The sequence below is a fragment of the Macaca thibetana genome, chromosome 13 (assembly GCF_024542745.1).
Source record: "Macaca thibetana thibetana isolate TM-01 chromosome 13, ASM2454274v1, whole genome shotgun sequence".
Taxonomy (NCBI): domain Eukaryota; kingdom Metazoa; phylum Chordata; class Mammalia; order Primates; family Cercopithecidae; genus Macaca; species Macaca thibetana.
This window is the reverse complement of record NC_065590.1, coordinates 102,111,642-102,183,730: the sequence shown is the minus strand read 5'-3', so window position 1 is coordinate 102,183,730 and position 72,089 is coordinate 102,111,642. Positions and strand designations below refer to the sequence as shown.

General features: G+C 40.6%; 2 long non-coding RNA genes and 1 other non-coding gene across 3 annotated transcripts; 1 reads left to right on the top strand and 2 right to left on the bottom strand.

The window, feature by feature from the left end:
* The first annotated feature begins 11,054 nt into the window (after window positions 1-11,054).
* On the top strand, window positions 11,055-11,161 carry LOC126934494 (U6 spliceosomal RNA). Its single transcript, XR_007718967.1, has one exon. It is a non-coding gene; the product is annotated as a U6 spliceosomal RNA (small nuclear RNA).
* A 10,525-nt stretch (window positions 11,162-21,686) lies between these two features.
* Window positions 21,687-52,282, bottom strand: LOC126933693 (uncharacterized). The gene is made up of 3 exons (XR_007718704.1): window positions 52,098-52,282; window positions 45,943-46,157; window positions 21,687-22,045 (listed from the first exon to the last, which is right to left on the bottom strand). It is a non-coding gene; the product is annotated as an uncharacterized LOC126933693 (long non-coding RNA).
* Window positions 52,283-55,861: 3,579 nt separating this feature from the next.
* On the bottom strand, window positions 55,862-65,476 carry LOC126933507 (uncharacterized). Its single transcript, XR_007718644.1, has 3 exons — window positions 65,239-65,476; window positions 62,473-62,615; window positions 55,862-58,046 (listed from the first exon to the last, which is right to left on the bottom strand). It is a non-coding gene; the product is annotated as an uncharacterized LOC126933507 (long non-coding RNA).
* Window positions 65,477-72,089: the final 6,613 nt, after the last annotated feature.

The window sequence follows — 72,089 nt, the reverse complement described above, 5'->3', positions numbered from 1 at the left end:
CGGGTTCCCGCCATTCTCCTGCCTCAGCCTCCGGAGCAGCTGGGACTACAGGCGCCGCCACCACGCCCGGCTCATTTTTGGTATTTTTAGTAGAGACGGGGTTTCACGGTGTTAGCCAGGATGGTCTCGATCGCCTGACCTCGTGATCCGCTCGTCTCAGCCTCCCAAAATGCTGGGATTACAGGCGTGAGCCACCGCGCCCATCATCTCCCCCGGCTTTTGCTTCTTCCTCATTTTCTCTTGCTCCCGCCATGTAAGAAGCGTCTTTGGCCTCCTGCCATGATTCTGAGTGCTCGCCAGCCATCTGGAACTGTAAGTTCAATTAAACCGCTTTTTCTTCCCAGTGTTGGGTATGTCTTTATCAGCAGCATGAAAACAGACTAATACACCATCTTTTATGGAAGAAACTTGCATCTGTAGAGCATTTCCATTAATACAGTCAGGCCTTTCCTCATCTAGGAGAGATTAACTATGAGTCTGATACCTTTAAGGTTCATCTGAAAGGAAAACAGGCATTTACCATCTACCCTCTCTGAAAGCTGCCACCACTGAGGCTTCATCTATATCACAAGAACCTTGGGGTCGACGACCTCCCTTTATCTTAACTCAAGCATTTCTTTCTACTGACTTCGAGTCTTTAGACAAAGCTTAACTCTTTCAACCAATTACAATTAGAAAATCTTTTAACCCACCTATGACCTATAATGTCCCTCCCTTTTTAAGATATCCTGCCTCTTTAGGCTGAATTAATGTATACCTTTTATGTATTGATTTATGATTTCATCTACAATTCCTATTTCCCTAAAATGTAGAAAGCCCACCTGTAACCTGACTGCCTCAGGCACCCTTTCTCAAGATCTCTTGAGACTGTTCCCTGGGCCAGGGTCACTGACACTGGCTCAGAATAAACCTTTTTAAATATTTTCCAGAGGTTTTTTTTGTTTTTGTTTTTGTGTCCAAGGAATATATGGGGAGAACTCAAGTGTAGGTTAACAAAATCCACATCGTTCCTCCTATCAAAAACTTCCCACTCTTTAACATTCAAAGAAAACTGGAGGGTTCCATAGACATCCAGCTCACGGTGGACAATTGTATTCAATTTCCACCACCACAGGGTAAGACCAGGTCACATTACCATCTACTGGTGAGTTGCTCAGCTCCTACGGGTTAAGACAAACAAGAATAAGACCTAGAGAAAGAGAAACTCTATAGTAGCATATTTAGGTAAATTTTTCATTTTGGTAAACTCAAGTCCTCAGACACTTCCATGGCATCTATTATTTGGAAAGAGTCCTCAAGTCCCCACACGCCCTCCTTGTCATCTGTTATTTAGAAAGATTCTAGTCTTTTGAAACTCATAGGCAGTACCTCTTCTTACTACTAAGGAAAGATATAAATATTCTGTGTTTGAAATCTCTACATTATTTACAATCCTGAGCTTTAATTTTCCGTCCTGCTATTTTATAGGTAAAATACCTGCTAACAACCTGAAACCGCAGTGGTAGGAATTGCTGGGATTGCATGTAGAGAAGAGCCAGCCATCAGGAAGAGGAGCATTAATATGGATAGATCCACTTCTTCTGAACAAGTGTTTAATGTTAACACTTTTCTAGCAAATCTCTTTCCTGACTTATCCCTGAAAGCCTTTGAATGCGAAATGCTTGACCTTTTGAAGAGCCCTTCATTTTCCTATTTGTTTTCTATAGATTTTTCCTCTCTCTCCTACCCCTACTCCCCACTCACAGCTGAATAATCACTTAGAGAAATTGTATTGTAAGAGAACGACGTATTTGGAAAATTTTGGTTTTGAAAGAAAAAGGGAGAAGCAAGAGGAAGACATAGTTCCGTTACTCCAATATGGAAACCTAAAGACCTCTGATTGGATCTGTTAAATAAAATTTACCCTAAAGTTGTCTCATTACATATTTTAAGTTCAGCCTAAAGGTCTCTCCATACATGGTGAACTGTCACCTCGCTGGATGTGTAAACAGACTGTACTTACTCTTGTACCAATCATTGAGTTTTGTCCGTTTAAGGCAGCCAACTGTTCAAACCATGTATAAATAAGGCAAGTGCCGAGCTGTAACCAATCTGGCTGTTTCTGTACCTCACTTCTGTGTTCCGTACCTCACTTTTTGTTTTCTGTCCATAAATCTTCTTCTTTTACTACATGACTGGACCAGAGTCTCTCTGAACCTATTCTAGTTCAAGGGCTACCTGATATGCAAACCATTCTTTGCTCAATTAAACTCTGTTAAATTTAATTTGTCTAAAATATTTCTTTTATTAGATCATAGGTAAACTCCTGGGACCCTGAGGTCTGAGGCCACGCAAAAGACACCTTGGCAAATCATGGTCAACATCTGGATCTCTGTGTTCTCTGCAAAATGAAGAGGCTGATGAAATGCTGTTGAAGACCCCTTTGAGGCTCCAGCAGTTTATCATTGAGGGTATTTTGAGCAATGGACTAGATCCATGATGGGGCAGAAGGTGGAGGGTGGGAAAGAATTGTGAGAGTTGGCTTCAATGTTCTGTGAGGAAAAAGACCCCCAGCTGCTCTGCCCCCATGCTTGTAAGCTGCTGGACAAGGATCTTCGACAGCCCAGAGGGCCCACAACATCAGGGGCCCCCTGGTGGCTGTGGTCAACACTGTGAGCAGCTAACATTTATTGGGTAATTGCTATGTGACTGCCATGGGTTTTTCTGAAAATATTCTTACGAGGTCAGATATATTTCCTATTTAACAGATGAGGAAATTAAGGAAGAGAGGGTGATTAAATTTCTTGAATTTCTGCTGCTTTTAAGTGGCAAAGCCTGGAGCACAGCTTTCTCTGACTATACAATGGTGTCCAACAAAGACACTGATTACTGCTCCTCATGTTAACATCACGTCTCTCCATGAACTTCTCAGCACTTTTCCTGGGATCTCAGATCCCTTTTGGCGTGGACAGTCGGAAAGTGCGTTTAAGGTATTGTCAGAATGTTAAAATCTTCATTCAGTTCAAGTCCATATACTTCCCCATCTCTCATGCTCACTATTCTCTCTCATCCTGCAAGCAGCTCCTTCTTGACTGGGATGTTAGGAGGGAAAAAGATATATCCAAATAGAAATCTTACCTGGGGGGAGAGGGTAAAGCACAACCTCCCCTTCTAGAGGTTTTGCATTTCAAAGCATTCCATCTTTTTTGACTACTCAGGAAAGAGAGAAGGTTTTCACTACTTGGTAATGATTTGTCATTGACCTGAGGCAATTATTGGCAAAACAAGGCCTTGAGCTATTTCCAAGTCTCTCAAAGTGGGTGAAAAACAGCAAAGGAGCCCTGTGAGGATGTTAAGATGGTTTATTATGTGGTTTGCTTAAGGTCACAGAGTCACTAAACTGCACAGCTAGCTGTGGAATGCTGAGGCCCCAGGGGCTCCCTGTGCAACAGGCCTGGATCAAACTCCTAACTCTTTCCTGCCTAGGCATTCTCCTCTCCCTCATAGACACTGTCAAACAGCAGCAGCCCAAGGCCTGAGTTTCCTTTGCAAAATCCAGCTAACTCCAAACTCTCACTTGATGCTCTGCTCATGGGTGGAGAGAAAACAGGTGGAACCACTTCTCTATCAACTGAGAGAAAACCAAATGAGGAATAGCAGATAGATAATGGGGAAAACATCTAATTATTTCATTAAAATAGATCTTCCTCTCTTTATTGCACTTAGTTTATAAAATTTAGAAAACTCATACAGGCAAAAAGAAGTGCATTCAATGGACTCAATGGATTCATGGAATGCAAAGGAGCCTGAAGCTAGGTTTCACCCAGCCACTGCCACTTAACTCAGTCTCCTAATAATCCTCAGAAGGGAATTTTCAATCTGCCTGGAATTTTCACTCCAGGCTCCATGTTCTTGGAATCACATACAGCTCTATGGACCCAGAAACCACTCCTGCATCCATGAGCTTGATGAAGCTGTGCTATTGCTGAAGCTCAGGCGTTAACACTGTCTGTGGGTCTCTGTGTCCTCTGCCAATAAGGAAACTCTCCATCTGGAATTGTCGGCTGGTGCCTGGTTATCTTAGCTCCACGCACCTGCTGTGAGGACCTGGAGGTGGCCGTGGGGCAAGGGGGCGGGGCGGGGAGGTTCCTCTTGCTGTACAACCAGAGACTTCAGCTTTCGCCAAAGCTGCATGCCCCTCACCAGGGGGACTGCCCACTTGGCTCCCACTGGGCATGTGAGGCTTCTTGGAATTCAGCTTCAGTTCTTATCTACCTTTTAGGACATTTATATCTGCTATTGTAATTGTACCCATTTTTTGAAAAGTTAGTTGTTTTCATATGAAAGCTCAGTTGAAGCTTTGTAAAAGTTCAATGATTCCATTAAGGTGACTTTGGAAACAAAAGGGAGGAAAAAAGAGTAAAAGAAAGAAAATAAAAAGATGGAGGGAAGGACAATATAAAGAAGACCACTGTTGTTCAAAAATGCATAAGCAAGGTAACTGTAAAGACTAAAGAAAAATTCAAAGTGTAACATGAATCATCATTTGAGTTACTTTAAAATCATGGAGAGCTCCCTCTGCTTTAAAGGAACCAAAAAAATTAAAAATAGAAAGTATTACGGACAAACTAATATGTTGTGACCTGTGCAATAATAATACAAGAAAGATGGAGTTCCACACTCATTCTCAAATGAAAGGCTTTGGAGATTTTATACCTTAAACATCCTTAATTCCTCATATTTCTACACATCCCCAGTGCTTTTTGTAGGATGCATGTACATTTGAAATTGCTGGGTCAAAGGATACACAGGCTTTGAGACTTCATACTTCCGTGAGGCAGAGGGCACTCATCCCCACATCTCAGTTTGTAGGACAGATGGTATAGGAAAGGCTGAAATGTAACTGAAGCCACAGGAGGCCCTGAGGCACTGAAAGGACATGGCAGGAGTATCCATCCTTCTGCTTACAGACCCTGAGTTGCAATGAGAATAACGTCACGAGGAATGAACAGAAACTCTGGCTAATCAGCAATAGAAGTATTATGGAAAGCTTAAACACCAAGCACCACAGGTCACGACCTACCTTCACACACACACCAAAAGCAGGCACATTAACACGCACATGTACACACAGACCTGCACCAAGACATACGCCCTAAAACAATGATCCCTAAGCTTTTTGGCATCACAGACCAGTTTCATGGAAGACAACTTTTCCATGGACTGGGGCTGGAAGGGTCAAGATGAAACTGTTCCACCTCGGACCATCAGGCATTAGATTCTCATAAGGAGCATGTAACCTAGACCCCTTGCATGGGCACTCACAGTAGGGTTTATGCTCCGCTGATTTGACAGGAGGTAGAGCTCAGGTGGTAATGCTTATTTACCCGTGGCTCACCTCCTGCTGTGCAGCCTGGTTCCTAACAGGCCACAAACAAATACCAGTTCGTGGCCCAGGGGTTGGAGACTCTTGCCCTAAAACACAACATTGTACTCAAGCTTCCACTTTAGCTGAATGGGATGGCTCTTTAAAGCATCACCTAACCTTCACGTTGTCAGAATTGATGGTGTTTTTTTCTGGAAAAACAGAATTGTTGCTGAATGCAATACATGCTTTTATTCCTAGATTAAACAGACCCCTGCATAAAAATATCATTTGGGAGGCATTTGTTTCCTGTGTTGAATAAGCCCAAGAGAAGTCTCAAGTAGAAAATCAAATTTAATAAGACTCTTCCAGAATATCAAGTTAAATGCTCTCAGTCATAAGACTGGTACATTTTGCCATGGGACAACAACAGAGCTCATTAAATAGCTTTTCTGATTCAGTATTACCAAAAATGCTACCAAAGAAAATACAGACTTAGAACATGTATCAAAGCAATGTGGCATTCCTGTGTGTTCTGCTCATACAGCAAAACTAGGATGAGTCTGCGGCATCCTCCACAAACATTGGCCCTTGACAGGAAATCACACTAGTACCTTCTCGTGACTTTGCCCCTGACTAGTGGTAACACTGTTCTCTATTTCTAACCACACCCGTCCTGCAAACCACTGGCAAGTCCTTGAAGTCCAATACCCCAAATCTGAAGTCAGGAAGAGGTTCCTTCCACAAACTCTCTGTGCAGCAGGGTGAAACATCTAAACATGGGTGAAACATGGGTAAAACATGGGTGAAACATGGGTGAAACATCTAAACATGGGTGAAACATGGGTAAAACATGGGTGAAACATGGGTGAAACATCTAAACATGGGTGAAACATGGGTGAAACATCTAAACATGGGTGAAACATGGGTGAAACATGGGTAAAACATGGGTGAAACATCTAAACATGGGTGAAACATGGGTGAAACATGGGTGAAACATCCAAACATGGGTGAAACATGGGTAAAACATGGGTAAAACATGGGTGACCAGGTGCTTGGGGTGAAGATACCTCATCACTGCTTGGAACCCTGTAATTCTCATAGGAGTAGAGGTTGATGGGGAGAAGGGAGAGGAAGGCAGGATGAAGGTGAAAGAAACTAGAAGTTTCAGCAAATCTAAGGGGACAAAGCCTGGAGAGTGTCTCAGTAAAAACAGGTCACTCCTGACCTATCTCCACACGTCGTAATTTATTCAGAGTAAACTATGGTAACAGAACTCAGGAACATGCCAAGGGGGTGTGTCTGGGTACCTATTAGCACACAGAATCAGGTCTCAAACATTTCCCTAAGGAAAAACATCCTGTTTCATCAGTGCTGAACAAGTTGAGGGATGATTGGAATGAGAGAATTTACAAACAGCGAACCTAAACAGGGAACTAACATATTCAGAACACCCAAGCAGTAGAAGAGAAATAAACATCCACTTTAATCAGTTTTAATTGAAGAGCTAAAGCTTAGCTGCTGTGGGCACCTTCAGGTAACTGGTCTCAGCCAGCTGGGGTCAAGTGGTCATCCTTTGCCCAGTTTCAGTGAGTGACCACTTTTCCCTAAACACCTGAGGAACAGGAAACAGGAGGCGAGAGTAGGTTTTAGGACATAGGAACTTACTGTTGCAGAACTTTTTCTTGGTTCATCTAAAGACAGGGTTCTTGTCCCATGGCCACGAAAGTTTAGGCTCGCCAGATGGTTTGAAGGCAAGGCCAGAGTCCCTGCTAGAGTGCTTCCCACCTCGCAGCTTGAATCCCGAATTCCACACAGGAAGGGGAGGGACCAGGCTCCTCCCAGCTGCAAAAGGCGCAAACTTCTGTGGCTCCACCCCAGTCCACCTTCCCAGTGCGCAGCAGCCCGGTTGGAGGTTTTCCGGGGGCCCCCTCACTCATGGCTGTCTCACTATGGCAGTAGCTCTTCCTTCTGATAGCTCTTAAAAGTCACTTGGGAATTTCTCCAGAACATCCTGCCTGACTTCCACACCCAGAGATCTCACGTGGACTTGGTCTGGGAGAGGGGCCCAGATATTAGCATTTATTTTTAAAGGTCCCGCAGTGATTCTAACGTGTGATTCTAAAAGGATGACTAAGGTTCTTAGTTTGAATCAGCTGGAAGGACCGTGGTGCCTGACTTTTGAATTGCCCTCCTAGCTTAAACACCGAAGCATGGGTTTATTCTGTTCTCTCAGAGAATACCTGGAGAAAATAATGCTGCAGATGCTATTCTCGATGTTTGGTGTATGTTACAAAGAAAGAAAGAAAGAAAACCCCTGCGTCACTAAGCTAACCTTATAGTAGGAGGATTCAGGCAACAAGCAGAAAGCATGGTGCACAGAAGTATCAAGCAACAAACCCTATTAAAAAGAAAAAGAACAGAGTGACAGGAGTTGAGATTGCGGGAAAAGTGAGAAGCAGAATTTGTTATTAAAATAAGGGGTCATATTAGCCCTCACTAAAAACACATATTTGAGAAAGATCTTGAGGGCAATAACGAGAAGAAAAGGGTGTTCCAAGGGAACAGCTAGTAGAAATGCCCCAAGACTGGATTTGACAGATGTGCTCACAAAATGAAGAGATGGCGAAGGCTGGGTGCGGTGGCTCACACCCATAATCCCAGCACTTTGGGAGGCTGAGGTGGGTGAATCACAAGAGGTCATGAATTTGAGACCAGCCTGGTCAACATGGCGAAACCTCATCTCTACTAAAAATACAAAAATTAGCCAGGCATGGTGACGCATGCCTGTAATCTCAGCTACTTGGGAGGCTGAGGCATGAGAATTGCTTTAACCTGGGAGACGGAGGTGCCAGAGAGCCGAGATTGCACTACTGCCCTCCAGCCTGGGTGACGGAGCAAGACTCAAAAAAAAAAAAAAAAAAAAAAAAAGGAACAAACCAGAAATGGCCACTGAGGCTTGTGCAGGATGAGTGAGGTAGAAGGCTGCAGGTCGAGGTTGCAAAGGTTAAGGAGGCAGCTTCCTTAAGTGCCCTGCCATTGTGAGGAGCTTGGCTTTCACTTTGAGTGAAACAGGGAGCCAAGAAAGGGTTTTGAGTCACGGAAAGGAAGCACAGACTACTTTATATCTTAAACAAACAAACAAACCAAAAACACTTTGACTATTATGTTGACTCTTAAGTAGAGAGGACAAATGTGGAAGCAGGAAGATCAGCTAGTAGGTGATTGTTGTTCTCTGGGGGCAAAGCGGGATGGTGGCCTGAACGATTTTCTTAGTAGCACTTAAAAAGCAGAGACATCAATCTATGTTGAGAGATTAACATGGAAAGACAGGGAGGAGGTAAAAATGATCCTAACTCGTTTTTTGTTGTTGTTGTTTTGTTTTTAGTCTAACCCAACTAGAAGGATTTCATTACCTTCAACAGAGAGAAAGTTACAAGTGAAATGAGTTTGTTTTTTTGGGAAAGAGCATGAGTTCAGTTTATGTCATGTTGAGTTTAAGATGTTTATGAGACAAGTGAGATGCCAGGTACAGAGTTGTATAGATTGAGGCAAGTTCAGAGAAGAAGTCTGGCATGCAGATATAAGTGTTCAAGTTAGAAGCATAGAGATAGTATTTAAAGGTATATGAGAGTAGATAACATCAAACGTGTGTACACAGAGAAGAGGGCCAAGGGCCCCAAAGTACCCCAGCAATAAGAGAACAGGAAGAAGAGACAGAATCAGCAAAGGTTATGGAGAAAATGTGGTTCATAAGTGAGAAGAAAAATTATGTGTACTGCTTCTTCAGTAAGTCGAAGAAAGTGAAGATGATGATGAGGAGGAGGTTTGATTAAAGCTGTCAAATACAGCTAGCAGGTTCAGTAAAATGATAGTGGATCATTGGATTTAGCTATGTGGCGATCTTTGGTTACTCAAAAGTTATTCTGTAATTATAGAAAACTGATCTAAAGATAGTTAAGGCAGAATAAGAGAAGGATTGGACATTACAAATACAGGTAATGGTGGTGATTGCTGCTGCTAATGAGAACAAATAGAATGCAGGGAAAGTGAGGTTAAGAAAAAAAAAAGTTTTGACAGAAGGAAGTATTACATGATGTTTTTAAGCCATTGAGAATAACCCATTATTTAAAAAGAAACACTGATAATGCAGGAGAAGGCAGAAACATTGTTACAGTGATGATTTTGAATAAGCAGGAGTGGATGGGATTTGGTGTACAATTGCAGAGTCTGGTTTTAGATAAGAGCGTAGACGTTCATCTGTGGCAGCACACAGGAAGCCGGAATATGTCGATAAGAGATGTTTGTAAGTTGATGTGATACGAGCTTGAAGAATTTCCCTTCTGACTGCTTCAGTTTTCTCAGTAAGGAAGACATCAGGCTGAGCATAAGAAGTGGAGAGGAAATGCTAAAGGTTTGTGGAGAAAGGAGACAATGAGAAATCATAGTCTAGGACAGTGGAAAATTAACTGACCCAGCAATGTGTAGTGGTGTGTGTATGCATCACTGCCCTGCAGCACGAAGGCCCATGGGCATGAACCTCACCTCAGAACAGGTCACTGCAGTTGCTTGTCTTTCCCCAACATATCAGCTACAAAAATATAGAAATCTGGTCAGCAAAAGTTTGGATTCAACTAGAGTTGTAGTTTTGCCATTAAAGTATGTTGAAGAGAGGAGCAAAGGAGTCAAGAGTGTTTGCAGGAGTTTCGTACAGATTAACCACAAAATGTAAGCAGGGTAGTGAGGAAAGTACAAATATCAAGAGGGTGAAGGGTAGTGACACATTGTAAGATCAACATACAGAAAATCCCAGTGAGGGTAAAGCTTTGTTAGGCTAGAGATATAAAATGGAGAGAGCTGAGAAAATAGGAGGCATTTATCGAATCTATGTACGTGAGAACAAATAACCAAGGTAGCGCCAAGAACAAGCTCTTTCAAAAAGAGGAGTTCTGGAAATCTGAAGGCCAAGATGTTAAAAGGATCATCTAAAAACATTTTAAAAATTGTGAGGGGGCCAGGCACAGTGGCTCACACCTATAAAATCCCAGCACTTTGGGAGGCTGAGGTGGGCAGAACATGAGATCAAGAGATCGAGACCATCCTGGCCAACATGGTGAAACCCCATCTCTACTAAAAATACAAAAATTAGTTGAGCATGGTGGTGCTTGCCTATAGTCCCAGCTACTCAGGAGTCTGAGGCAGGGGTATCGCTTGAACCTGGGAGGCAGCGGTTATAATGAGCTGAGATCGCGTCACTGTACTCCAGCCTGGCGACAGAGCGAGACTCCATCTCAAAAAAAAAGGAAAAATGAAAAAAGAAATTGTGAGGAATTAGGTCCGTGTAAAACTTGAGAGAATGGGCCATGAGCTAACATTGTCTTAAAATATAACTCAATCATTGGAAGAAAACAGCAACAGGAAAACATAAGATTATGAACTGGGGATTTTCAGGGAGGAGAAAGAAAGAATGGCCAGAAAATGAAATGAGGGAATAGTTAATAGGCGTTCTACCTCCCTCTAAGCTCAGTGGTAATGATAATTGTAGAGAGAACATGACCACCGCTTGAGACATCTGCAGGGGAGGCAGTTTGTTCAGGTGGGAGGAACAAGAGTGTGCATCACAGTCTAGATGGATGTTGGGACCTAGATTACTTTCCTGCAGCTGCCCACCCAGAGTCCGCAAACTGAGTTGCTTTAAACAATGCAAATGGTGCTCGTTTCCACAGCACGAATGCTAAAATTGGAATGACATAAAGAAGATTAGCACGGCCCCTCCACAAGGATGACATGCAAATCCATGAGGTATTCCAGAAGAATGCAAATGTATCCCCACAGTTCTGGAGGCAAGAAGTCTGAGATCAGGGTGTTGGTAGGGCCATGTGCTCTCTGAAGGCTGTAGAGGTAGATCATTGCTTACTTCTCTCTTTGCTTCTGGTAGTTTCCAGCTTCTTGCTGCCCTTGGCTTGAAGATGCATCTCTCCAGTCTTTGCCTCTGTCATCACATGACATTCTTCCTGTGTCTCTTCTCCTTTTCTAATAAGGACACCAGTCACATTGAACTTATGGCCCACCTTACTTCATTACGAAGTCATCTTGATTATATCTGCAAAGATGCTATTTCAAAATAAGGTCAATTCACAGGTACTGGGGCTAGGACTTGAACGTATCTTCTTTTGAGGAGTACAGTTCACTCCACAACAGGATTAGGAGTGAATTGCAAGCCCAGTAGGAACAGTCTCACAGTGAACAGAGAAAATCTTCCCAACTCTTCGTTTCTTGTGTTACTGGTTCCAAGGTATCCGTTTCTCCTGGTACTCTCTCATTCAACATATGAGCATTTCAGTGCCAAGAGCTGAAAGTGGCTCAGAGAAAAGAAGCGCATGGTGGTGCCCCCACAGACTCTGCCCAGGAGGTCTCATTCTTCTTCATGGACTCTGAGTGAGACCTGCTGCCTCTAGGACCCCCTGTCCCTGGAACCTCTCTTGTTCCTCCCTCATTGTGTATTTTCTACATTACCCACGTTGTGTAACTCAATATGTGTATTAGTCCATTTTCATACTGCTATAAGAAACTGCCCAAGACTGGGCAATTTATAAAGGAAAGAGGTTTAATTGACTCACAGTTGTGCATGGCTAAGGAGGCCTCAGGAAACTTACAATCAAGGGGGAAGGCAAAGGGAAAGCGAGCACCTTCCTCACAAGGCAGCAGGAAGAGAAGTGCTGATTGAAGACGGAAGAGCCCTTTATAAAACCATCAGATCTTGTGAGAATTCACTCACTATCACAAGAATAGCATGGGGAAACCACCCTGATGGTTCAATTTCCTCCACCTGGTCTCCCTCTTGACACATGGGGATTATGGGTATTACAATTCAAGATGCGAATTGAGTGGGGGCATAAATCCTAACCATATTACCATGTAACTGACAAAATGACATTGTAAATGGTATCTGCTTATTGGACACTTTTCTGCATACTAAGGATAAAAGACATTCAAAGCCCTGCCCTGGAGGAGCTTATGATCCAGTAGCACACACATGGCTTTTCTAACATTTTTCCTTCTCCTAATTAGATTCTCAGTTCTGGAGGGCAGACCCTTTTATTATACATGAATTCCACCCACCCACCCATGCAGTGCCATAGTGAATAAATATTCCGTGATTATTTTAGAGTTATGGGCTGTGATTTGAAATCCATGAGTGGTCTGCTATCTTGTCAATCACACTAGTCTCCACTTCAGCCCAAATACATGGGGACAGAAACTTTATTTCTATATTGAATACAGATTCCTGGTTGGCTGGCAAACAATAATTTTTAATCACAGCAGATAAGAAAGTGGAAGAAGTAGGTATTTTTTTTTCTGAAAACTTGATAGATCTATACTTCAAAATCCTAAGGAAAAGATTATAGTTCCTGCATTGGTTTTCTGTGACTATTGTAAGAATTAATACAAACATGGTGGTTGAAAACAACAGAAATGTATTCTCTCACAATTCTCTAGAAAGCAGGTAACACATGGATAATGCAAAACATCATGCAGCCATTAAGCTTAGGTAGAAAATTAATCACATGGGATGCTGCACATGATACTTTTAAAAGGAAGGAGGTAGATTTATGTATATGTTATAATCACTTTGGAATGAAAATAGCATAAATTATATGAATAAAAGTAGGAAAAAAACATGGAAGGAGTATGCATTAGCAGTTAATAAAAATCATTGTGTTTAAAGATTATAAGATGTATTTTCAATGCTTAGTTTTATAATTATTTGAAAAATAATCTAAAGGCTTTAAAAAGAGCATTTGTTATTTGTATTTTTAGAAATAAAAACTTTAAATACCATTCTAAGAAAAAAATGATATAACCAGCAACATATAATGGAATAAGAAAAGCAATGAGGAAGATGATTTGTAATTGATCTACTTTGGATGAATTTTAGGATTTGACCACTAAATAAATTAGTTCACAAAATTTACTTGTGTGAACAAATTCAGAACAAAGAATGAGTGAACAGAATACCACAAATATGTGGTAATTTAAAAGTAAGAAACACTCATGTTCTAATTTTTAGTACTGAATACTTTGAAAGGAACAAAATAAAATGTGTTATGTAAATTAGTAGGAAAGTTGAAACATGCATATATTCAAATAGGCCCTGGATAACAGATATGTATCTTACACATTTGTTAAGTCTAGTTCAGATGTAGGTACTTTGCAAAAATGCAAAAAATATTAATTGAATAAATGAGTGAAAAGTATAGGGGTTTTAGTTGATGAAAATGCATTTTCAATAATTGTTCTTAGAAAGAGGAGTATCTCATATAACAACTAATCGATCTAGGAAAACTGTCAGCAAAATCCTGTCTGGGCCCTCATTTTTCAATAAAACACTATAAAAGTAACCATCATCTGGGTGCCCCCACACTTCTTATTCTCAGCTCAGTATGCTGTCTCCTCCTGGGCTCCTGGGGGATTTTTAGCCACACTAGGGAATGATCTGGTTTTGAGAAAGTCTGGAATCTGACTTTCACTCCAATGTTACTAACAGTTGTTTCTGGATTGTAGTGGTAAGGAGGCTTTATAAATCAGCTTATGTTCTTTATGCTAAGTCTCAGAGAAACACATATGCCATGGAGAGTTTTAATCACAGGAGAGATCCAATTACTCATGGAGTACAAAGGGGCAACCGCATTTGAATTCTCCCTTTGATCATCCAGAAATGTGATCGTGAAGAAAATAGAGTCAATACTCAATGAAATTTTGAATTAGTTGTATAGTAATTTTAAAATCAAAGCCGTTCTCTTCCCTTTTCTTAAAAGATTGAATTATTACTAGTACAGGTGTTTAAATCACAACATGTTCTTGGTGCTTGTGATGGTTAATACCAAGTGTCAACTTGATTGGATTGAAGGATCCAAAGTATTAATCCTGGGTGTGTCTTCGAGGGTGTTGCCACAGGAGATTAACATTTGAGTCAGTAGTCTGGGAAAGTCAGACCCACCCTTAACCTGGGTGGACACTGTCTAATCAGCTGCCAGCACAGATAGAATGTAAAGCAAGCAGAAAAATGTCAAAAGACCAGACTGGCTTAGCTTTACAGCATACATCTTTCCCCCCTGCTGGAATTTTCCTGCCCTCGAACACTGGACTCCAAGTTTGTCAGTTTTGGGACTCTGACTGGCTTTCCTTGCTCCTCAGTTTGCAGATGGACTATTTGGGGACTTCTGATCATGTGAGTTAATACTTAACAAACTTATATATATATATATACACACACACACACACACATATACACACACACACGCATATATATGTATATATATCTCCTATTAATTCTGTCCCTCTAGAGAACCCTGACTAATATAGTGCTCAAAATGCTAGCCATATACAAATCTACTTCAGTAACCTACCTCCGTCCATCACTTAAATCTTGGTGTGCCCTTACTTTGTAACCATAGCTTCTTTGTTCTCCAATCTTTAGGTAAAACTTAAGTGATCCTATCAACTCTTGGAACTTTAACTGCCAGCTTTTGTGCAAAATAACACACTCAATCTCTCCATTTCAAATTTCTCCTAACTTCCAGATTTGCTGTATCCCACATACACTGTGTCCAAAGTGAACTCATTTCCATTTCTCAATTCTTTTATTTCCCTTACTGAATAAGATGAACACCCATCTTAGAGAATGACACTATTATCTACCCAATTCCCCGAAAAGAAACATGTAATCAGCCTAGACCTTTCTCCTTCATATTCCTGTCTTCCCATGTTTATATTAATGAGCATTCACAAATGTGAAATAAGAGCTCTCTTCAAACCTTTTCCTGCTTTATCTCCACTGCTACCTTATTTCAGGGTCCAACCATACATCAAGTTAGGGTACTGTTCTTGTCTCCGTTTCATTTCTTCTGGCCTCCCTGTGCATTCCAATGGAGTCCCGTAAATTATTATCATATCTCCATTCTTGAGTCAGTAAATGGGTTGCCCAGCCTATCTACCTACTTTCAAGTCTGGTTTCTTATCAAGATCTGAATTTCTTTGTGAGTCAGTGTCCTCCATTGTAAGAATGCATTTACGATATTAATTTCAAATTGTGATCTCATCTCTCTGTATGAAGGATACCTGTGACCTTTTATAGACATTGATTTAATTGGTCTTGGATGGACCACAGGTACTGTAGGTTTTTCAACTCACAAGATGATTTCAATACACAACCAGTGTTTTTAGCTCATGAAGTAAAATACAGCAGTTGCTATGGGTTGGGTCCCATGTTCGTCAGCGTTCTCTAGAGGGCCAGAACTAATAGGATAGTTCTATACATAAAGGGGAATTTATTAAGGCGTATTGACTCACATGAACCCAAGGTGAGGTCCCACAGTAGGCCATCTGCAAGCTGAGGAACAAGGGAGCCAGTCCAAGTCCCAAAACTGCAGAACTTGGAGTCTGATGTTCGAGCACAGAAAGCATCTATCATGGGAGAAAGATGTAGGCCGGAAGACGAAACCAGTCTAATCTTTCCATGTTCTGCCTGATTTTAGTTTGGCTGCACTGACAGCTGATTAGATGGTGCCCACTCAGATTGAAGGTGGGTCTGCCTTCCTGGCCCACTGACTCAAAGGTTATTCTCCTTTGGCAACACCTTCACAGACACACCCAGGAAAAATACTTTGCATCCTTCAATCCAATCAAGGTGACCCTCACTATTAACCGTCACAGGTCCTTAACTCAAATATCTATCCATATCCTTTCCTTAAACTATTTCATCTTTTTCACCCTCAGTATGTCTTCACTTTGGGGTGGGAGAAGTTTCATAAACTGAGCCTAGAATCCATCAGGATAAGCTGCCACCTTGTTTGGTTTCCTGAGAAGCCTCTAAGCACCTCTGTGTCTGCAATCAGTCAACCAATCAAGCTGGTAAGCAAGGAAGCCATTAGAATTGAGGTTCTGTGACCCTACACATGCCACAACAAACACATCTCTGGGAGATGAAGAGTTCTCTTCATTTGAAGGAGGACAAGGCTCTTTTGCTTTGATGCTTTCTCAGATGCCATTCTGAATAAATCTGAACAGATTTTTGATGACCTGTGAGAACAGCTGTCTAATGACTAAAAGGGACTCCAACCCCAAAAGCCAGAAATGAAGATGGGATCTGACAGCACTGAGTGGTATTTTCTACAAGAATGGCCAAGTTTCTTAACATATATTAAGAGATTTATAAAAACAATAATAATAACATAGAAAATGATAGTTTTCTGGCAGTCTAAGATCAAAACCTATTTATAGAGTTTAATAACAACTCCTTAAGGGACGCTTTGATGTCTTCAGAGTGCTCTCAACATCAAACTACTCAACAATATGGTCTAAAGTTATGTTTATTTTTCATGGCCCTTGTCATTATTTGCACTCATATGTTATTTATTTGATGTGTATTTGTATAATGTCTTTCTCATCTGGCAGATTTGCCTGCCTGGGGTCTGTTTTGTTCCTCCCTGTGTGCCCAATACTAGGAGGAGATTCTGGTTGAATCCAGGAGGAGGCCCTCTTGGTGTGTTTAAGAAGACAAGACAGCACCACAGAACCATATTTCCCTCCACTCTTAGACAAAAGCTAGCCTTTTATAGGAAAAAAGAGAAAAAGGAAACAAATAAAGCCTGTGTTAGGCCATTCTTGCATTGCCCTAAAGAAATCCTGAAACTGGGTTATTTTTAAAGAAAAGAGGTTTTATTGGCTCACAGTTCTGCAGGTTGTACAAGAAGCATAAAAGCATCTGCTTAGCTTCTGGGGAGCCTTCAAGAAACTGACAATCATGGCAAAAGGCAAAGCAGGAACAGGACAACACATGGCAAAAGCAGGAGCAAGAGAATTGGGGGAGGCACAACATAGATTTAAACATCCCAATCTAAAAAGAATTCACTCACTATGGTGAGGACAGTATCAAGGGGGATGTTACTAAACCATTCATGAGAAACTGCCCCCATGACCCAAATACTGCTCACCAGGCCTCACCTCCAACATTGGGGATTACATTTCAATATGAGATTTGAGTGGGGACACTCAAATTATGTCATTCTGCCCTAGGCCCCTTCCAAATCTCATGTTCTTCTCACATTTCAAACTACAACCATGCCTTTGCAATAATTCCCAAAGTCTTAACTCATTCTAGCATTAACTTAAAAGCCCAAAGTCCAGAGTCTCATATAAGACAAGGCTAGTCCCTTCTGCCTATGATCCCATGAGATAAAAAATATGTTAGTTACTTCCAAGATACAGTGGGAATATAGGCATTGGGTAAGTACTCCCATTTCAACCGCAAGAAAGCCAAAAACCAGGGGCTACAGGGTCCATGCAAGTTCAAAACCCAGCAGGGCAGACATTATATCCTGAAGCTCCAAAATAATCTCCTATGACTCTATGTCCCAAATCCAGGGTACACTGGAGCAAGGGGCAGGCTCCCAAGGGCTTGTGTAATTCCTCCCCTATGGTTTTGCAGGGTTCAGCCCACAAAGCTGCTCTCACAGGCTGACACTGAGTGCCTGTGACTTTTCTATGTGCAGGGTGCAAGCTGTTGGTGGATCTACCACTCTGGGGTCTGGTAGATAGTGGCCCTCTTCTGACAGTTTCACTAGGAAGTGCCACAGTGGAGACTCTCTGTGGGAGCCCCGATCCCACATTTTCCTTATGCATTGCTATAGTAAAGGTTCTCTATGAGGGCTTCACCTCTGCAGGGGGCTTTTGCCAGGACATCCAGGATTTCCCATAAATCCTCTGAAATCAAGACAGAGTCTCACAAGCCTTAACTCTTGCATTCTGTGCCCCTGCAGGTTTAACATTATGTGGAAGCCAAGGCTTAAGGCTTGTGTTCTCCAAAGTAGTAGTGATATGGTTTGACTGTGTTCACACCCAAATCTCATCTTGAATTTTAGCTGCCTTAATTCCCATGTGTTGTAGAAGGAAGTCAGTGGGAGATAAGTGAATCTTGGGGACCGTTTCCCTCATCTTGTTCTCGGGGTAGTGAATAAGTCTCATGAAATCTGATGATTACATAAGGGATTTCCCCTTTCACTTGGTTCTCATTCTCTCTCTTTCAGCCACCATGTAAGATGTGCCTTTCAATTTCTGTCATGATTGTGAGGCCTCCCCAGCCACATAAAACCGTGAGTCCATTAAACTTCTTTTTCTTTATAAATTACCCAGTCTCAGGTATGTCTTTATCAGCAGCATGAAAACTGATGAGGTCTGGATTATTCAGATTATTAATACAAGCAGCCTGTGCTGTACCTGGGCCCCTTTGAGTCACAGCTGGAGCTGAAACAACTGGAATACAGGGAGAAGTGTTCTGAGACTGCACAGAGCACTGGGCCCTGGGCCTGACCCATGAAACTATTCGTCCTCATAAGCCTCAAGGCCTGTAATGGAAGAGGCTGACATAAAGGATTCTGAATACCTCCCAGGCCTTGTCTTCGTTACCGTGGCTATTAGCACTTGCCTCCTTTTTACTTATGCAAATTTCTGCAGCCTCTTGAATTCCTCCCCTTTAAATGGGCTTTCCAGGCTATAAAATTTTCATACTTGTACTCTCTGCTTCCCTTTTAAATATAAGTTCCAGCTTAAAGTCATTTCTTTGCTCTCATATCTGAATATAACTTCCTAAGAGCAGCCAGGTCACTTCTTGTACATTTTTCTGCTTTTAAATTTCTTCCACTAGATACCCTAAATCATCACTTTTGAGTTCAAGGTTTCACATATTCCTAGAGCAGGGGCACAATGTAGCCATGTTCTTTGCTAAGGCATAATAAAATGATCTTTGCTCCAGTTCCCAAGAAGTTTCTCATTTCCATCTGAGACCTCATCAGCTTAACCCTTACTGTCTATATCATTATCAGCATTTTGATCACAACCATTTAACCAATCTCTAGGAAGTTCCAAACTTTCCCTCAACTTCCTGTCTTCTTCTGAGACTCCCAGACTCTTCAACCTCTGCCTGTTACCAATTCCAATGCTGTTTTCACATTTTCAGGTATCTTTATAACAATGCTCCACTCCTTGGTGCCAATTTTCTGTATTAAGCAGTTCTTGCATTGCTATAAAGGAATACTTGAGACTGGGTAATTTATAAAGAAAAGAGGTTTCATAGGTTAATGGTTCTGCAGGCTGTATAGGAAACATAGCAACATCTACAACACCTTCTGGGGAGGCCTCAGAAAATTTACAATCATAACAGAAGACAAAGAGAAAGCAGACTCATCACATGGTGAAAGCAGGAGCAAGTAAGCAAGGGAGGAGATGCTACACACTTTCAAAGGACCAGATATTAACAAGAACTTGCTATTGCAAAGACAGTACAAAGATGACGGTGCTGAACCGTGTAGGACAAATTAGTCCTATAATCTAATCACCTCCCAGCAGACACTCCCCCTTCCACCAAAACTGGGGATTACAGTAGAACATGAGATTTGGGCAGGGGCACATATCCAAACTGTATCAAAGTCCCTGGGTCTTCTGCCTCAAAGCATGGTGTTTAAATTTTACTTTCTGCATATTTCCATATAATAGAAGATAAATGTGCTCTTTTAGGAAACCATTCAGTTTGAATTCATGCTTTCAAAATTTATGTTTTGCTGACAAGAGCCACGACTTTAAAGGGAAGTATATTCCTAAAATCCATTCAAATGGGAGCATATTCCAAAAGTCCATTCTCTGGTTCTTCTGAATTGTGAGCTTTATCTATTATACAGTGGTTATTATCACTTGTAACAAAATTGATGGTGCCCCAGGCCACAAAATTGTATGTATATTTGCAAAGCCACACACTCCATCATCCCTGAGATTTACTCTGGAGAACGCAGCTGCTTGCATTGCTGACTTGCACTTATTCAATATTCAAGGACTGTTCCTTCCAAGAGAAAGTAATTCTTATCTAAAACTGAAAGAAGCAAATATTTATTTAAAAATTATTTATAGAACAAAATAATTCAGATCCTGATAAGTAGGTCCAGAATGAAATTGTACAGATGAAATCTTTTTACAACAAGTTCCCCATTTTATATCTTCAGGCTCCATCTCAAATTGACAGTAGCTTATCCTGAGTGAACTCATCTAAAACCCTGAATGATGGACTGGACAAGATGTGAACATTTGATTCTCTAATTTCATTTCATTGACTTATTCAGGAATTCCTACATGATGAACATTAGCACCTGAAAACTCTCAGATGAAGAGTGTAAAGTTGGTGTCACCTGTTGTCACCAACAAAACTAAACTCCCAAGTATTTCTATGTGATGACAATGGTTAAGACCAACTAGATTGTTAAAATAAAAATTATTCAGTGAAAACATAACATAAATGTTCCATCTTGGCCAGGCGTGGTGGCTCATGCCAGTAATTCCAGCACTTTGGGAGGCCGATATGGGTGGATCACAAGGTCAGGAGTTCGAGACCAGCCTGGCCAACATGGTAAAACCCCATCTCTACTAAAAATTCAAAAATTTGCCAGACGTGCTGATGGGCACCTGTAATCCCAGCTACTAGGGAGGCTGAGGCAGGAGAATTGCTTGAACCCAAGAGGTGGAGGTTGCAGTGAGCTTAGATCAAGCCACTGCACTCCAACCTAGATGACAGAACAAGACTCCATCTTGAAAAAAATAAATTAATTAATTCAAAACTAAAATTACAAAAATGATTATCTCAATATAAAAATGATGAGACTGAATAAATATCAAATATTTTAAAACTTTGCATTTCAGTCAATGAACATTTTCACCTGCTATATATTAAGTTCTCAATTATGATGTCACATCTCAAAATATTAAACTGTGGCCTTTTGAAAGGCTTTTAATTTGCAAATGATTTTCACACATGTGGATCCTGGTTTAAACAAAGTCAAATTGCATGATAGAAATCTATTCAAGCACATTAAAGTTATCTTCAGAGAGATCCTTGTGCATACATTAAGAAATGGTTCTGCATTTATGAAATCTTTAAAATGAGCTTTAAAACTTCTTACTCAGAGAAAGATATTTACCTTTCTACATTTCTTCATGTAGAAACAAAAACTTGATAGATAAGTCAAATCTGGTTGCATCACATTTTGACAAGCGAAAGCCTCTCTTGTAAAGGAAAATCTATCCTCTGTTTCCACTACAGATTAGTGTCACAACATCAATTCTGCCCCTCAATGTGATAATTCAATCATAGACACCCTTTGGTCAGAATACAAGACAAAAATGTCAGGAAAGCTCTTTCAAAATAAAGTTTTGTTTATTTTAACATTTAACAAATATCATTAGTAGAAATGGAAAAAAAAACAGGAAAAATATCTTACAAAATCCTTACACCCTCTCTCCAAATAAAAAGCAATTATTAAGGCTTCAAAATACTATTTGAGGCATCACAAGAGCTGATAGTTATGTTGAAATTTGTCTTTTCAAACAATTTTTACAATCATTGTCCCATCACATCCAACCAAGAATAAAGGCTTTTCTTTCTGTCAGTTTCACTTCCTTGCTTTGGGAAATCGGGAACAGTGAGAACAGCCATGGAGATTGTGGTCAGAGCAGCTGGAGTAACAGGGAGAACCTGTTTGTGCAGGAAGGACCCATGAATGGGCATTTACAATGCACACAGTCACCAAGTCCTTGGTCTCTGCAGGAGCAAGGGGTATTCTAATCCTGGAGACAATGGCTCCAATCCCAGGGCTGTCTCTGAAAAGGAAATACAGAGATTAAAAATATGTGGCATATTCATATCATGGATATCAGCCTAAAAACAGACAGGAAGGCCGGGTGTGGTGGCTCAAGCCTGTAATCCCAGCACTTTGGGAGGCCAAGACGGGAGGATCACGAGGTCAGCAGATCGAGACCATCCTGGCTAACACGGTGAAACCCCATCTCTACTAAAACATACAAAAAACTAGCCGGGCGAGGTGGCGGGCACCTGTAGTCCCAGCTACTCGCTACTCGGGAGGCTGAGGCAGGAGAATGGTGTTAACTTGGGAGGTGGAGCTTGCAGTGAGCTGAGATCCGGCCACTGCACTCCAGTCTGGGTGACAGGCGAGACTCCGTCTCAAAAAAACAAACAAAACAAAAAAGACAGGAAATTATATGCCACAACATGGATGAACCTTGAGGACACTGTCCTAAGTAAAATGAGTCCGTCACAAAAAGGAAAAGTCGTATAATATTCTACTTACATGAGGTATCTAGAGTCGTCAGGTGTACAGAAGCAGAAAGGAGAATGTTGGCTCTCAGGGCCCTGGGGGTGCTGAGGGGAATGGGGACGTGTGTTTAATGCACACAACGTTTCATTCTGGGAAGATGAAAAATTTCTGGAGTGGGATGGTGAATGTACCTTATTTCACTAAACTCTTCACCTAAAAATACTTAAAATGGCAAATTTTATGTTAAGCATATTGTATGTGTCAGGGTTCTCTAGAGGGACAGAACTAGTAGGATATATGTATCTATGAAGGAGAATATAATAATGAGATTTGACTCTAGCACAAGGTAAAGTTCCAAGATAGGCTGTCTACAAGCTGAGGAGCAAGGAAGCCAGTAGTGGCTGAGTCTGAGTCCCAAAAGCTCAGAAGTTGGGAAGTCAACAGTGCAGCCTCCAGTCTGTGGCTGAGGGCAGGAGAGTCCCTGGCAAACCACTGGTGTTAAGTCCAATAGTCCAAAGGCCAAGAACTTGGTTCCTGATATTCCAGGGCAGGAAGCATCCAGCATGGGAGAAACATGAAAGCCAGAAGACCGAGCAAGTCAGCTTCTTCCCCCTTCTTCTGCCTGCTTTTTCTAGCTGCGCTGGCAGCCTATTGGATGGTGCCCACCTACATTGTGGGTGGGTCTCTCCCAGTCCACTGACTCAAATGTTACTCTCTTCAGGCAACACCCAGAAGCAGCCAGAAATGCTCAGAAACAATACTTTGCATCCTTCCAGCCAATCAAGTTGACACGTAATATTAATCATCACACGTTTTACCAGAATAAAAATAAAAACACTACAGGGTAAAGCAGCGGTTCCTCATGGTATGCTGCTTCATGCCACAGTGGCATCACCTGGGAATTCCTGAAACAAATGCAATATTTTAAACCTCAAACCAGACCCACCTAGTCAGAAACTGTGGGGGAAACCCTGGCAACCTCCGACCAGCTCTCCAGGTGACTCAGGTGCACACTTCAATTTGAGAACTCTTGTGTAGGGTCCAAGAGCATGAAATCAGTTCTACCTTGCTTCTCACGCTAGCTGTGTACCGTGCCATTATGTGCCTTAGGGCAAGTGTTTAACTGCCCTGTAATTTAGTTTCCCCATCTGTAAAGTGGAGATACTGATACTGCTTTGAGATAATTAATTGAAAACTGTATCTATCATCATAGTAAGCTGTCACTAAACAATTGGTCTTATTAGCAGCTGAGAAAAATTTACCTCAATTATTTGGCATCTTCCCTTACCAGCCTCATACTACAAATTTTACCAATAAAATGACTGTAGACTTCAGGAGCCTTGCACACCTATTTCCAAATGTCAGTAGAACTGGGAGCAGGTGTAATGAATTTAATTTAAAACTCATAATATGAAAGTTTAATTTATATGCAAGGCACTGAAATGTAGATTTATACAGGCTCAGAAGTCACTAATAATTTCTCTTATGGCCATAGAGGGCTCTGGTCTCAGGGGTGGGATCTCAAAATTCTAATCGGTGACAAAAATTCTCTCAGGCAGTTCATAGCATTCTAAACAATTTGAAGGTGAAGGTAAGCCTTCATTTTTATGTACACACAATTGCGTTAGCATCTTAGAACCTCAGGAACAGTAACAATAAAATATTTCGTGCAGATCTTATCATACTTAAAATGAAGGGAGAATGTGAACAGTACCCCTGGAGACAACGATAGTTCCCAGTTCAACTATCCTAGAGTTCTGCTAGCAGAACCAATCAAGGCTGGAAGCTAGCTGTATCACTCTCTTTATTTAAAATGCAAACAAACCTGATTTCTCCTCTGTGTCAATTTACACTAACATGTCGAGACTGCCCTTCCCACACCCAGGAAGATTAGGACAAGGGCACAAATGAAATTCATTCCTATCTTCTGGATTTATCAAGGATTTCTGATGTCACATGAGTATGTGTATTCTAAATGGATCTCAATTTCTTATGTAGGTGCATTTGGGTCTGTTTTTGCCTAATATATCTTAACTTTTAAGGAAGGAATATCAATATTTAAAACATGAAATTCCAGGAAACGTGGTAGAGGAAGTATCACAGATGGCTCCAGACTGAAGCCCTGTGCAAGTGGAAAGGAGAGGCATCCTGTGGGTTCAGACATTGATCTCCTTACCAAAATAGTACACCTGTCAGGGCCCAGTGGGGTCCAAACTGTAAAACACTATGCATTCTCCCTTCCATACTGCCTGGGAGCTGGTACTATGATTGTTAACACTTTAGGTAAAAAGACACAGAGGTGCAGAAAGGCTAAGTAACTTGCTTAAGGTCAGAATTATTAAGTAATAGAATAACAATTTGAATTCAGAATCCCAACAATTATTTTACACCCTTTCTATTCCCAGCATCAGTATCTCCTGGGAACTTGCTAGAAATTGCAGAGTGCAGCCCATACCCTAGTGCTATGCAACTGAAACGGCATTTTAACAAGTTCTCGAAGCTTTTCTCCTCACGTTAACGTTTGGGGGGCATTGCTTTACCTTTAAGCTATTCAGCCACAGTACCATAGTGCCTAAAATTTCACATCATATCCTGTTTTGAATTATGGTAAATAATACCTGCTAAATAAAGGGAAACAGTGTATCTGATAAAAACCCAGTCCCAGCCTGATAGCTAGAGAGTGGAGAGGGTAACTTCCAGCATTTGGATCCTGCAGCTGATATTTTCCAGAAGTGATTCCAAACCTGCTTCCTTTACACACTGATGTAGGAATCAGGACACTTTCTCACTCCAAAACCCACATTTTACAGGAGAATAAACAGATGGGTAATGTTTTCCCAGGTTACACAGCCAAACACTGGACAAGCCAGCAGATAACTCAAGGCTGTGACCACCATTCCAGTCCTGTTTCCTTGGTCACTAGGATCCCTTCAATGCTTTGAGAATCAAGTAACATTCATTTCAAAAGAATAGGAGGCAAGAATCAGAATGATGAAAGTTCTCATCAAATTCTACTTTCTCTCTAGAAATCAAAATAAAGTTAAAAGTAGAATCTCAAGAGGGCCTTTCGCAATCACACAATTCCACTATCCCCAAAACAAATCATTTGAAACCAGCAAAAGGTGCTAGGATCCCATATAACAATATGAGTGTGCTATGCTACGATCAGACAACTAAAAACCAGTGGAAAGAGACAAATAAACTTACTGGATTCTTCAGAGAGTAACATAATTTACGAATGGACTACAGAATATGCACTGTGTTAGCCAAAGACTCAGAATCATGTAAAAGTGGACAAATGACGGGAGTTTGGGAAATTTGCATGAGGGTATTTGAGAGGGACCAGGAGGATGCAGCAGAAAGGAAGTTGGGTGCAGAATCTGAGGACTGGATTAGTCTGTTTTCACACTGCTGTGAAGAAATACTCAAGACTGGGTAATTTATAAAGGAAAGAGGTTTAATTGGCTTACAGTTCTGCATGGCTTGGAAGGCCTCAGGAAGCTTACAGTCATGGCAGAAGGCAAACTGTAAGCAAGGACCTTCTTCACATGGGGGCAGGAAAGAGAGAGAAGAGATCAGGAGAAACCACCACTTATAAAACCATCGGACCTCGTGAGAACTCGCTCACTATCATGAGAACAGCATGGGGGACACCACCCCCCATGATACAATCATCTCCTACCAGGTCCCTCCCTTGACAGGTGGAGTTTGCAGTTAGAGATGAGATTTGGGTGGGGACACAGAGCCAAACCATATCAGACAGGTTCTGACAGTCAGTCCCCATGTGGCCTTATTACCTTATTCAAACACTTTATATCCTCTAGGCCATATTTCTCTCATCTTAAAACACAGAAACAACATATGCCCTAGTTCTGCACATAAATGTTATGAAAATTGAAATCAGATTACCAAAAATACCTTATAAGCTCTAATTTTTCTGTACTTTGATTCATTGTTTTTTGAATGAGGAAAAATGAATGGAATGAAGCAATACTAAGGTATCTTGATCCTTGTCATTCAGAGATGAAAGTGTTTAGAGAGAGAAGTTATTGCACGCTCAAGAAATTCTCATCATTTCCTTATTCTGCTTTTGTTCGCTGCATATTAATCAGGTTTGCTTACTGACAGTTAAGATTAGAAACTGTTAGGGAAAGTTTCTTAGAGTGCCTTAGTCCTCACTGCCCGAAGAGTACCTTGGGATATGTTGACGGTCAGATGTTTTGGTAAAGAAGATAGAACCTGGACAGATCATGCTATTTGAAAGACAGGAACTGAACAGTGGAGTCACTGACATTCTCCTCAATTGTCTTTCTCTGTCCCTTTAGCCAGAAGTCCATACGAAGAGAAACCCATTCAACTGGTTTCTCAGGAATGCCTACAGCACAGGTATTAGGTGTGTGGCTCCTCCAAGCCTTTCCCAGTTACCCTCGGGAGGACAAGTTTTAGTTTTCGGAAGCTGTTGAGAAACCACAAAGCCCCCATGGGTGGCACGGCTGCTGTGGGGACCTGCTGCTTCTCTAGCACCACAATATCCAACATTTCCAAAAAGAAATTGCCAATAAGAAATGCCAAGAGAGAAGAGGATGAGAAAAGGAAGGGTCTTTGAGTAGAAGTCCATAACTGGACTTGGATCACTAAACACAAATAAGATCTGATCATGGAACTTGGGGGTCCCAGGAGCAACTGTGTGTTTCTGGCAGGGTTACCCACAGTTGTGCCTCTAATCCGCCTCTGCAGCCAGTGGGAGCCAGCAGGTGCGGCTGCTGCTCCCACAGCGAGATTCCTGTTGCCCAAAGGAGGGACCAGCGGCGAGCCTGAGCCATTCCCTATGTTGCAGGCTTGGAAGAGTCTCTTGCAAAACACTCTTCCCAAGTTTTGTTTTCCTACTTTTCAATGTCAGATATCTGAAGAAAGATTAAGTATAGAATGACTTCTAATGTTTCTAGGATCCTAAAGCAAATCTTTCTTTTAAGGTTTTCAGTGACTAAATTGAATTAACAACAAATACATTACATCTTCCTTGGGTTTCAATAATGGTTAGAAAAATAAATTTGGCTTGGTGACCACTATAATTTGTTTTTTGAATTGCAAACAACTTAGGAATGTTTTAGATATTTTAAACTTACCAAACTAATTGAACTGGCTACTCATTTTATAGAATGAGTGTACTTCAGGAGGGTTTCTTAGAGGCTCATCTTTTTAAGTGCTGTGCACCTCACCTTCCTTAATTTGGTTCTTTATATACTTCTTCTCTGAGGAGTATGCAAAGCTTATAAAGGAGATTGTACTGGTAACAAACTCACAGGAAGAAATAGGGCCTTGAGGTAAAAAGCATTCCTATCAACCATGATCAGAGTGTCCTTTGCTTAAATGTTATTTGCAATTCAAAGTCATAACCCATCACTATCAAAACAAGTCTCTACTGTGTGACACACAATGATACTGATAGATTGATTTATTCTGATTGGGGGCTATCTAATAAGATCAAAGTCAGTCCTGATTTGACCAAAGGCATGTCGTATCTAACATATAATAAAACCAAACCAAAACAAAATGAAACAAAGCACTCAACTCCAAATCCTGGTTGTTTCCCCCACTAAAATTGCCTGCAGCCTCTCTGGCTGACCTGGGCAAGTCACTGAATCCCTCTCAGACTTAATTCTCTCTTAACAAATGAAAAAACAACAATATACATTGCTATAATCCCTCATTTTAAAAAGAAAATAAACTGTTAGTTGTCTTTAAGTTTTTAAACTCTAAAATATTATAATTCTCTAAGTTCATTGAGGGAAGGCTAAAAGTTGCCAAATATTTTTTGTGTTTCAGCTAGGAGTGTATTTCCTTGGAAATGACCTTGAAATCTGATAAAACACCTAAAGCTCAGGTCCAAGTAAATAACTTTAACCTACTCTATGTTTTCATAGTTTCCTTGGTTGAGAAAACTAAAAACTGCCCCAAGTCTAGACATGTCTAACAGAAGAATGTTCAGAGTGTTCAGATAAGAGGTAAGATGAATTTGCGTGTTTGATGTGGGGAGATGATCACGTGTCAGAACATAAGCACCAATCCAGATGACAGTTTAATGAGGTTATGTGGATAATTATATTATAGATTGGTGCCCTGACATGAAATGACCTCTTATTGGCAAAATTCACGTTTGCCATAGGATTCAAGCAGCTATTTATATCAGAAGACCTTAGTAGAATGCTATCTCTTGTCTAAGTCTAAAAACTATGGAAAAAAATTACAAAGTCAAAATTGTTGAAAAAATTAATTTACACAAATGTGAAATTTATATAAAATTAACCAAGTTATTGAAATCACAGCAGATAAAGGTTAATGTACTTATTACATAAAGAGCTTGTGTAATTCTAATTGAAAACCACTAAAGCCTCAATAAATGAGCAAAGGCTATGAATAGATAATTTTAAGAAGCATGACTGGCTAAATCACATGTTCACACACTAGAAATCAGAGAACTGCACTTTTGATTACCAAATCAGAAAACACTGATCCACATAATTACACACACACACACACACACACACATACACATGCACATACACACACACACACATGCACACACACACACACATACAGACACATACAAACACACACACACATATACATGATGAAAGTTCAATCCAATAGATGAATCCACCCATTCACTGTGTCGGTAGAAGTGCAAAACTGGTTAGTGTTTTCATAGCAATGTGATGAAAAGTTTCAACTACACAATAAATATGATCATGAATTGAATTAATAACCTTCTCATGGAAAAAATCACACTATTAATAGTGGTATCTGCGTTTTGTAGCACTAATACATCATTCAAGAAAGTAATCTTTTTATATTTTTTAATTTTTCTAGACTTTACATGATAAGAGAAATAATTATGTTTCAGAAAATGCTAACTTCTTCACACACAGCCTACGCATGATGCTTCTGTGTCAGTCCTGTCCAGCTGATGCCGTCGATGTAAAGTTCATTCCCAAAGCACATTTTTTTTAAGTAAAAGGGTGTCATAGAATTAAAATGCTACTTTGATATTGAAATAGATTACTGCATTGGGAAGAGATTTCATATTAATACATAACAATGAGTCCTGGAGAAAGAAAAGAGTTTCCTCTAAAACATCTTCCAAACACCCTGTAAAATAATGCAGTAAGACTAAGGTTTGCATCACTGCAATGAAGCCTTACAATATCCACTCGAGGTTTGCCTGAATTTTAAATGATTTGCTCCGTCTCGCTGTTTGGAAGCAAGCAGGCATGTGCACTCTCGGGTATCATGTAACAGAGACCTGGTTCAGAGGAAAAGCTTTACAAAGGCCTCACTGTGCTGGTCCTGTGCTCTCCAGCCTCTGAGCAGATGTGCCATCAAAGCTCCTCCACAAGTATGTGGCAAAAACAGTCAAAGAGTCTCTGAATTTTCCCATAGAAGTAAGCCTAGTGGGAACCACAACCCCGTTCCAGATTATCTGTGTATTAAAGAATTTCTTTCCATCTTAAATACATCCTCCGAATCTTTTCAAGCTCCGTTCTAATGATGAAGAGGCCTCAGCCCACACCGCATGCACGTTGGAAAACCGCATCCTTTGGTCTTCAGTGATTCGGGGCAACTTCCGGCTTCACAGATTTTTTTTTTTTTTTCCTCTGTTGTCTCGATTTTTTTATTTCTTATCCTTTGATTTTATTCTGAACTCAAAGCTTTTAAAATACATTTTAAAACACAAATAACTGTCTACTTTGGAGCAAATTAAAGACAAGCTACACCCAAGGTCCTCCAAGATGCAAGCATCACCGCTTCACAGAACTCCCGGTTTATGGTTGATTTCCTTTCTTCATTTGCCAAGGATTGACAGGCAATGGAATTTTAAATGCAGAGCCATATGACAGCTGCAGTACAATGCTCAGTGCGAAGATAAAAGCCAGTGTTTCGAAATCAGGAGGCCGATTCCCAGGCTGCACCCGGAGCTTGCTCGCCACGCCTGCACATTAATGGGAGGTCGCAGGAGCCTGCCTGGTGGGGCAGACTCACATTCTGCGGTGCTTTTCAACGTGGCGGCAGAACACCTGTGCAGGAGATGCACAAAGATAAACTCGTCCATCTTTTATGCCTCCATAAAAACATGACAGATTGTAGGCCACGGAGACACATGTCGTGGGGTCTTTTTAATTCAACACTAATCCTGTTCCTGTTATAATTTCACCCATTTAAAAAGAAGCTAGGCCACAGAAAACGTTGTCTTCTCAAACAGATTTTCCTTGGAAACATTCTACTTATGAGAAGCTGACATCTACTTATAACCAGCATGGTTTAATTGCTTTAAATAACCTTAGCCTCTCTTTTAAGATAAAAGAAAACAAAGTTGGCTAGACTTTACTACTTCCAATCAGAACCCATGTATACATGGGCCCTGAGGCATCCACTCCGCACCAAATGTGTAAGGTCTGGGTGAAAATAAGATGGATTCCAATATTTCCCTGTAGGTAATTATAGCTGACTTCATCACCATCTTTTCCCCCTCCTTTTGAGAATTAAGAAAGTATATGTGTTAATTTCATACATTCTGCATAAGTTGCTTTGATAGCAATTTTGTGGCCATGTGGATCTTTACAAATTAGTATTTGTTTCAAACAGTCCAAGCAGCCCATCCTTTCTTACTTAATTAAATCAGTTTTCCCAAGAAATGTCCTCCAAGTTTGAAAAACCAACAGTTGAATATGGGCAGTAATTCATTTATGAACATTCTGTCCAATTAGCAAAAACTGTATGAAACCAAGACTTTCTTTCCCTCAGATTTTCAGAGTAAGCCATCCATTAATTGTGTTGTGTTTGCAGCCTCTACAAACTGCAGTATGCAAATGTCACTCCTGCACATCCAGCTCTGTCTTTACTTGTGCTTCTGGGCTTCATTTTGTGAAGAGGAGAACAAAGCTGGCTTGTATCTTTAACCATGTCCAACAGAGAAAGAGAGAGACACAGAGAGAGAGACAGAGAAAGGAGCCTATATCTAAAGCCAGGAGGAAATCACCATTTAAGTCACAGGCATACAGTAGAAATGTAAATTTTCCTGGAATCATTATTATTGCAAATATTGTCCATTACGATTACGTTATTTGTTCTTATGTGGGAAAAATTGGTCATCTCCATAGCTATTCCTACTTAAAACAAAATAGTGACATCCAGTAGCAAGCAGGCTAGCAAGCACAGACTGGGAAGAAGGCATAGATGGCTCAGCTAGTGTGGACTGGCTTGGCTTCTCGTCCCAGTGATTATCCATTAGGTGGCATACTAGATTATACCACCCAGCACTGCCTTTAAAGACAAAACCAAAAACAAACCAGCATGATTTGATTCTTTCTCATAAGAGCCCTCCTGCTGTTTCTTTTTCTATTGACCAAAATTATTCACAGCTATGTGAACCTATACATATTTTAGTCATTTTGGCATTTGGTAAACATTCTGGAAACATACACATTTATAACTATGGCATCCACCACCTGTATTTGCTGAAGTGCCATGAATATATATATATATATATATATATATTCATGTGCCTATATATGTATATATATTCATGTGCCTATATATATATATTCATGTGCCTATATATGTTCATGTGCCTATATATATTCATGTGCCTATATATATTCATGTGCCTATGTGTATATATCCATGTGCCTATATATATATTCATGTGCCTATATATTCATGTGCCTATATATATATTCATGTGCCTATATATATATTCACGTGCCTATGTATATATACCCATGTGCCTATATATATTCGTGTGCCTATGTATATATATTCATGTGCCTATATATATATTCATGTGCCTATATACATTCATGTGCCTATATATATATTCATGTACCTATATATATTCATGTGCCTATATATATATTCACGTGCCTATGTATATATACCCATGTGCCTATATATATATTCACGTGCCTATGTATATATATATTCATGTGCCTATATATATATTCATGTGCCTATATTCATGTACCTATATATATTCATGTGCCTATATACATTCATGTGCCTATATATATATTCATGTACCTATTTACATGTGCCTATGTGTATATATATTCATGTGCCTATTATATATATTCATGTGCCTATATATATTGTGTCTATATATATATTCATGTGCCTATATATTACTGTGTCTATATATATATTCATGTACCTATATTCATGTGCCTATGTATATATATTCATGTGCCTATATATATATTCATGTGCCTATATTCATGTACCTATATATATTCATGTGCCTATATATATTCATGTGCCTATATATATATATATATATATATATTCCTACTGAAGTCCCTATTATATTTAGTGGACTACTGGACTACCCTGGTATGCTCTAATGGCAATACAGTAAAAAGATCATTCTACATGGGAAAATCGTAGGTCTATGTATGCATTTATAAACTCCTGATGCCAGCAAAAAATAAATTACTAGCTATACATTATTAGTTAAAGTAAGTCAGTGTGCCTAAAAACCGTTAGGCACACTGACATACATTAACCATATCAAACTCAGGATACATTATTTTAGGGCGCTGGGCTAACAATTATACAATGGTAGCTTTATTTTACTGAAGATAATTTTTTCATATTTACTGTTTGTTTGTATATAATTTTTGGTTAACACTATCTTTAGAAAGCAGAACTATGAAGTGGATTCTAGTTATATCTTCTCCTCTCAGATTAGTTTTGATTGATTCATGACACTTAACAAAAATATCTCTGTTTATTCATCCATATGATAAAAAATAATGCTTTTCGGGTGCAGCAGATTTTAAAAGAAGACTAAATAATTTTACATATTGGCACTTTATAGCTCTGGGACTGGCAGAACGTCATTGGCCCCGGCCCCAGCTGCAAACTTATGAAACCCACAGGCTGTTCCCAGCTAGTGACTGAGTGTAGCAGATGTAAGGTTGGCTTGTCCCTGGGGGTTGCAGGGCTCTTTTGGTTCCCAGAGTCTCTGAAGGCCTGGCCAAACTTTCCTCAGAATGCACTGACATCCGAGGGCTTCCACAGAACCTTCCCTCTGGCCCTCTGGCCTTCACACAAGCTCAGATCTGCATTGCAGTTAAATGGCTGTTCCAGCTTCTCCCACCCCCTTCCCACATTTCCCCACAGGCATTTGCCCTGATGAACATCATGCTGACTTCTGACTTGCTCTCCCTTCTCAGTAATCACACTAGTACAAATATCAACATTCTCTTTCATGCATTTTTATTAAGACCTGTTTGTAATAGATCTCTTTCTAGGAAATTCCATTAGGAAACTCATAAACGATCCATAAGGCAGGATCCCTGGAAAGGCAGGTCCAAGGAGTCTTCCGGAAGGGCCAGTGTTCCCTGGAGCTTGCTATTGCGTCCCGTTGAGCTTCACAGTGTTCTGTTGTTCCACCTTTCCTACCTGGATCCGCCCACAGCTCTGAGTGTCCCATACCATGGCAGCTCAGGACCTGGTCTAAAAGGAATCACATCTAAGGGAACGGTGCCTCTCATCTCATCTCCATTAGCAACAGGGCATCTCACAGTGAGTCCTCTGACTCCAGGAGAGACTCAACTCCCGTGCACTCTGCAGAATATTGGCCTTTTAGCTTCACGACTGTTAACCATTTCTGCGTTGCGAGGATCTGTAAGAGGCATTACGCTCTGGCTTGGGGTCCAGCTGCATTTTCCTCCCACAGAGACCAGCATCAGTTCTGCCATAGACTAAGCAGGAGTCTCACGCATTTCCTAACACAGCTCTTCCTCAAAGTTGGCTCTTCTTATTGCAGCACCTACAGAGGCTTCGCATTTCTGGGTTTAGCTTCCTGGACATTCGTCTGGCACTAAGAGCCCCATTTTCCAGAAGGCAGAGGGTGCATGTTGCTTCTCCTCATCAGAGCAGACTGACTTCAGGTTCCTGCTGGCCCAGAGACAAAGTGCGTTTGAAAGACCCCTTTTAACTCAGTATCTACTTGGATGGCCTTCCTACATGAGGAAGGAGGACTCCAGGTCTATTTATGTCTAGTTTTCCCCTCACGATCTTATCCTACTCCCTACCTTCTTGTATGAACGCAAGCATGTTAGCCATAGAATTCCATGCCAGCAGGAAACATGCCGATAACAGTTACCAGCATATCCCTGTGCATATCCCTGTGCTTAGCACAGTGCCTGGCACAAAGACAACGATGAAAGTATTGACGGAAAGTAGTGAGTATTTGTGGAATATTCCATATAAGCAATTGATTAAGTAAATCAATGGGTTAAATGGAGGCATTGGACACATTGATTTAGGTGCCAATTTTAGACAGTTAATAATTCATCATGTAAATAGATATGGCCAATATGGAAAATGTCCAAAGTGGAAAAAATAAATAAAGTCTATGATCTTATTCAGTTACTTAATACGACACTTGCACATTACAGATATTTATTATGTTTGTTGAGTGGACAAAGGAATGAGTGGCGTTTTAGACAATGCCTCCTGACTAGGCTGTGGAATTAAATACATATAGGCTCAAACTCAAGCTCAACACTTATTAGCTTTGCAACTCAAGGAACATTACATACTCTCAATGTTAGATTCCCCATTCATAAAAAGACTATAATAATAATTACCACACATGGTTGTCATGAGGATTACATTAGATAATAGATGTTATCTGCCTTAGGAGTAGTTGATTTGAAAATAGATTCTGGCTGGGTATGGTGACTCACACTGGTAGTCCCAGTGCTTTTGAGTTTGAGACCGGCCTGTGTAGCATAGCAAGGTCCCGGTCTCTATATAACAAAACATTTAGCCAGGCATGGTGGTGTGTGCTTATAGTCCTAGTTATTCAGGAGGCTGGAGTGGGAATGGTGGTGTGTGCCTGTAGTCCTAGTTATTCAGGAGGCTGGACTGGGAATGGTAGTGTGTGCCTGTAATCCTAGTTACTCAGGAGGCTGGAGTGGGAGGATCACTTGCGCCCAAAAGTTTGAGATTCCAGCCTGGGTGACAGAGATAGATTGTCTCTTAAAAAAGGTTTTTTTTTTTTTCCATTTTCTTGCCTAAACTTTGCCTTTATGCTTGAATCTTACCCTATTTACCAGACTGGATCTTGGCACCATTATCCATCCATCCATCCATGCATCCATTCATACCCATCTAGCTAGCCATCCCTTTTTTCATCTCTTTCAATTTCCCTTTTACTTGCAAACTCTCTCTTATTTCTTTATTGACTACCTTTGTACCAAAGATTCTCTCCTCAAAAAGCCCTCTTTCAATTTAGGAAGATAAAAAGATATCCTGGAATTCTGGACATAAATGGTGGTGATGATTGCATAATACTGTGAATATACTTAATGCTATTGAATTATACACTTAAAATAGCTAAAATGGTTAATTACGTATATCTTACCTCAGTGAAAACCTCCCAACATGCTTCCACATCACGTGTCTTCATTGCTTCCTCCTCTTCTCTGTAGCCATGTGTGCTGAGTTATCTATACTTGTTTTATCTTTTTCTGAAATTTCCTTCAACTGTTTTTTCTCCCTAGGAATTCCACAGTGCTACACTCATTAAGGCTATCTTACCTTTCTAATAATAAAATCAGGGGACTATTTATCACTAATTACCTTGCCAGTCTCTGCACTTGGCTCTCTTCAGCATGGCCTATCAACTGTAAATCTTTACTTTCTATAATCCTGTATCAAGTGGACCCTCTACTTTTTTCCTAGATTCTGTCTCTCGTTCACTCATGGACAGCTTCCAGTCCTCCAGTGTTGGCCTTTGCCTGCCATATTGCAAGTTTTTCTCTCTAGAATGACTCATTCCCATTAGCATATAAACATAAGTTTTGTTCTTTAGTATATTTAAAATGCTGTTTTGCCATTTTGTCTTAGTGACGCCTCCTAATCCAAGAAGTCGCTCCCTCAAGGTCGGTGATCCCTGTGGTGTGACTGAGTCCAGTGGCTAATCCTCGACTCTACACTGCAGGGTCCATCAGCAGCACAGGACACAGTCAACTGCCCTTTCCTTCCGGAGATTTTTTTCTCCTCCTGCTTCCCTGTTTTCTCTCTTCATTTTTCTCCTACTATGTGCACTATCCAAACACAGGTTTCTTTTGAGATTTAGTACAAACCATTTTCTCACAACCCACATCAATTCTTCTAGGAATCCTATTGACCCTGACATCAATGTATTTCCATAATTGGCTGCTTATTACCATTTCACTCCTACCATCCTGTTCAAGCCAACATCACCCCTTACCTGGAGAACAACAGGCTCCCAACCAGGCTCTTTCTTACTCTTGTTCTAACAAAACTTCCTCTCAACCTACCATTCAGAGGGCTGATGTTAAATCCGTCCGATCGCCTCATGCCTGTGCTCAGAAGCTGCCTCTGGTTTCCTGTTTCTGTCAGTGTAGAAGCCAGTTTGTAGTATAACCTGCAAAGCCCTGTGTGATCTGGCCTCTTCAGTGTCCTCCCATCGGTCTTTTCCATTGTTTGCTGAGGCTTCTCACTTTGGCTCTGCCTTCAGCATGTGGAACATGCCCTTGTCTACTTCCATTAGATGTATATATTATATTTATAACGTATTATCATATCATATATATAATAAATAGGTAAAAATGGATGTTTGTCCCTCTGGACGTTTATCCCGCCATATTGATAGATGAAGGCCTTGACTCTCTAAACCAAAACGGGACGTATTCAATTCCTAAACTGCTGAAGACCTTGGCATGATTTTTCATTCAGATTTACTCTATTTCTGCACTTTCCACCCAATATGCTTCACCCTAGTAATTTCACTTTTCTCCAAGCCACACCTCCTCTCCCTCGTGTCTGCTGATACTACCCTTACAGTTGTCTGGAGCACTGTCCAAGCTGTGTGCCCCACACTGACCTGTCTCCCACCACACTTAAATTCGTCTTATATCACTCATCACCACTCTGATCCAAGACATGTTCAGTGGTCACATTTCTAAAGTAGTGGTTCAAACTTGCTTATTTCAGGGGAAGTGAAGATTGTCCTTGTGAGATTCTATATTCAGACACATGTTATTCTGTTATTCATGCAAGAAATCTTGCTAAGAGAAGAAACTTTAAAAATAAAGTAAAATATCTTAAAATAATATCTCATGTGTATCCACTAATAGTGACTTGCAACGTTTTCATTTGTTTTATAATCTGGGAATGCTCCCCAAACCAGCAAATAGCAACAGATGACAACATTTTAAGAGGAATTTTTAAAAACAATTATTTTCCATTGTTTTTAAATTGTATAAAAACAATTATAAAAAAAAAAGTAAAGTACCTTTTCTCAATTTTAGAGAAAAGACAGTTTATTCTGGCTTAGGGAATGCCTTCTTTCTCCTGGGTCACGAGATGCCATGCACGGACCATAGCACGGAGGCCACATAGGCCCTGGAAGATTTGCCCCAGGAAACTCAGTTTTCATTCCTTCCTCCTTCTCCTCCCTCTCTTAGTTCCTCCCTCACGCCATCTCTCTCTTCCTTTTTTTCCTGTTTTTATGTCAATATTACCTTTTAAGCAATTGTGCAGTTAGAAACTGTGTTAGGAACAGTGTTGGTGTGCAAACCCTCACATAAGTCCTAGAACTTTTATTTAGCTTGGAAACAAGATGTGAATCACACAATCACAAACAACATGGTAACCCCCAACCCCATGCTCTCCTGTTGTAGGACCACTTGTCGCTTCCAGAATGTTCCAAGAAATGTCTGTTTTCTCCTCCATTGCTCAGTTTTTCCTTACTTGGATTTTTCCGACTCTCCCCTCACCTCTAGCTCGAGTTTTAGAACCCCAGGAAATCGCCCTCTCTAGGAAGTGGCTGTGGCCATCTGTATCATGGTGTAGATGTCTCCCGCTTTTATCAGTGAAGCTTGTCTGCCCCTGAATTTTATACCTAACAGACAACCGCAGTTCATGTCTATTGAGTTAATAGGCAATGTTTATTAGGCAGCCAATGTTTATTTTGTTTTTGACTATTCACTGAACTCAACACTTTAGGTACTTCCTGATGTCCTTTTTGTGCTCTGGTGTCAGATCCAGGATCCTCTGTGTCATTTAGCATCACGTCTCCTTATGCTCCTCTCAACTGTGACAGTTTCCCAGATTCTCCTAGTTTTTGATGACTGAGACAGTTTTGGTAAGTACTGATCAGGTGGTTTTCAGAATGCCAGAATGCCTGTCAACGTAGGTTTCCCTGATGTTTGTTTCATGGTTAGATTAGGGCTGTTGGTTGCTGGGAGGAAGCCCAGAGGAGTGGACTTGCCATCCTATCATGGTGGCAGAATATGCTGTCTCCGTGCCTCGTCACCAGCGATACTCACCTGTCACCTGGCTGACGTGGAGGTGCCAGACCTTCATTACAAACGCACTGCTTTTCCTCCTTTCCCTGTTTACCCTTTGGAAGGAAGTAACTATGCTCAGCCCAGTTCAAAGGGTAGGGAATTACTCTCAACTTCAATGAGGAGGGAGCACCTAACTACATTAATTGGGATTCTTATTTATAGGAAATTTGCACTCTCTGCTCCATTTATTCAGTTAATCAGAAATATGAACTCATGGGCAATATTTTTAAATTAAAGTTGACACAAACAGTTGTTAAGAATCCAGGGAATATGATATTTGAAGCACAGTACATTGTAACTAAGTTTAGCTGATTTTCAATTCTTGCATCATTTGGTCCTTCCAATAGTGTGCATGGGGGGTGTTGTATATGTGCATGTGTGTGTGCAGTATGCATGGTGTGTATATGGTGTATGAGTACGTGTTTTTGATACATGGTGTGCATGTACCTGTGGTGTGTGTGGCGGGCATGTGTGGGTATGTGTGTTCTGTGTGTGGTATTTGATGTATGTGTAGTATGTGTGTATAGACATATGATATGAGGGATGTGTGTTTATGTTGTGTATGCCATGTGGTGTGGTATGTGTGGTGTGTGTGTGTAGTGTATTGTGTGTATGTGGTATGCGGCATGTGTTTAGTGTGTATTTATGTGTGTGCATGTATGTATTCTGTGGGGTGTGTGATGTGTGTGTGGTGGGCATTTATATGAGTGTGTGTATTGTGTGTGGTGTGTATGGTGTATGATGGATGTGTGTATGTGTGGTGTGTATATGTGTGTACACATATGGTGTGTGTGTCTATGTGTGTGGTGTGGTGTATTTTGTGTGTGTATGTAGTGTGTGTATGGGTGTGTGGTGTCTCTGTATGTTTGTGTCCATGTATGAGTTCTCTGGTGTGTATGTGTGGCATGTGTATATGTGTGGTGTGTTGTGTGAATGTGTTTGTATAAGTGTGGTATGTAGTGTATGTTTATGTATGTGGTATGTGGTGTGGTATGTATGTAGTGTGTGGGGTGTGGTGGGTGTAGTGTGTGGGATGTGGTGGGTGGGGTGTGGTGTGTGGTGTGTGTGTGGGGGGTGTGGTGTGTGGGGAGTGTGTGTGGTGTGTGGTGTGTGTGGTGTGTGGTGTGTGGAGTGTGTGGTGTATGGTGTGTGGAGTGTGTGTGGTGTGTGGTGTACGTGGTGTGTCTGTGGTGTGTAGTGTGTGGGGTGTAGAGCATGGCGTGTCGTGTATGTGGTATGTGTAGCGTGGGGGGTATACAGTATGGTGTGTGGTGTGTGTGGTGTGTCTGTGGTGTGTGGAGTGTGTGTGGTGTATGGTGTGTGTGGTGTGTCTGTGATGTGTGGTGTGTGGGGGTGTGGCATGTAGTGTCTGTGGTATTTGTAGCATGTGGGGTGTAGTGTGTGTGGTGTGTCTGTGGTGTTTGGAGTGTGTGTGGTGTGTGGTGTGTCCGTGGTGGGTGGTATGTTGGGGTGTGGCATGTGGTGTGTGTGGTGTGTCTGTGGTGTGTGGAGTGTGTGTGGTGTGTGTGGTGTGTGGAGTGTGTGTGGTGTGTGTGGTGTGTGGTGTGTCTGTGGTGGGTGGTGTGTGGAGTGTGTGGTGTGTGTGGTGTGTCTGTGGTGTGTGGTGTGTGAGGGTGTTGCATGTGGTGTCTGTGGTATTTGTAGTGTGTGGTGTGTGGAGTGTGTGTGGTGTGTGGAGTGTGTGTCGTGTGTTGGGGTGTGGCATGTGGTGTGTGTGGTGTATCTGTGGTGTGTGGTGTGTGTGTGGTGTGTGGTGTGTGGGGGTGTGGCATGTGGTGTCTGTGGTATTTGTAGTGTGTGGGGTGTGGTGTGTGGTGTGTGGTGTGTGTGTGGTGTGTGGTGTGTGGTGTGGGGGGTGTGGCATGTGGTGTCTGTGGTATTTGTAGTGTGTGGGGTGTGGTGTGTGGTGTGTGGTGTGTGTGTGTGTGTGTGGTGTGTGGTGTGTGTGTGTGTGTGGTGTGTGGTGTGTGTGTGTGTGGTGGTGTGTGTGTGTGTGTGTGTGGTGTGTGGGGGTGTGGTGTGTGGTGTGTGGTGTGTGTGTGGTGTGTGGTGTGTGGTGTGTGTGGTGTGTGGTGTGTGGTGTGTGGGTGTGTGTGGTGTGTGGGGGTGTGGTGTGTGTGTGTGTGGTGTGTGTGTGTGTGTGGTGTGTGGTGTGTGGGGGTGTGGTGTGTGGTGTGTGGTGTGTGTGTGTGTGTGTGTGTGGTGTGTGTGGTGTGTGTGTGGTGTGTGGTGTGTGGTGTGTGGTGTGTGTGTGTGTGTGTGTGTGTGTGTGGTGTGTGTGGGGTGTGTGGTGTGTGTGTGTGTGTGGTGTGTGTGTGTGTGGTGTGTGTGGTGTGTGTGTGTGTGTGGTGTGTGGGGGTGTGGTGTGTGGTGTGTGGTGTGTGTGTGTGTGTGGTGTGTGTGTGTGTGTGTGTGTGTGGTGTGTGTGTGTGTGGTGTGTGTGTGTGTGTGTGTGTGTGTGTGTGGTGTGTGGTGTGTGTGTGTGGTGTGTGTGGTGTGTGTGTGTGTGGTGTGTGTGGTGTGTGGTGTGTGGTGTGTGTGTGTGTGTGTGTGTGGTGTGTGTGTGTGTGTGTGGTGTGTGTGTGGTGTGTGGAGTGTGTGTGGTGTGTGGGGGTGTGGCATGTGGTGTCTGTGGTATTTGTAGTGTGTGGGGTGTGGTGTGTGGTGTGTGGTGTGTGTGTGTGGTGTGTGTGTGTGGTGTGTGGGGGTGTGGCATGTGGTGTCTGTGGTATTTGTAGTGTGTGGTGTGTGGTGTGTGTGGTGTCTGTGGTGTGTGGTGTGGGTGGTATGGGTGGTGTGGGAGGTGTTGGAGGTGTGGGTGTGATGTCTTGGTCATGTGACAGTGACCACTCCCTGTCTGGGTCTTCAGGGAAGACTTCCGGAAGGGAGGCACATTTATGCCAGAGCTTGAAGGGCCCGGCACCCCCCCACACACAATGCTACGCCTCCTGCCTTTCTTGTCTCTCCCTTGCGCTTCCATGCTGCACGCTGGGGTGTTGGGCCAGGTATCCGGAAAGTCCCCTTAGATCATCCTGCTAAATGACATTGGCATTGCCACTCCAGAAAGAGCCTTAGTTTTAGAATGAGACAGGTCTGAGTTTGCATCCTGACTCTGCCCCTCACTTGCTCTCTGATCCTCAGATTTCTCCTGTGCCAAATGAAGCACATCCTTTCATATGAGAATCAAGACGTGGCTGTCCACGGAACACACCAGGTACTCAGTAGAGCTATCGGTGATCACATATTAAGGTGTCATTGGCCATCAGTGGCTAATTATTATTGTTTCTGAATGTATCTGGGTGTTTCTGGGTGTTGTCAGAAGAGACTAACACTAGAATGGGTTGGACGCGGTGGCTTATGCCTGTAATCCCAGCACTTTGGGAAGCTGGGGCAGGTGGATCTCGAGGTCAGGAAATCGAGACCAGCCTGGCATGGTGGCAGGCGCCTGTAATCCCAGCTACTCGGGAGGCTGAGGCAGGAGAATCGCTTGAACCAGGGAGTCCGAGGTTGCAGTGAGCCGAGATCGTGCCACTGCACTCTAGCCTGGCAACAGAGTGAGACTCCATCAAAAAAAAAAGTAGAATGGGAGAGGAAGACCCCTCTCAGGAAGACCCACCACAGTGCGGGTGGGCACCATCCGATCAGCTGCCAGCACAGCTAGAAAGAACAGAAGGAAGAAGGTGGAAGAAGCTGACGTACTGAGGCTTCCTACCTTCATCTTCCTCCCGTGCTGGCTGATTTCCTGCCCTCAAACATCAGACTCCGAGTTCTTTGGCTTTTGGACTCTTGGACTACACCAGTGGTTTGCCAGGGGCTCTCCGGCCTTTGGCCCCAGACTGAAGGCGGCACTATCGGCTTCCCCTATTTTTGAAGTTTCGGGACTAGGACTGGCTTCCTTGCTCCCCAGCTTGCAGACGGCCTGTTGAGGGACTTCGCCTTGTGGTGGGGAGTCAATTTTCCTCAATAAACTCCTTTTCATCTATCTATCTAGCTAGCTAGCTAGCTATCTATCTATTCTGTTAGTGCCGTCCCTCTAGAGAACCCTGAATAACAAAGGCCTCCATGATGGGAGTAGTGTCCTCATAAGAAGAGACAGGGGAGGTCTGCCCTGGCCCTACCCAGGTATAAGGACACAGCCAGTAATTTCCATCCAGGAACCCGGACCTGGCCCTCACTAGACCCTGAATCAGCTGGTGCCTTGATCTTGCACTTCCAGCCTCCAGAACTGTGAACAACAAATTTCTCTTGTGTGTAAGATCCCCCCGGCTTGAGGTGTTTTTTTATAGTAGCTCAAATGGACCGAGCCATTGCAAATTTCAGGCCCAAAAAAGGCTTCTTTGGCTTTGCAAGTGGGAAGGAATGCCCCTTCCCCCAGGCAGGTCTCCATCCGGCTCCTCCTCTGACTCCGAGGAAGGATGGAAGTGGAGAGCTGGCCATCCCCATGGTAGCCTGGGGAGGGAGCCCAGAACAGGTATTTCTAGGAGGCCAGGGAATCCCTGGGCAGCCCGTCCTTTGTGGCAGCTTAATAGGGGATGACGTTAGGGGAGGGAAATCTTCACCTATACAAATTCCCATATGAAACTCTTTTTGTTCTTGCCGATGAAGAGATGGAAAGGAGATCCGACTCTATGTGTAGACTACCTAACCTAGCATTCACCCAAAGAAACAGTGTTCATGATACCTCCGCACTCCAAGCATCCTATCTGCTCTGTCAGGGGCCCCAAATGCCAGTGATGCCAAAAGTCACCAAATTTCTGACTTTTAATGGCCCTCTCTTTCCTCCCTGGAAATCAGTATGTTTGGGTTTCCAGTCTCCTACTTGGTCCGAGTCTCACGTGAGTGGTTCCCACAGGGCAAGCTACCTCCAGCCCCAGCATCGGCTGATAAGGAAATCCCACAATACACTATGTGTCTGTAACCAGAATCTCTTGCAGTCTCCTTTTAAAAATAAATAAATTAAACAACAACAACAAAAAAGCCATCAAAAAAGGACAGGTGTTCACAGCCCACATATTTTAGCAAATAAATAGCAGTTTTAAAATCAGGCATTATGTGCAAGCCAACACCATGTGGCTGCCCTTATGTCGAGAAGGCACATGGGTGGGTTTCTTTTCTTTTCTTTCTTTTTTTTTGTAACTCAATACTTATATGTTGAAGACAATTTAGTTTTCTAAAGAGAAATTAAGGATTTCTACCTTCTTGGGTTCAACTAAAGCTTCTCCACCTTGTCAGCCTTTAAATTTGTTATCCATGAGGCTTAAACTAAATTACAATGAAATAAAATACTCAGTCTCTATATATTGCCCTAAAGAATTTGCAGATCTCCTTATATACATGTGATTATAAATTAATACAAATACGTTTTCTAAAGATACATAATATTTCCACAAGTATTTTTTTGTTAACGTTCACCTTTTTCTTAGGAGTGAGGGAGGCTGGCTAAACCAGGCAAAAGCTATACTGAGGAACAATCACTGGGGCCGGATGTGAAGTACGAAGACCTTGTCTAAGCTAATAAAATGCACTGAGGTAGGAACAGGGGTGGGAGTGTAAGAGAGCAGTGGACAAGGAGGCTGACATCTAAATCCAGAAAGAAAACTCAAAAAAACCAACAAGCCAGACGGGTGCCGTGGCTCACGCCTGCAATCCCAGCACTTTGGGAGGCCGAGGCGGGCGGATCATCTGAGGTCGAGAGTTTGCGACCAGCCTGACCAGCGTGGAGAAACCCCGTCTCTACAAAAAACTACAAAATTAGCCAGGCGTGGTGGCGCATGCCTGTCATCCCAGCTACTCAAGAGGCTGATGCAGGAGAATCGCTTGAACCCAGGAGGCGAGGTTGCAGTGAGCCGAGATCAGGCCATTGCACTTCAGCCTGGGCAACAAGAGTGAAACTCCGTCTCAAAAATAAAAAAAGAAAGAAAAAAGAAAACCAACAAGCCTAAGAGAGGTCAGACAGGGGTGGAGTCAGATATGGAGGCAGACATTCAGAATCAGGGAGAAGAGTTTTCAAAACAACAGATTGAGATCAATAGCTGGAGACTTGTTTTCTAGTCTCACAAGAGTCAGCCTCTGAAGCTGGCACTGATGACTCATTAAGAGGAGGCAAACATGGAGTAGAGATGGAGCCGATGTGCTCATTCGTGGTATTACTGCCAGCAACAGGGCTGCATGCCTTCCATATGTGGCCTCTAATCCTGCCGCCATCCCCAAAGCACCTGTGTACACTCCCTGTTTTAGGGACGAACCCCTCTGACCCAGTATGTCTAAGTAATTTTTCTATATTTACTAAGAAACAAAGCTAGAATTCAAACACAGTTTTCTCTTCCCAGACCCATACTCTTTAGGAACAGCTGGAAATAAAGGTCTTTTGAGTCATGATGACTGGAGGAATGTATATAATTTCCCAAGATGATCATTTTGAAGGAGAGGGACTGCATTTGGATACACATATACACACACTCCATGAATTTGTTGAGCGAAAGATCTTGTTAATTTATGGTAACCCTTTCCAAATATCTTTCTCAAAAACAATCCAACACAACTGGCATTGATAAAATATTTTCAAGGGATAAATAAAGGTTGAGTGAATAGCAATATGGCGCACTAAACAGTGCTTCAAAGGTGTGGCACAGCTAGAAGCCTCTGGGAACGCACTCAATATTGCCAGGAACAGTGAGTTAATGGACAGAATTAGATCCTTGCCAAGGGATGGGAGAGCACATGGCCATTTTAAAGGATAAAAGTGAAGTGTTATTAAAGTTCTTCACACTTTGCCATGGTTTTAAGGTAATATTTAGTTGCACGCGATAGAGAAGTTCATTTGCTAAATAACCATGTGAATAGGTACCCAATTCTACTTGCCCTCACAGACGTTTATAAACCCAGGTCACTTCACAGACACACAAAGAAGACCCTTTTCATGTCATTCTTATCAATTTATACATGCCCAGAACCGAGGCATGTCGGGATCTGAGAGGAAAGGTGAATCACTCAAAAAGAAGATGTAGACAAAAACCCTCGGGAGGGAGCATACCTTTACAGTTCACTGCGCCTGAGGCGGAGGGTGCTGGGATTTCAGAGGAAGAAGTGCCTGAAGTGGAAAGGTCGGAAATGCCTTCCTGCTTCTCTGAGTCCAGGCCTGGCAGAGGCCACTGCACGGCGTTGCTGCTGAGAGCGAACTGCAGCCTCATGAGAGGTCCTGGGCAGAACCATCTGGATTAACCTCTCGTGAATCTCCACATTGCAGAACTGCAGGAAATCATACATATTTGTTTTCTAAAGTTGTTAATTTGGGAAGCAATTTTTAAACACAGTAATAGGGTCCAATACAATCTCTGTGGTTTAATTAGACTGTGGGTGGTCGGAGGGCTACAATGGTAGCAGCACAAAGATTTTCAGAACGCTCTTATATTTATTTCAGGGAGATATGAGATGAGACCAGGGCAGCATCTCTGAAAATAGAGTGAAAGAGTCAAATTTTGGTACAATAAATCCTAAACACTAACTGAATGGGATTGGCTGTCTAGATGTGAGGTGTGAGAAAAAGAGGAGACTCACAGGTGTGTCCAAGGTTTGTGACCTGAGCCACTTTGGGAGGGAGGGAAAGCTTTGGGTGTTAAGGTGTCCAAGGACTCATTTTTGGAAATAGTTTCAGTACTCATGAGACAGTTTCGTGGAGGTGCCTGGCAGAAAGATGAACACAGGAGCATGGAGATCAGAGGAAACGCCAGGGTTTCCTCTCATTTCCACACTTCCACTTCCATGGAAGTGGACATTGGGAGTTCTAATTGCATAGGTAGTATTTAGACCCATGGCGCTGAATGAGCTCACCTGTGTGAATGAGGATGGAGAGAGAAAATAACAGAGCTGAGGGTTGATACTTGCGATGCACCAATACTCAAAGATTAGGAAGAAAGGAGTAACAGCTGCCTATGAGGAAGGAGGAGCATGGAGAGAGTGGTTTCATTGAAACTAGAAGAAAAGAAATATTTCAAGGACCTGATAGTGATCAATTGCTGAAAGCTACTTACTCATCAACTATGATAAGGACTGAAATTTATAATTGGACTGAGATTTTGAACCATAGAGATCCCTCTTAACTTTGATAAGAGCTGTTTTTTGTGAAGTGGGATGTCTGATGAAAGGAAGAAGAGACAAGCAGAGAAAGGATAGTCAACAAAACCAGGAGACAGTTTCCAGGAGTTGCAGCAAAGGGGAGCTAAGCCAGTGCCATAGATGAGGTCTGTGGGGCTGAGGGAAAGCTCATTTAGCGTTGAAAGAAAGCACACTGTGATGCATGTAGTACACAAAGGCATACTGAAAGAGCAAGTCACTAAATACCTGACAGGTGGTTGGATCAATTGTGCAAATGAAGAGTTTGGCATTAAATAGCAGCTAGAACAACCCATCTATTTACCAAGAAAAGAGGCAGAGAGGAGGTGTGGGAGCACATAGAAGCCCTCTTCTGATTGTCTAGAAATAAAAGCGGTTATCAACTGATAAGAAGGAGCTGGAGAGGATTCTGGGCCTGAAGACATTAGTGGAAGTTAGGAGGGTGGGAGAGTGACAGGGTGGCTGATATGCTTGGGCTCTGTGTCCCCACCCAAATCGCATCTCGAATTGTAATCCCCACATGTTCAAGAAGGGGCCTGCAATCCCCACGTGTGGAGGGAGGTAGGTGATTGGATTCTGGGGATGGTTTTCCCCATGCTGTTCTCCTGATAGTGAATGAGTCCTCACGAGACCTGATGGTTTGATAAGTGTTTGGCAGGTCCTCTCTTTTGCTCTCTCTCACCTGCCACCATGTAAGATAAGCCTGCTTCCCCCTCTGCCATGATTGTAAGTTTCCTGAGGCTTCCCCAGCCATGCAGAACTGTGAGTCAATTAAGCCTCTTTTCTTTATAAATTACCCAGTCTTGGGCATTTCTTTATAGCAGTGTAAAAATGACTAATATTGTGGCCCAGCCTCAGTGGGCAACTCACTCATGTGGAATGTTGCTGAAGGTTAGTAAGCTACAGAGCTCCAAACACTGTCCAACTGTGTGACTGCAGGCCAGGGTGGGGAAGGGAGGGAACATAGACGTGATGAAGATTAGGGACAGTGGAAAAATAGTAGGATCAGTGCATTTTGAGCTCCGGGGCTGGTGGATGGGGAATGGAGGTGAAGATTATTTGTGTCAAGACACAATAGCAAATAAAATGGAAATAAAGGAGGCAGGGTTAATTGCCTGTGTGAATTTTTTGTTCCATAAGTAGCTCCTGTCCTTTTTATTTTTCATTCCTAAATTGGGGCTACCGTGTGTATTGGTCTCCATGGTGTGTTACATGCTATTCCTTTTACAGCTTTTTCTCTTTTATTTTCTGGCAAATATATGCTAGTTAGTTGTCTTTTACTTTGCTTATAATTTTAAAGAAATAACTTGTAAATATTACATAATTAGATACTGATGGTCCTTTTTGTGAATTTTACTATCCTATTTGAGCTTTGCTTTTCCATGAAGAGAATGTAGTAATATTCATTCCATTTATTCTGTATTTACTTTATGACTTCTCCTACATGAAAACCGTACTCTATCTAAAATGTGTGTGTGTACAAACTAGTACTAACTTGTTTATTTTCTGATTTAATTTTGGTCCAACAATATTTATGAAATGAGAAATTCTGACTTTTTCAAGTTTGTTTAGATAGACCTGCCATTAACCCTTGCAGTAATGTGAAGCCTTGAACTCTCTAAAAATCAGAATATTTAGATGAGAACAGCTTTTCAATACTAATAAGAATACATGGAAATATTGCTCAATAATCTCATATGTTGAGTAACATGTAATAAATGGAAACTCTAAGAATTCATAGCAAAATGGGAGTGACACTTAAAATCATCAGTTATTAAGGATAAACTTGCTTTGTAATACAAAAATAATTAAATCAAAATAGAAGGCATTCAGAGAACCACTTATTCCTTCCTACTTCTGTCAAGCATGCTGTATAGACAGTGTAATTTACATTAACATTACATAGATCAAATAGACAGCAAGAATCATAGACTAAGAATCATAGCTACATTCCAGTTATATCCAATAGATTATATGTGTCTCCCAAGTTCAAAGCACCTAATAAAATATTCAACTCAACATTTGTTTGATTTTCACTTCTCATTCTAATTTTTAAAATAAAAATATTTCATTATAATAAAAGTTAGGAAAATGTGAACAAACTTAGTTTACAAAATAATCACAGCAAATAACAAAATTGATTTTCCTAAAGTCAAAGAATGTTAGAAAAAGAAGGTGATGGTAATGACCATGATGAAAGCTAACATTTTGTAAGATCATAATTGTTTGTTAGACACCGCAAATAGTCAGAAAGCATCACCTTGTTTTGTTTCCACAGCAACCCTGAGAGGTATATGCTTTTATTATGTTACTTTAGGGTAATTAAAAGTCATTTCAGGTTGGAAAAATTGAAGAAAAAGAAGTTAAGCTTTTTTCATGGCCTTAAAATAGAAACAGAATAACCAGGGCTTGAATGCCAGCATCCATGAGCTTAGAGCTCACAAGGTAGCATCTTATCCTCAGGTTTGCAGATGAGACAAATGCAGATTAAGGCATTATAAGAACTCTGCCCAATATTACACATGCCACTTGAAAGATATGGAATTTGGTGGAAGTTCACACACAGAATAGGCTTAGGTAACCTATATATAATTAAAACTATACCAAATATCTGGAAGTTCAATATATTTAAATAGTGATATTCCTATTAATTTAGATTCTTATAATTGAGTAATCAATACTTTCAGATTGAAATCTACAACATGTATATTAAGAAGTTCACATTGTATTTTCAAAAATATTGGAGATATAGTATTTTTCTATCTCAAAATCCAAATTGAGTTTGTTTCTTAAGCTTTGTCTTCAGATTCCTTAATTAATTAGAGCAGACAACTGGTTTGCATGAATAAAAACTAAAAGCTCTAAGGAGCCCTTCAGGAGAGTCAAATAGAACTTGGAGAAGCACCCACAAGCAGTCCTCGAGGCAGAAAGCTGCTTAATTGTCATAGATGCTAAATTTTATAAACTGAAATGTTTTCAGAGTCAATTAAATGATATTATGTTCAGCATGGTCAATAAGACACAAAATAATCATCACTGGATTCTAATTCCTGGTCAACTCAAGAGCTCAAAATGACAGAGACTCTGGATAGTTTCCTTATGTGAACCTAAATATTTATCTCCTGAATCACTGATGTGAAAGAAACACATTTTCAACAACCAGTTAACTGGAGAGGAGAAAACTAGATTTGACCAGGCTGAGGAACAGGGATTCACTAAGAAGGACAAACTCTTACGTTGATATTAAAGTCAACAAATTAACATCCTTTAATTAAAAAAATACATGAAAGATTGTATATATTTGCTACAAGTATAATTAAAGATCTAGTGCTAGAATGATGTGTCATCAAAGAAATTGAGTAAACAATCCCTCGATACCAGTCTCTACTGTTAATTCCTTTCCAACTTTCACCTACCCTTCCTTGACCACAGGGCTAACCTTCTCCCTGGAGTCTGAAGCTATGTCAGCTCATTCTCTGTGAGTCACACGGGCCACAAGACATCTACTTTCCAGAGGCTTTCTAGGTTATTGTCCACAAAATTAGTGCTATGAAATGATTTTGGTATCTTACCCACTGATTGCAGGTTTAACTTTGTCAGTCTGAACTTCGGCCACATTCTTACTAGTACTAATAAACTAAGAAAGCTATTAGTATTAATTATGTATTGGACAGTAACTCTTTTTATGGAATATCTGGAAAATGGGAAAAGGCAGAGGCTCTGGACAAGTGTCCCACCCTGGTAAAGCCAGAGAAATGCCTGTGAATGTGATTGTCCTAATACTCAGGATCACTCCTTGTACCCCTGGATTTTTGAGCCAAACGTTTATGGTTGTCTTTCTTCATGTAAAATGAATAATTTCTCAGGAGGTCCTAGCTTATTCATGTAAACATGTAGCTGTGTAGTGGATTATTCACAAAATATGCGATGCACACTGGCTTTCCACATATGCCCTAATTGAGCTACTAATGCGATTCATCTAGGAAGTCCTCAGCCCTAAAACATACTTTCAGCCAGAAAAATGCCCTGGCTTTACCAGGGTAGGATGTTTGTCCAAAGTTAGTTGTAAGAGGCAATAATTATTTAATTATTTACTTATTTTCTAGTTTATTTTAATTTATTTTTTATTTTGGTAAGACAATTTAATACGAATTCTCTCTCTTCACATATTTTTGAATGTGCAATACCAGCATGTTGTCTATAGGCTCAATACGCTACATCAAATCTCTAGAACTTATAATTAAAATAACCGCATAATTAAAATTTTACACATGTTGATGAGAAACCCCCTTATTCCTTGGAAACCCCACTTGGGTCCTTTGCACCCACAGTTCTCTTCTCTGCTTAAGAGGCAAAGCTTTGATTCACGTCAGTCAGTCTGATCTTCCTACTGGACCCTTAAACATTGTTGCAAGCGGTATGCTGCTCACAGTCTTCAACTTTTCCACAAAATGTATAAGAAAAACGAAACTGCATTTGAGAGAAGGTGAGCTTTAGGGCTGAGGACTGCCTGGATAAAACACGTTAGTGGTTCATTTAGTGCATATGTGGAGAGCCAGTGTGCATCCACTTATTTGGTGAATAATCCACTACACAGCCACATATGTACACGAATCACCTAGGACTTCCTGAGAAATTCTTCATTTTACAGGAGAAGAGAAAACCACAAACATTTGACTCAAAAATCCAGAAGTACAGGAAGGAATCATGAGTATTAGGACAATGCTACTCACACCACCATTCCCTTTGGTCTGGACTCCATGATCAATAGCTGTGTTCTCATGCAAGAGGCCTTCGACAAAGAGCAAATCCAAGAGAGAGCTGCTGAGCTCCTTAGTGCACACTCTCTGGGACACGGGTCACCTGGCTGGCTTTGTTGCCTGCGAAGCGAGAGGAGCAGTGGCAGAGGACTGGGGAGTGGGAAGGAGAGGGGGAGGCCAGAAGGGACAGTGCAGTGCAAACGCGAGGTCTGCCGCTCACATTGGCCCTGCAGGGGAAGAGGAAGGGATAGGGTAGGGCCACTGACAAAATTCTTCCCTGGGCGGGGGACCCCCGGTTCTTGCAGGAGGTCAGTACCTTCACTGAGAGGCCTGACGGAACACATCTCCTTGGTGACCTTGGCAAGTAGCCCCACAGCAGCGGGTCAGGGAAGAGGATGCAAGACAGGTTGATACCACAATGCGGCCCAAAGTTCCTATGAATGCTGCCTCCCGACAGCCTCAGGAACACCTAGAGCTTGTGCTGGAGGAAGTTGAAGAGACCTGGAGTCCCTGAAGAACACAGATAAAGCCAAAACACACACACGCGCACGCGCACGCACACGAGCGCGCGCGCGCACATATACGCACGCACATGAGCGCGCTCGCACACGCACACAGGAGCGCGCGCATACACACGCCCACATACACAGAGTAATTCTGTTTCTCTATGTATGTTCTGGAAAATAATGTTGGAATTTCTTTCAGAGGTGGTGAAGAAAATATATGTGGAATTAGATACTAGGGAGGTGTTACCTTGTAATTGGGTACAACTACTTTTTTCACGAACTTGTAAAATTTTACTTCTTTGGTCGTAATAAATTTTGATGAAAAAAGGAATTTCATAATCAGTAAAAAGATTAAAAAGAAGCAATGTGTCTATATTGTCATATATTGTTAATGGATTACAATGCTTATCTTCAAAATACGAAATTCTTTGAGAGAGAAAACATGAGACTTTGGTGTCACCACATTGAACCTATAAATCCCTCCACATGTTCAACTCTCTCGTCATCCAACAAAATTCTACCTTCAATTAAAGTGAATTTTGTGGATGATCTGTGTCCTTTTCATCACTGAACTTTAAAATCTTATTTTATATTTCACACTGCCCATTGAAGTCTATATAGCACCAGAAAAGTTCTGCTGGCAGGGCCTCTTAGATTTTCTAATAACCCTTTGAACCTGAGCTAGTTTTCTTTCATAATATACTAAATCCTCAAACTTTCAGAAATGACTTTTCTTTCTCTAAGCTTTCTCTTTTCTTTGACTATCTTGTTCCAATTATATGCTACAAAGAAACTAGAGATTGGATTTTCTTCTCCTACAATTTAGAAAAAGCCAAACCAGTTACAGAAACATGGACATAAAACTTTTATACGATCTGTAGAAGTATGCACAAATCCCTTAGAATAAGATGGGGAAGGAGGTGGCCTACTGCTCTTTATTAACATGCTTTCTTTCTTAAAGGTCTGAAACAATACACAAAGCAGCTGTTAACGGAACATATTTTGGAAGAACTCAAACTGACCTACAGTATTTATTAAATATTTCTAAATGTGAGTTCTTTTGAGATTTTTGCATCATTGTTGATTTGCATTTCCTTTTAAATATTTCTTTACAGTAAAATGTGACTAGCAAGTGAATATGTACACACAGCAAAACCCTGGTTGCGTTAAAGTCATTCTGTCCAGTGCCTAACTGACACAAATATATATTCTTATAAGAAACAAGGGGAATAATTACCTCTAATTACCAAATAAACTTTAACCAATAGTTTTTATCAAACCCACTTTTCTGATTAACCAGCACAGAGCACATTACAAGAAACAAAATTGAGGAGAACTGGCAGAACTAGAACAGAAAGTCGTATGCAGTAGAAGACAACATGGAGATTTCAACATCAAAGGAAGCCCCAGAAAAACTAGAAAGCAGAAACTGTCTATGGGTGTCAGAGCCTGTGGGCAAAACCATAAATGCCAGTATGGTAAGGTACTCAAGGGAAGAAAATGTATGAGAAAGACAATGGAAATTTGAGCAAGAAAGACATACCTTTAAATCCTAATTCTACTTCTTAGTTTTATAACTGAATCTTGTTACCAAAATTCTCCAAGTCCCACTTTGTTTGACAGTTACATCTAAATGGGAGGACCCAGTTCACCAAATCTCAAGGATTTCCTGACGTAAGTATGTGCAAAGTGAGGGCTATAATAGATACTCACTCTATGGTAATATTTTCTGTTTTTTTTTCTTCATTGTTATTATTATGCTCAGTAGTATCTTCCCAAGAACTCCAGGGAGTGGCCTACAGAAAATTTCCTTGCAGATATTAAAAATTAAATGCTTGTGCTTGAAATAGTAAGGTTCAATGATCTGAAAAATTCATTTATCTGATATATAGCATTCTCCTGAGCTTTTGAACAAATGATGTGTGAATGCACATAATTGTGTTCTTATAGAACTTGTTCATGTATATACAATATAAATTGTATAATATGCATATATATATCAGGAAAAGCATAATATACCATTCAAATGTATTTATATTAATGTAATAATCATGATGAATTTAAAATATTCTCAAATATATATGACTTTTCTCCAATGCATAAACAATTGTAAATTACAAAAAACTAAAAGCAGGTAAAATTGGAATATGTATATATGTCTGGACATAAATAAAAATGTGTATAGAGAGGCCGGGCATAGGTGGCTCATGCCTGTAATCCCAGCACTTTGGGAGGCCAAGGCAGGTGGATCACGAGGTCAGGAGATCGAAACCATCCTGGCTAACATGGTGAAAACCCGTCTCTACTAAAAATACAAAATGAATTAGCCGGGTGTGGTGGCGGGTGCCTGTAGTCCCAGTTACTCGGGAGGTTGAGGCAGGAGAATGGCGTGAATCCGGGAGGCGGAGCTTGCAGTGAGCCGAGATTGTGCCACTGCACTCCAGCCTGGGCAACAGAGCGAGACTGTGACTCAAAAAAAAAAAAAATGTGTATACACAAATATATAGTGGATGTTTAATACATACTTATTCTATAGCTTACAATGCAAATTTCTAACTAACATTTTCCTCCAAAGTATTTCCAAAATTATGGAAAACCATATGTGCTAATAAATAAGAATTGTGGGATAGAAATTTTCACATTGCATAATTAATTGTGTTAACTTGCTCGAGCAGATCTTTGTATCCACAGGAAATGTAGAGCATTCATTTTCCTCGCAGGAAGATGCACTTGCACAGACACTCACAGTCACCAGTTCCACATGCACACCAGGCTAAGATCATATAAGCAAATCATAGGGAACCAAAGGGAATCATGAGGGAGTTTCGCAGCTGGAGTTGCAGGTCTTTCTTTTTATTTATTTATTTATTTTTAAATTTTGGACAGAGTCTGTCTCCATTCACTGCAACGTCTGTCTCCCTTCTAACTCTCCAGGATCCCAACCACCCCTCGTCATGGTTCTCCTGCCTCAGCCTCCCAAGTAGCTGGGATTACAGGCACCTGACACCATGCCTGGCTAATTTTTGTATTTTAAGTAGAGACAGGGTTTCACCATGTTGGCCAGGCTGATCTGGAACTCCTGACCTCAAGTGACCTGCCCGCCTCAGCCTCCCAAAGTGCTGGAATTCCAGGCGTGAGCCTCCACTGCGCCCGACCAGGAGTTGCAGGTGTAAGACAGCCTGTACGGGGGCCAGCTCTTCCTGTCTTGTCACTGTCAAATTACCTTTCCGGTGCAGGTGCCCCTTTTGGTTGACTTGTTAATTATTAACCTTAGCAAAGAAAGGATGAGTAGGGTACAACTTTAGAAGACTGTTATCAGGCTCTGAGTGTGAGAGTGAAAATCTGGAGCCTTAAATCAATACCATCTTTTAATCTGTAAATGGATTTGAGGCCTACCTGTTTTGTCCTAAACCCCCAAATCTGAGTTTTTGTTTGTTTGTTTAATAAACAGGTAACTTGGGTAGGTAGAGCAAGGTTATAGCCTGTTGCACAATAAAAGATGTAAGTGATAAAGATTGAGGGTTGTTAAATCTGTGCTGCAAGTAACTACTCCACCTTTTTTTTTTTTTTTTTTTTTTTTTTTTTTTTTTAGACGGAGTTCAATTCTTCTGCCTCAGCCTCCCAAGTAGCTGGGACTACAGGCTCCCACCACCACTCCCGGCTAATTTTTGTGTTTTTAGTAGAGACAGGGTTTCACCATATTGGTCAGGCTGATCTCAAACTCCTAACCTCGTGATTCGCCTGCCTCAGCCTCCCAAAGTGCTGGAATTACAGGCGTGAGCCACCGCGCCAGGCCTAACTACTCCAGTTTTGTAAAGAGGCGTATGTTAGACCCATATGCGATGTAAGGAAAGGTCAAAAAACAATGTTGTCTACCTACTCCCTTTTTAACTTCTGTTATTTGACCTTAAAAATGTGGAAATGTTCCTGGGGCATCCTAAGTTTCTTTCTCCAATTTCCTCCAAAGAATGTGAGTTTCTGGGTAGTAAAAATCCTCCTTTCTTCTTAGACCTTCACCTGAGAACCAAGTGTCTTAGCACAGAACTTACTTCGTATTTCAAGGGGCACTGAAACAAGGCAAGCTTGAGCTTCAGGACAGGGACGCAGAGGCCTGGGGAGAAGAGGCAGTGAAAGACCCATTTGTGTTCAGTGTTGTGATTTCTCCAAGTAAAATTCAAATTGACTCCAAGGAAAAAAAAAAACAAAAAAACAATTCTCATTTTCAGTTGCAGCCTGCTCCGAATCAAAGTCACGCTAATTAATCCTGAAAGCTCACTCCATGCCAGCCCTGGATCTAAAGGCTTTCCATTTCTAACCTTGATAAAGTCTGCAGCAGGAATGTCAGATAAGTAAAAGTGCTCTCCCACAAGGAGTTCCCCCACAGAGAAACTGAGGCACAGTGAAGCTCCGTGACTTGCTTGTCCAGGTGTCTGAGCAGAGAGGAAGCCATGGGGTCCAGCTCCAGAGCACACCTTCCTTTCCTGACAGCGGTGACAGGGCTCAGGTTGGTTTAGCTTATCCAGCTTTATGTACACGAAGCCGCTTCTAACTCTCCAGGATCCCAGCCATCCCTCTTCATGAGCCTTTGAGGGAAGCAAGACAAGTGCTACTGTCTCCTTTCTACAGGTAAGAAAACCGAAGCTCAGGGGAATGACAGGACTTCTCCTGTGAATCATGGGCACCAAATAGCAGAGTCAGCCCAGAATCTAGTTCTCTGGGCTTCACATCCCAAACTATGACATTTTCCAAATGATTATTGGAAAATAGGTATTTGTCTTTTGGCTTGCGCTGTTTTGCTGTCCACTTTCTGGAGTTTTCTCATCACAGGCAGTGAGCAGGGCCTGAGTCCTTTGATGACTCAGGAGACACGAGGCTACTCTCGCAGGTCTGGCAATGTGAACATGAACAGCCCGCGGGAGCGAGAGACGCTCCAGGCTGAGAAGCAATGGCATTATCAGTGTACCGAGCAGATGTCACACCCGTGAAAACAAAACGATCACTTGTTAAGTAGGCGCATAGCTACCCAAACAGCAGGTAGCAGAGTGTAGAGGGATGGCCAGAGGACTCTGCGGGGCCTGCCTCAGCCAGTCACATAGAACAAGCCCGTGAAGGAGGAAGGAGAGACGACACAGCTTCAGCATGGCCCAGGCCCTGGTATATTAGCCTCTTTTGGAAAAAGAGTACGTGGCTCTTGCAATGAAGTGAATTTCAGAACGTGAGCGAATGCAGTCTTCTGAAGTGAGGTTAGGCTGATACAGTCTCAGCTGCAGAGCTGGGGATCCAGGCCGGCTGGCCAGCTGCAACGCTTTCCATCAGGGAAGCCTCATCTTTGACCCTCAGTTCTCGCACCGGAAATGGGGAGATTAACAACACTGAAGGACTTCAGAAGGCACAACGTTGCCCCAAGAATCAGCCCCCGCCAAAAAAGTTTTAAAGATTTTTCCACTGAAAAGCTTTTGGTCAAATGATAAATGGCCATGAGTTACTATTTTATCATATGCTAACGTGTATTTATAAGTGTTCTGGACACATAAATGTGCGCAGTTGTTCTCAGTCTTCAGGCACATTGAGAAGACTCTTCCTGTTTCGAACACTCTCTAGATGCATCATGCCGCGTGGGCTTTCTGGAGCTAGTCTTGCATAAAGTAAATGCTAGCAGGGTCTCCTTGAGATTTTAGAGCATCGCTAGGTGGTCCAGGAGACAGGGGTTACCCTCTGCAGTGCAGTCTCCAGCCAGACCCAGCCTCTCCTCAAGGAACCTAAAAGGAAACGTGCAAATTATCTTCTATTTCTTTCCTTAAATTAACATTTCTCAATGGACTGATTGGGACTAAAGGTTTACTAAATTTTTTCTCTCCTAATTTGTATAATTGCATACGTCTAAGGACAAACAGTCTGCACAATTATTTCTTTATATCTTTCACTTTAAAATAAGCATGGCTTCATTTGACAATATTTGACCAATTATGCATTCTTTTGAATTTAAAATTATCTCAAAGAAACAGGTCTGTGTGCCTGTGTTTATGTACTGTAAGTATTATGGGTGTGTAAATAATACATATACATATAAATGCATGTATATGTCTTTTATGTGTAGAGATTGTACATATATGTGTATATGTAATTTAAACTTGAGCAACTCTGTCAAATGTGACTTGAGAAATTCTCCTTTGTAAAATTATTTAGTTTTTATCAATAAATATGTAATGGACAATAATTGTATGCAATACCATACTTGATATAATTACATGAAAAAGATGGAAAGTATACCTGTCAATTGTGAATTCAGGGCACAACATTATAATAAAGATGCTAATGTTACTAATAATACATCCTTACAAACTCATGTATTGCTAACAATTAATGAGTTATGTGTTCATATTTACCTGTGACATTTGGAATGGGCTCAGATAATTAAAAAACAAATAAAAAAGCATTCTGCCAGCCTCCTCCCTTGCTGCCACTTTCTCCTGGGTGCTGATATGCACCCAATCCATATCTAATCCAGGCTTTCTCACATGTGGCTCTGTATCCATATAAAACCTACGGACATCCACATTTCTACCACCATCAGACCCCAAAGTGAGTTGACAAAAATCCACTGAGACTCAAGTTTTTATTGCATTGGCTGCCTAGTCCCCATAATATATATATTTGCATATATAAAATATATAATATATAATACACAATATATAATATATATCACACACTATATATAATATATAACATATATAATGTACTATATATAATATACTATATATAATATATATATATTTGAGATGGAGTTTCCTTTTTGTTTCCCAGGCTGGAGTGCAGTGGCGCAGTCTTGGCTCACTGCAACCTTTGCCTCCCAGGTTCAAGTTATTCTCCTGCCTCAGCCTTCCAAGTAGCTGGGATGCCTGGATACTTTTTTTTTTTTTTTTGTATTTTTAGTAGAGATTTCACCATGTTGGCCAGGATGGTCTCGAACTCCTAACCTCAGGTGATCCGCCCGCTTCAGCCTTCCAAATTGCTGGGATTACAGGTGTGAGCCACCGCACCGAGCCCTCAGTGCCAATAACTAAATATGTATTTTGGCAACCTTTATTCTTTTTGCTCCAAACAATCCCTCTCCCAAATTCTGTGAACATCAGCCCCACAGCTCAGAATGTTCAAACTAAACCCATTCTCCTTTCTCCCCACCTTTCTCTTTCCACATGTATCAGTCCAGTCTGCATCAGTCCAGTCTGTATCAGCGCAGTCTGTATCAGTCTAGTCTGTATCAGCGCAGTCTGTATCAGTCTAGTCTGTATCAGTCCAGTCTCTGACACAGCAATCTAGGTTTCTCACAGGACTCCTCTCTTCTCTCCCTCAGCTACTCATTCATCAACTATTCGTGCAAAACCCTATTCATAAGTTTCTCCCCTTGAACCTGTCACTGGCCAAACTTGGAATTTCACAATCTCTAGTTTGCACTTTTAAGTTGTATCCTGTTTGGTTTGTGTATCTCTTCTTTCACATTTTTCATCTCCTGTATATACTAACACTAAAAAAGCTTTATAAAGCACACATTGAGTCATGGTACCTCCTGCTTCAAACCTTTCAGTCCTGTCCCCTGGTTTAGAAGGTGAAGTGCACAGACATTTTAGTGGGAACAGATCATGCATGACACACTCCATCCCATCTCTCCAGCAACATCTTTAAGTACCCCCACTCCTGCCACCATCATAAGCAACATCTCTGTCATCATGATTTATGCATCTCAGTGCGGGGCAATTATGTGTTTCCCTCTATAAATTAATGTACTGTGATCTTACTAAGGGCAAACTTCATGTATTTGATCTTTGAACCTCCAGCATGCATCATGATGCCTGGTCTAATAAAGAGTGTTGTTTAGAGGAGAAAATAAATGATTACAGAAAAGAATAAAATGAGTTTCCTTAAGAAGCCTATTCATTGTGATCACTAGTAAGAATTTAAAGATTATTTAGAGATGAGATTTATTCTTAAGATAATGAAGCTTAGTGCCAGAGTGCAGGATTTCTCAGCCTCATCATTATTGCCAATATAGACCTGAGAATTATTTGTTGTCCTGTGCATTGCAGGACATTTATCAGCACCCCTGGCCTCTACCCACTAGATGCCAGTAGCACCCTATTCTCCCAGTTGTGACAGTCAAAAATGTCTCCAGGCATTGCCAGATGTCCTCTGAGGTATAAAATCAACCCCATTTGAAAACCACTGCAACAGAAGCACCAATCATCCGCGGGTCTCCGTGTCACTAACTCAATAGTAGTAACGAGAATAACTCATATTGAACTTGCAAAGAGAGACATGCGCTGTGTTGAGACGTTTTCATTACTGTTTTAATTATTTTTCTCAGGGTAATATTTATGGCAGCTCCAGAAGTTAGTTTTTTATTATCAGTTTTACAAATGGAAAGCAAATGTTCAGTGAAGTGCAGTAAAGATTACATATCTGTTAAGAGGTGGAAAACGCCTTGGTCTCAGACAATATTCCTCTAGTCTTAGGCTGTGCCCTTATCCATAAAGCTTAGCTTAACCTTGACGTCTCTTAAATAAGGAAGATTCTATAAATACACCTGCAGTCAACAATTTAAAACAAAGAATAAGAAATATCAGTAAACTTGACCATTACTCAGTCCATCAACATCTGAATGTATAGTCCTGTGTTTATATATAAGCTCCTTCTGAAAATTTATAGTGTAAGTGTGAATATTTTGCTTTATTTTTTCTTAAGACTCAGAGAATGTTAAAATTCTCAATATCTCAAATAATATCTTTATTTGTAAAGTTATAAAATTGCACTGCTGAATTTCAATCTCTATACTTTTGTTCATTTCAAATATAACCTCAGCCTTAAGACTATAAAGCCATTTTAAAATAAGAAATTTGTGGCTGAAGTTATAGATGCTAAGGGGTTAAAAGATGAGTACATTGCTCAGTGAAAGAGTAGACAACAATATTAGGGCTTAATATATGACATTAGTAATAGATATTAGTTTTATTTTTCTTTTTACTAAGACTTTACCAACATTCCTGTGTGGGTGTTTATAGCAGAAATTAGAAATATGAGCAGTGAAATTCTGGAGTAATTAGATAGTCATCTTAAAGTATTTCTGCATTTTATTGTTTTCTGTAATCATTTATTTCCTCATTTAAAAAACTATTAACCAGATATTTTACTATATCTTTTTAAATCAACATATCAATAATGTTCATGACTGACTATAATTTTATTAGCCAAAGAAAATGTGATACTCTAAATATGTTTTGCTTAAAGAGTTTATATTTGCCAGAATCTGTGCTTATAACAATTGCACAAGCCGAAATATAATTTAGAGCAAAATTAATAGTGATAATTACCCACGTTCCTCTTCAAAAGCTCAATACTTTATAAACACATATCTGAACATTAATTACCCAAATATCTTAATCTGAGAGTAATAGACCTTTTGATTCATGTTGGAATATTAACAAATAGAATAATATTAAAATTCTCAATGCATCAGTCTACTGAATTATGATGAGGTATCCTTGATGCCTCTTAAATAAGGAAGATTCTATTAAATACACTTGCATTCAATACAATTTAATACAAAGAATAAAACATATGAGTAAGAACTGATCACTACTCAGTCCATCAATATCTGATTGTATAGTCCTGTGCTTATATATAAGCTCCTTCTGAAAATGTATAGTGTTGTGTGAATATTTTGCTTTATTTTTTTCTTAAGCCTCAGATTTGAATCTGTATTTAGAAGAGTACAGGTTTCTAAAAATCAAATTTGATACAATTAAACAAAGCTGTGTCAATCCCTTCCAAACTCAGTTGCCTGGCATATGAAACCCTAAATGATACATCTCTTTCTAGTTCTTGTTACTGTCACCAGAAAAAGTCACAAAATCTGTAAATTTAGAAAAGAGAGCTTTAATTCTAAAGTTGGGTAGAGCAACCTGCAGGCAAGAAGCATAGCTCGTGGCTGAAAATGAGAAGCAGGTGTTTTGAGGGAGGAAAGGATAAGACAGGAATTTGTGCTGTATGAGTTGGCTAAGTATACATATTCAACAGGTTATAGGAGGAACTATGAATAGCCACAAATGTGCTGCACACATGCACAGTAAGCTAACATGCATGTTACATACATCTATTTCACTCTGGGGTGGAGATGTAACATTTCCTTACATTTCAGTTAGGCTCTTGTACATCAAAAGGTGAAGCAGAGGGCATGAAGACACTCAATGCACAGCCTCCGTAAACTGAACAGATACACTTCATGGTCTTGTTCTCTTATCGGGAAGGAATGTTGCTTAGCTGCAATGTTGAAGCTGCAAAAAGGAAAGGGCAACATCAGGTGGTGGGTTGAAACCAGCTATGGAGCAAGTCTGTCGTCCCAGCTACTCGGGAGGCTGAAGCAGGAGAATAGCTTGAACCCGGGAGGCAGAGGTTGCAATGAGCCGAGGTTGCACCACTGCACTGCAGCCTGGGCGACAGAGCGAGAAACTCCGTCTCAAAACGACAACAACAGCAACAACAACACACACACAAAAAACATTTAGTCAGCTCCTGGCACACAGTTTATCCTCAAGTCTTAGAAACATGCATTTAGTAGAGAGATGGAAACAACCCATTTTGTAGTTTTATCTCCCTGTCTTATCACTAAATCCTTTACGTTTTCAGGCAAGATGACTGTTGTAAAATGTACCTTCTTAAAAGGGAGCTTGGTATTTAGCAAAGCCACCATTTACAATTATTTGTAAATGTACATTAAACTAATGCCACTTGACATGAAAAATGGTTTTCAAGTTATTAGTGTTTTATTGACACAATTATGTTTAAATAAATTTTTAATAAAAACTTCTTGCTGAAAAACCCAGGGAAATGATAAAGCACTTAGAAAAGAATAAGACATTCCCATCACAGTTCTCACATGTAAAGAGACTGGAAGTCAGTACTCTCCTCCTTACAATAATAAAGAAAAATGCTGAACAAACGGAAAATCAACTTTTTTGGTATTCTTCAGAGAACTGAGGTTGCAAATCACCATTCTGAACTCTACAAAGAAAAGCAAATACAGAGAATCACAGCTGAGATTAATTTACCTGGAGCAGAAGCTGCTGGAGCCATAAACTAGTAAAAAATCTTACCGATTATTTTAATGAATTGCTGGAGGCTAAGTGTGTCAAAGCAGGAGGCTGATATATGAGAGGAGGGGGAGTTGCAGTTTTAGGAGATCCATCACTTTGCATAGGTTTTACCTACAGGCACTGCACAGGTTTCTTGAGAAAGGTTCTAGGAAGAGCCTGCCCCTCTCTAGGGGGAAGAGCACCATTTGCGAAGTACAGAGTATTCTCCATAACAAAGGCCAATCACCCAAGCAAAAACTATTCCAGAGCCTTAGTCCACTCAGGAAAGGGCGTTCCTTCACTCCAGATCTCTTTGGGCTCACTGTGTTGCCTATCCATGGGGGGACATGAAACTGAAGAAACACTTGTGAAGGTCACAGTCCAGGGACTCAGGTGCACTCAAAGCTTGAGATTTACTTGTAAGATTAGAGATTCTATGATTATAGAACATTTCCCCTTCCTGGAACCTTACCATGGCACCAACAGGGCTCCAGTGTGATAACAGTGGATTATAGTTCAAAGAACTAAAAGTCACAGACTGTTTAAGGAGGAGTTCTTAGGGGAAGCTCAGGTTCAACAAAAGAGATGAAAACAAGGGCACTAAAGGAATTTGGAACCTCTGGCACCTACAGATACAACAAACATTAAATATAGCCTTACTCCTAGCCAGGTTAACATAAAACCTCACACTAAAAACCTATTTAGCCTAACATTTTGGTTCCTGCCTGTAATTCCAACTACTAGAGAGGCTGAGGCAAGAGAATTGTTTGAGACCAGGAGTTCAACACCAGCCTGGGCAACATAGAGAGATCTTCATCTCTTAAAAAAAATTAAAATAAGTACATAAATAAAAGGGTGTCTACCTCAGTTTCTATTACTACCTGACATATCACATCTGCCTTTGAACAACAATCACAACAAAACACAAGGCCTGGTAAAATGCAAGAAAAAACAGTTAGAAAAGACAAAACAAGCTACAAAAGTTGACCGAGATTTTCAAATTATCACAGAGGGAATTTAAAATAACTCATGTACTAAGGACTCTAATTTAAAAAGTGAACAACTTGCAAGAAGAGATGGGTAATATAAGCAGATAAATGGCAATTCTAAGAAACAATAAAACAATACTAGAAATAAAAACATTGTAACTAAAAGGAAGAACAGCACCGATAGGGTCCTCAGTAAACTGGACTCATCTCAGGGGAAAAAAATCTAGTACCGAAGAGCTTGAAGATAAGTCAATAGAAACTTCCCAAACTAAAATGTAAAGAAAAGATAAATTTAAAAATGTAATATTTCTTCTTATTTGCTCTTTCTAGATTTATTGAACATTATAGATGATTCTTTTTCATGTACTCCCTTAGCAACAGAAGCAGAGGAAATACTTCTTAACTCCCTCTATAAAGTGAGCATTACCTTAATACCAAAACCAAACAAAAACATTACAAGAAAGGTCAGCTACAGGCCAATATATTCCATAAGCTTATATGCAAAATGGCCTCAAAATATATTGGCAAATCAAACCTAAAAACGTGTAAGAAATAATGTATACCTTGCTCACGTGGCATGTATACTAGGTATCCAAAGCTAGTTTAACATTCAAAAATCAATTCATGTAATCTAGCATATTAACAGACTAAACAAAAAATATGCAATTGTATAAATTAATGCAAAAATTCAGGAAAAGCATTTGATATAATGCTACACCCACCTACATTAAATTTTTTTTTAGAAAAATAGGTATAAAGCAAGCTTAAATTCTTAAAGAATATCTACAAAAAGCCTATAACTAACATACTTAATGGTGACAAGTTGGGTACTTTACCCCCAAGATCAGGTAAAAGTCAAAAATGTCCAGGCTGCCTCCTCTCATCATTCCCGCTCAACATTGAACTGGAAGTCCTAGAGAGTGCAATAAGGCAAGAAAAGGAAATAAAAGATATATAGATTGGTAATACATAAATAAAATTGTGTATATTCACAGCTAACATGACTGTCATGCAGAAATCTCAAATAATTGAAATATAAACCTCTGGAATTAATAAGTGATTATAGCAAGGGTGTAGGACACTAGGTTAATATAGAGTTTATCAGTTTTCAACATGTAAAAAATTAGCAATGGGAATGTGAAATTAAGTACAGATTATATATGTAAAAAACTAAAAAAAAATCAAACATATGAATAAAGGAGATATATTCTGTGTTTATGGATTGAAAAACTCAATATTGTTTAAAGGTCCATTTTTGCCATCCTGATTTTTAGATTCAATATAATTGCAATTAAAATTCCAGCACACTATTTTGTAGATATTTACGAATTGAGTCTAAAGCTTATGTGATAAAACAAAAGACCCAAAATACCTAACAACATTCAAGAAGAACAAAGTTGAAGGAACGATACAACCTGATGTCAAGACATAACACCACAGTCATCAAGACAGCATGGTGTTGGAAAACAAACAAAAACATAGATTGATAGAAAATAATGGAATGCAGAAATAGAATGACATGAATACAGTTACTAATCTTTGGCAAATAACAATGGCAATTTAATAAAGAAAGGGTTGTTTTTTAAATAAATAGTACAGAAACAACTAAATGTCTATATAAAATTGTCATTATCATAATTATCCACCTAAATGTACAAAACAAAACTGCAAAATATCTAGAGAAAAACATAGGAGAAAAACCTATGTTACATTGAATTGGTGATTTTTTTTAAGGTACAAATCCAAAAGAGTAATTCATAAAAGGGAAAATATTAAGTGGGTGTATTTTAAAATTAAACATAATTTTAATTTCTTCTCTATGAAAGACACTGTGAAGAGAATCAAAAGATAAGACACAGGCTGAGACAAAATGTTTCCAAAACACATATCTGATAAAGGATTATGTCTAAAAAACATGAACACTTAAAACAAGAATAATAAAATTAAAAAATCTTTTAAATATGTGCAAAATATATGAACCAACATAACACTAAGGGAGATATACAGATAGCAAATAAACATTTAAAAAGATGTTCAACATCATTTGACATTATGAAATTAAAAATTAAAATAATAATGTCATCCAGTAGGTTTTTAGTCATATCACTACACACCTGTTTGAATATCTAAAATTCAAAATACTGATGATGCCAGTCGTTGGAGAATATGCAAACAAACAGGAACTCTCACTCATTGCTGATTGAAATGGTAAAAGCTACGGCTGCTTTAGTAGATAGTTTGGAAATTTTTAACAAACTAAACATAGTCTTAACATATGATGCAGCAATCACATTTCTAGGTATTTATCCAAATTGATTTGAAACTTTGTGCCAACAAAAAGCCTGTACCTGAATATTTATAGCAGCTTTATTTATAATCACAAAATACTGAAAGCAACCAAAGTTTCCTTCAATAGGTGAATGGGTAAACAAACTATGGCAAATCTATATGCTGAATATCATCTAGCAATGAAAAAGTTGAGCCATCAAGCAAAAGGAAAAACATGAGTGAGCCTTAAATGTGTGTTGTTAAGGGAAAAAAGCTAATCTGAAGGGGCTTTATGCTGTATAATTCCAATTATGTGACATTCTGGAAAAGGCAGAACTAGAGCATGGTAAAGAAAAAAGATCAGTGCCTTCCAGGGGTTTTTCAAAGAGTAGAAATGGTTAAATAGGTGAAACACAGGAGACTTTTTAGATCGTAAAACTATTTTGCATGATATTGAATGATAGATTCATGATATTATGCTCTTGTCAAAATGCATGGAACTTTATAGCACGAACAGTGAACCTTAATGTATGCAAATCTGATAAATCATTTATGAGGTCAGGGGCTCCCACAATGGAATGCAGAATGTAACAAAACGAATGAACTGTATTACAAATGCATGAAACAAGTTCACTGAGGAGGTTGAGGGGTAAAGGTCCTGGCTCCAGTAACTTGTGAAATGAGCACTGTGGGTACGTAAGACTAAGACAAAGGAAACTGTGCATAAGCACTATACCCTGGATGATAAAGTTGTTTCCCATGGAGTTACATGTCAGCAATTCTGATACTGCTACAACTGTACATCAGAATTTAATGATAAAGTAAATAGATGGTGGGACGAAAATTTACAGATAACCAAGAGAGAGGAGGCCAGAATAATTGATATAGTAATGAATTAAAGTTGTACACACCAGTATGAACTCATTTTAGCTTAAGAAAGATACAGTCTTTGAATGTGTCCCCAAAACTTCTTGTGTTAAAAACTTAATTCCCAAATGTATATGTTGATTGGAGGTGAGACATTTAGAAGTTAATCAGAAATAGATAATGTCATCAGGGTGGGGACCCTATGATAGGACCGGTGTGTTTATAAAAAAGTGGAAGAGAGACATGAGGTGACATGCACACTCTTGCCCTCTTGCCATGGGATTCCCTGTGCCGTGTTATGACACAGCAAGAAGCCCCTCGCCAGATGCTGGTGCCATGCTTTTGGACCTCCCAGTCTCCAGAACTATAAAAAATAAATCTGTTTTTTAATACATTACCTAGTCTGGCATGACCGTAAAGAACAGACTAAAGCACATGCAGTAACATATAGAAGTATTTTTATTCATATATATGGAAAGCCTGGAATGGAATCAATGACATCTTAGTTGCAACAAACACACCTAGTAGCCATATCTTGGTTTTTAATATTTTCTCCAATGCAAACAACAACAACAACAACAACAACAAATAAACAAACAAACCCAGAATTCTTTGGATCAATGGATGTTTCCAGGACTAGAGCAGAAAATATGTAAGATGAGCCTGGACCATCTTATGATGTCAGAAAGTAAGTATGATAATTTAAGCATGCCCCCTCCAAACTTTAGGTGTTGTCAGTGTGACACTATTAAAAGGTGGGACCTCTAAGAGGTGATTAGGCCATGAGGGCCACACCATTCTTAATGAGATTAAGGCACTGGTAAGATATGCTTCACTCCCCATTCAGCTAGCTTGCTCTTCAGCTGTTCTGCCATGTGAGGACAAAACATTCCACTCTCCTGAAAAAATCCTTCACGAGAGAGTCAAACCTGTCAGCACCTTGATCTTGAACTTAGCAGCCATCAGAACTATAAGGAAATAATGTCTACTATTTATAAGTTACCCAGTCTGTGATATTCTGTCATAGCAGCACAAATGAACTAGGACAAAACAACACAAAAATCAGAAACACACACACACAGTTATGTAGATGTGACAAGTTAACACAGCCAAGCAACAAGCTCCCAATGGCCAAAGCTGGGACAATTTGAGGAATAAAATAACAAAGACAGATTTGATTATAAGTTAAAGTATAGAGCAAATATCCATGAGTCCATACTGATGTAAATATATTATTGAATAAATAGGAATGAGAAACAATTCTCTTATGCAAAAAAAAAGAGAAAAAAATCCAAGCAACGTATATGCTCTACCTCCAAGGAGGTGCAGTGCAACGCCCCATCCCCGAGGTGTGAGCTGAGCATACCTAGGCTTCCTTTCAAGGAGTACAGCCGGAAAAAGGGGAAACTTGACAAACGCTGCCGCAGCCAGGTGATGAAGAGTGACATCAACAATCAGAAGTCATTTTGATGGTATATGCACTTGATATAAGGTGATAAAAATGACACTTGATCCCTGTGGTCTTCCTTTTTCAAACTCACAGCCCAATCTAATCATGAGATAAACATCAGACAAATCGCAAGTAAAGGACATGCTACAAAATACCTGGCCAATACTCTTCAAACCTATAAAGTAATCAAAAACAAGGAAAACCCAAGAAGCTGTCACAGCCCAGAAGTGCCTAAGGAAACATGGTGACTAAGTGGAATGTGGTTTGTGGCTGCAAACCTGGACCAAAAAAAAAAAAAAAGACATTAAGTAAAAACTAGAGCTATCTAAATAAAACATTGATTTTAGTTAATAAGAATGTATTAATACTGTTTTTCAATTGTAAAAGGCTATGCTATAGTAAATAAGATCTTTACTAGGAGAACTCAAGAGTGAGATTTAGCAGCACTCTCTGAGTTCTCTACAGAGGCTGTGATTTCTTCCGTAGATCAAAATCTGTTGAAAGTCAAAACATTTATTTTTTAAAAAGACAAAATAGTGAGATTACCCCAATTTCTGGACAGTTACATTAATATAGATTGTGATGAAATCATTCAATGTAAAGTATTTGAATTTAGAAGATGGATTTTTGAGCTGGACATCATCTCAGAATGCCTGTAGCCCCCAGTGTCTTGATTTAAAATGTGGAGACTCAGTCTCCAATAAGTCAAATGATTTGTCTAAATCCCTCCAGGAATCGAAACATCTTAGAAATAATCTCTTTTGTTCTCAGGCCAGATTCCCACTCCGTGAACAATATTGCCTTTTTAAATATCTTCATTTACGAGTCATGCTTCAGGAAATGTGACTAAATCAATAGCATTTAAGTTGTATCAGGTTGGTGCAAAAGAAATCGCAGTTTTGGTTATTACTTTTAATGGCAAAAAAAATGCAATTACTTTTCACCAAACTAATACAACGTTTGATTGTCCAAGTTCTTTGCTGAAGATTGTTTTGTGTTTTCTGTAAAACATATTGAACTCCTCAGATTCAGGCTTGTGTGTGTGTGTGATAAGTATATAAGTATAGCATACGCATATTGCTCCTTTAGATGTTCCAAGTACACGGAGGTGCCTGAGTGTCAGTTTGTAATCTGGAGCGTTTCCTGCAGAGATTGGCAGAGAGGAGTCCACGCAGTTGGTGCTATGCATTGCTCCCAAGCATTTTGGAATAAAAAAGTACTAAACAATAACAATATAACTAGAGTGTAGAAAAAGAGGAGAGGGAAGAGAACTATGCGTTTCTGAAGTACGTCCAGGTTAGCAGACAACAATATGTCACATCTTTTTAACAGTGAGGTAAGTAATAGGAAAGCATGAGGTTTGCAAGAAAGAAGGACAAAGTATAGTCTGCAAATGAAAGGCTGTGAGCTCCAGAAGCATCAGCCTGAAGCACTCCAAGTCAGGACCAGAGAGACCCGCAGGGCATTCCAGAGCCTCACAGGCAGGCCACGAGTGTTCTGCTCACATCTCTGGGGGAATAACCTGCCTTTTAAAGGAGTTACCTGCAGCCCAATTACAAATAATGAAACCAATTTAGCTCATTAAGAGAAACTCCACATGTACCATTCAAAGGAGAATCCAGTAAAAAGTCTTCCAGAGTTTCTTGCAGGCTGATTTTACCCTTTCCTCCTGTCTTCAGCAGCTGAGGTATTTACAAACGTGTAGGAACATAAGGCGATGGATAAGTCATTAAACACGGTGGAATATGCATTAGGGACATTATATATCGAGTGCTGAATACCTAACCTCAACTTCCGCTGGGAGTGAGGTAGGAGAGAACGGCTGCATATGGTAGGAAGGTCTCAGGACAGCAGTTAGGAAAAACTTCTGGATACCAAAACTTAAATAGGATGGGGGATTGGGAGAACTAGTGACAAAACCAGAAATAATCATTGATATGTTACACTCTTTGCCCTAGAATGAGGATTTTACTTTATTTTATTATCTCAGTTTTGGAACAGGTTCTTGCTCTGTTGCCCAGGCTGCAGTGCAGTGGTGCAATCATGGCTCACTGCAGCCTCAGCCTCTTGGGCTCAAGTGATCCTATTGCCCCAGTCTCTTGAGCAGCTTGAACGACAGGCACATGCCACCATGCCCAGCTAATATTTTTGTAAAGACGGGGTCTCACTATGTTGCCCAGACTGGTCTCAAACTCCTGGGCCCAAGTGATTCTCCTGCCTAGGCCTCCCACAGTGCCAGGATTACAGCTGTGAGCCATTATGTCCAGCCTAGAATGAATATTTTAGAGAGAACAGATGTAGGAAAAGATTAAGTCTAGGAAGGAAAATGCATCAAAGTGGAGTCAGTTGGAAAAGGATCTGGGCTCACTGTGGGCCTGGGTGTGTGAGTATCAGACCCTCCAGCTGCCCATCTGCCATGCCGGTGGGAGCAGAGGGAAGCAAATTTCAGAAAGGCCTCGATGTTTGAACGGACCCAGGTTCTATGAACGGACCCAGGTTCTAGTAGATTTTCTTCTTTGTTTCCCTTCCACTTAATTAACTCCTTGCTTCCTTTCCTGACTTTTCTCATCCCGGAGCCATACTCCTGCATCCCTCACCTCAAACATCTACAGTGTCAACACTCGTAATAGCAAGGCCCGTCGTCTGAACTAGGGCAATGTGTCTCTTCAAGGACATCTTCCTCCTGGCTACTAGGGCACTGTTTCTGAAGCCCAGGCCACAGCAGAGCCTTAGTTCTGGATTCAGTTCTTGATTTCTGAGACTGCCTCGTCAGAATTCAAACCTGTTTTCATTTATTTATCCCATACCCTAAATATTCGCCCCCTCCACATTTTTTACCCAGCCCAGTGACTGAAATTTAAGACCAGTCTTAGGTCTTTTCCTCATCATGGAGGAGATTCTGCCCTTTTCACCTTGGATTTGTCACCTGCCTAACTCTCCTTCTAGCTGTGGACTTCATTCTCACACCTGAGATAGTGATTGTTTAGTGTTATGTACTTACCAGTGTCTTATTACTAAGGATGCAAATATGTTCCCAATGCATCATTTCAGAACTTTGTCATGAAGATAAATTTGAAAGGACTCCAAATTTGTCTCCTGTAA